The 72089-nt window shown below is 42.4% G+C and overlaps 1 protein-coding gene and 1 pseudogene across 2 annotated transcripts; both read right to left on the minus strand.

Annotated features, from left to right (window-relative positions):
- Positions 1-2505: 2505 nt before the first annotated feature.
- LOC148010753 (cellular apoptosis susceptibility protein, putative / importin-alpha re-exporter) lies at positions 2506-31226 on the minus strand. 2 transcript variants are annotated; one of them, XM_087671157.1, is made up of 5 exons: positions 31035-31226; positions 27653-30599; positions 3109-3176; positions 2942-2992; positions 2506-2853 (listed from the first exon to the last, which is right to left on the minus strand). In XM_087671157.1, exon 2 carries the CDS (start codon positions 30547-30549, stop codon positions 27655-27657), a length of 2895 nt encoding a protein of 964 aa, XP_087527283.1. In that variant the 5' UTR covers positions 30550-30599; positions 31035-31226; the 3' UTR covers positions 2506-2853; positions 2942-2992; positions 3109-3176; positions 27653-27654. The 2 variants fall into 2 exon arrangements, with proteins under 2 accessions (XP_087527283.1, XP_087527282.1); XM_087671156.1 differs by lacking the exon at positions 3109-3176 and having other exon boundaries at positions 31035-31225.
- A 5101-nt stretch (positions 31227-36327) lies between these two features.
- Positions 36328-36942, minus strand: LOC148010754 (uncharacterized; annotated as a pseudogene).
- Positions 36943-72089: the final 35147 nt, after the last annotated feature.

A 72089-nucleotide genomic window follows, 5' to 3' on the forward strand; every position in this document is an offset into this window, starting at 1 on the left:
TGCCAAAGGTGTGGAAGTTTTTCTCATAAGGGCCCAGCATCATGTAAAATAAAGTTGAGAAAGCCATAACCATTGGCCACCATGGATTGTAGCTCACTCCCACATGCCATCCCCGCACATCTCATGCTTACCTATTTCACCATGAAAGTCACTGAGCGAGTACCATTGTAAAGGGAGATGTGATAGGCAATCAATAAAGTAGGCTACCAAGATAGCCATTTTTACAACAGAGAGCAAACATCCTTGAGAAGAGCATCAAAGCTCATGGGTACAGTGCTAACTACCAACAAGTGCTTTTTTTCACAATGTATATATGCGTGTCATTTAGGCATAAAGTGAGTTTTAAGGGTATCACTTATCAAGGTAGTGAGGGGAGTTCACATGGAGATTTGCCAAGAACATCCATGATTTCCTTGTCTTGCAACAATAGTCAATATCTCTATAGGGCACAATCCATATTTAACCCGAGAAAAGTGCTTCAACAACCTAGCAACATGTTTGTGTGTGTGTGTGTGTTTGGGGGGGGGGGGGGGGGGGGGGGGGGGGGGGGGGGGCGCACCTAAAATCCTTGCTACGCATCCATCTACATCAACTAAGAAGCATTGGAGCAAGAAACAATTGATCAAAGGGATACAGGGATGCCCAAATCACGAAGGTGAAGTCCTAAAACTACCCTAAAGTATTTCCAATTCAAAATGTCACATAGCATCCTTGCACATCTAAACAAATGTTACTTTTGGTCGAAAAATTAATGTAGTAAAGACTTTCCCTCTTAATTGTACATGCTCAAATTAGAGTCCCAAAGGAATTAAAGCAATACACTCCTTGAAGAGCTCCAAGTACTACTTTAATCCCCACAAGCAAGGACTACTCTTTATGAGTTATGTTCACTCATGATTCACCATGCTATCATACTATTGTACAAGCATATACCCTACTAGGCAATGCTGAAAAACATTCAACTTTATGGTACTCTAGTCATCCATTTCAAGCTTGTGACAATTTCTACCTAGGTTACATTGTGTCTAAGATACCAAATTTAAAGTCACATTTTTAACTTTGACTTTTGAAATTATAAGTTACAAACAAGATATAAAAAAGGCAAAATGCAATGTTTCAACATGCAATACTTTACAAAAAATGCCAAAGTAATTGTGGACTCCTCAATATCACTATGTTTCTTGATTAAAGCATCAAACATGCATATGCCCTCTTTCCTATCAAGAAGGCAACTTTACATATCGATCTCCCAAGTTACATATTTCCAACATCACATATATATGACTCATTAATCAAATTATCACTTTCTTCTACAAACTAGGGGAACATCTTTATACCAAGTTATATGTAGCATCCTTGCGAGACCGTATTTTGCCTTCTAAATAGTGACAATTAAAAATAATGTAAACATGAACAAAATATCCCCCATCAACCATATATTAGCATGCCAATTTGAGTGGATTATCGCTCATTGTTATGCTAAACCATGAGAAGAAAACTGGCAAAGCACTCCATCTTTACAATCCATGCTATGATGTTGTACGTTTGTAGTAAGACCTTACTATAACATTATACATTGTCAGCATCATGGAGTGACTTGTAAGACCTTGCTATAACATCTAGTAAAGGACTCTCATGTCTTTTACGCCAAGCAATATGGCAGTTCCTATGATCAACAATGATCGATAAGTTAAGACCGCTTTCCTTCCCAAGATTGCATAGTCAACACTTCATTTTGATACAAATATATTTGCCATATAATCATACTTCACCATTGATTGTGTAGCTTAAAAAATCTCGAGACACCAAATTGGGGTGGGATGGACCCATTCACTTCAATTTTCAAGTATAAAGGAGGTTGACTAGCCCAAATTTAGAACATATTGAACATCTAAACCACCACATTTTCTTCTCTAACCAAGAGCAACGAAGGTTTCCTTCTCATTTAATGACAAATCAGTGAATATAATGTGGACACTCGCCAACAAAACACACACGTTTCCTTGACCACTCCACACTGCTGATCTCAGAAAGTCTTTGTTTGGAGAGTGGCTAAATAATTACTATCTCACATCTTTTTTCAAGCCAAGTTAATATTTGTCATCACATACATATGCCAAGTATCCAACACAAAATGATTGCCTACTTCAATCTTCATGGAGTTTAAAAACATCTTACAACACAGGATTAGAACAGAAGAGGGATGGCCCTTTCCCTCATATGACCCAAAAACTACTCGAAACTCGCTCTTGAGATAAAACATGAAAAACCAATTTTGGTGGTTGGCTTCCACAGGACTAAATGATTACTTGGACATATCTTTATCCTCACAAGCTTGTCCGCTTCACCACTCAAGCTAAACCACACTTCCACTAACAGTGGACTAGAACGGTTGATCCAAGTTTTCTCTCCAGTGAAATATGACAAACATTTTGGCCATAATGTTCATAACATTCACACAGACAACCGATGATAGTCAGCAACCAGAAGACCAAATGGATATCATGAGAAAATGTGGACTAGGCATGTTCAGATAAAGAAGTCCTGTGCAATGTGCTCTTTTGATTCAGTGTAGTATGTCTTCAGCAAACAGCGGGTATTTATAAAACCCATCTCTATAAAATTTGATTCCTCAATGACTTTCACCCTCAAGTTGTGAAGTACCACAACTACAAAACACTTCCAACTGTGTTTGCCAACATCAGACTTCAACAGCCTTTGAAACCCAAAACCAAATGCAAACCAGACTGACAGCAATGCTGCTTGAATCGCAACATGCATCAAGCTCTCCCAAGCAAACCAGTAAAAACGGCTGGAATTTTGACTTTCAAAAATCAATACATCAAGTAGGTCCTGCATACAGACATTTGCATGTTATTTATTCCCAACTTCCCATTGAACTTAACTATCATATATAAGGTATATGACTTGAAAAACATACCTTACGAACAGCTAGACTCCACACCTTCAAGCAACTGCATTAGTCCAAAATCTGCTTCAAAACATATGCAAGATAAATAAGCTCAATAGTTTTGCCAACAACCAAAAGCTAGAACATCTGTCATGAAAGACCCAAGAATAAGAGGAGAAAGATGACCGCAAACATAACTGAGGGTTTTCTCCAATATTCCCTATGTTGAATTTCGGGGTCCAAAAAGCACTATCGCTAGAGGAACCTATAAAACATATTAAACTGGTACAAGGTGAAAACCCACCCCCTTCCAACCAAGAATCAAGATTCAGAGTGACGCATCCATGCAATGTACTCTTGAATACTGCCCCAAAAGAGAGGAAAAGAAGACATCCAAAAAAACCATTGGACACGGTTGAAGCACATGCTGCTGTTCATGTTTACAGTGTTCAACCTTGCCTATTTTTATTTGCTGGTTAATTCATTCAAAGCTGAGCTGAATAAAACTTAATCTCCAGTCATCTGTTTACAAATGTACAAGAAATTGAAGGAGGCAGAACAAAGTCCCATTCTATAGAGCCCTTCATGCAGGGTGCAGCCATTCATCAGCAACCACAACTATTTTGAATGCAGTCTACCAGTAGAATCTGCACCAATTATATAGAGCTTCCACAATGGTCAAGTATGAACTACAGCTGGTAGACACATTGTGTATCTCAAAAATCATTCTGGATGCTGGAAAATCAAGCTCCCAATGGCTACAGCATGATTCAACTGTTGGAGCTCAGGTGTGGATGTGCAGAAGTTCGAGTGAGTGTGAGTGTGACAATTGGTGAGAGAGAGAGGAGTGAAAGTACAATTCGATATGAGTATACCAACAATGTGTTGGTACACAAAGAATAAAATGTATTTATACTTGGGACACGTAAGGGTGCATTCACATGTACAGCTAAATAATGTGTGTGCGTGCACTATACACAGAGGTTAAACGGGCTTTTATCCCAACAACCTCCCATTTAAAGGTCCGAAGTGAACCTCAACCAAATCCCACTAGTTGTATGCAATGCTCATGCTGAGCTTTGCTTAGACTTTTAGTGAGAACATCTGCAAGGTTGTCCTATGTTTTGATCTTGGTCAATGTGACTAGACCATCTTCCAGAATCTGTCTGATGAAGTAATATTGCACATCTATATGCTTTGTGCGTGAATACATGGCATTCTTAGCTAGATACACAGCACTCTAGCTATCACATCCCAAAACTGCAGTACCCATAGACATGCCAAGATCCTCTGCAAGTCTGCTCAACCATATAGCTTCCTTAGAAGCTTCAGTAGCTGATATGTATTCAGCTTCAATGGTACTCAATGCAACGATGTTCTGCAACCTAGAACACCAAGAAACAGCCCTACCAACAACTGTGAAGACATACCCGCTGGTGGACCTACGAGGGTCCAAGTCACCTACCATGTCTACATCATAGTAACCCTGCAAACTAAGTGCACCCTGCCCATAGCAAATACACTTTCTTTGTGTACCCTTTAGCTATCGAAGAATACACTTGACAGCCTCCCAATGTGTTTTGCCAAGATTTGACATAAATCTGCTAACGACTCCCACTGCATGAGCGATGTCTGGACAAGTAGCAACCATAGCATACATAAGAGAGCCACAAGCTAATGCATAAGGGACTCCCTTCATAGCATTTGCTTCCACATCATCTTTTGGGCCGTTGGCTTTACTAAGCTTAAGATAAGGAGGTAAGGGTACCCCAAAAGGCTTAGCTTTAGCCATGTTAAATCTATCCAGTACCTTTTCAATGTACTTTTCTTGAGATAAAAACAGCAATTTCTGCATTCTATCTCTACGAATCCTTGTACCCAAAATATGCTCTGCATTCCCAAGGGTCAAACCTATGTGGTTGCCTTCTTACGCGTGTAGACCTGTATACCCAATGATCAACATTTTCAAGATTTGGGTCTACATCTGGAGGTATATTATTTTCAGCATTTATTAGCTGCTATAAGCCATTTTCAGCATGCTGTTCATACTGTACAGCATCTTCATTTCATTACCAGCACCTGCATTTTCATAATCAGCAAGTCTATCTTGCTGTCCATGACCTCCTTGTGCTCCTATTTGCTGTCCATCATCATCTGGCTCAAAAATAACCGGCTGATCATCAATTTCAACCTGTGGTACAACACCATGAGGCTCATTTTCTGAAGTAATAGGTGGCTGCAAACTCTGAAATTTGACCTTTTTCATATCTTCATTAGAGGCTAAAGTACCTTTCAACAATTTTGCCTCATTAAACACAACATTACAGCTGCGAATAATTTTCTTGGACTGAGGTAACCACATTTTGTAGCCAAATTCACCCTCATCACCATAGCCCATGAAAATGCCTTTGGTGGATTTTGGGTCAAGTTTGTTCCTCAGCTCATCTCTAACATGCACAAAAGCATCACAGCCAAATATGCGTAAATGGTCATATGAGGCCGATTTGTCAAACCAAACCTCCTCAGGGATGCCATTATTTAAGGACCTGTTTGGAGAGCGGTTGCAAATGTGTGCCTCTCCCCAAAATTCATACGGAAGATTAGCAATGGACAACATGCACCACACTCTTTCACATAAAGTCCTATTATATCTTTCAGCCACCCCATTTGAAGAAGGGTTGTAAGGGGCTGTAAGCTCCCTCTTACTTCCATGCAAGTCACCAAAGGACTTGAATTAATTTAGTCATATTCCATGCAAGTCACAACTGGCCCAAAGCTAACTTTGAAGTAGACCATGATGCCCAAGATGGACTAGCGACCATTTGTTTTAAAGCTGGCCTCATGTTGTATAGCCGACGAAGCATAAGGAAATTATAGGCAAACCTGGTCTTTGAATATTTTAGTAGCTCCTTTTTGGCAAATTGCCTATACATGGCTAGAGAGAAATAATGGCAGGTGACAAAAGAAATGATTTCATTGCCTGTAACAATTGTACTCTTGATCCATACTAATGCTCCAATGTCTTTCAATAAATTATTAAGACAATGGGCCATACATGGACTCCATGTCATATGAGGATATTGTTGCTCTAGTAAGGCACCTGCAGCCCTATTTGTCGCCTCTCCATCAGAGACAAATTGAATTACATTCTTGGGTCCGACATACTCAACAACCTCAACCCACATCTCACATAAGACAAGAGCTGTCTTTTGCCGGGTACCACACTCCATGGATTTTACATATACAGGCTTGCCACGACATGCAGCAAGGACACCTTCCAAGGAATGGCTGTGTATGTCAGACCAACCATCACCTATGAGACTCACCCCATAGATATCCCACTGTTGTTTAATTGGTGTGATGGCAGCCTTTACGCTAGTCACTTCCTCTTGTAGAAGTTTCTCACATAGTGCATCATAAGAGGGAGGTTAGTAGGAAAGGCTAAACTGGGCTATTTCAGAAACCATCTCCCTAAAAAAAGGAGATCGTGCCACATTAAATGGAATTCCACATGAGTAAAAAAAACATGCAACAACTGCATCTACTTGAGTCTTCCTTTGTGGGTGCCATCCAGTGAACAAATTGCCTTGTTTTCCACGAGGGATGAATGATGTACCTTGTGTTACGCTGCTTGTTGCAATCGTAGGAAAAGTGGTAGACTGATTTGCTCCGCTCTCACGAGCTCGACATCCACTAGTGGCAGTTGTAGTTGAAGGCATTGATGCTCAGATGACATGAGTGTCCTTTGGGGACCTAGTTTCAGGATACATCTTGACATCCCTTGCCATGCAAGCACGATCTTCTGGTGGTATCTTGTCATAACCTTTGATACCATGGCCGGGGACATTAAGGAGATGCGCCATCACTCAATCAGCACCTCCACCTCTTTTGATGCCACAAAAGCGACACTCAAAGCATCTTGCTCCACCCACCTTGCTATTGTGGGACCCAACGATGCTAACTTGCCGCCACCAATAGTCACTTTGGGTCATCTCTTTCTCTCTCAAGGTTTCATTTAGTTGGGCTTCCATGGTTTGTGGCCTCATTATAAGGTAACAAGGGTGTTTTGGCGGGGGGGGGGGGGGGGGGGGGGGGGGGTTTTGCGGAGAAGAGAGAGAGAGAGAGAGAGAGAGATTATAGGATAAGAGATTGTGTTGAGATTTCACTTTTGGGAAAGAGAGAGGGAGATGTATGTGTGTATGAGGCTTAAGCTGAATTGAAGTGTGTTGAACTTGGAGGCTTGCTGAAGTGTGCTGAAGGTCGAGCTGAATGTGTGTGCAAGATGTGAATGTTTGAGACTTAGGCTGAATTGAAGTGACTTGCGATTTGGTCCTTGAGTGAGATGAGTTCACTTGATGCTTAGTGCACATATTTATAGATATAGGAATCAAGATAAGGTTCAAGGTATAGGTCCCTCAGAGGCTTGAGGTTAGAGAGAGACAGAGAGAGAAAGTTCTGTGACCTGTCATATACATAATGACTCAACATGCATGAGTAATTAGACCTGGCATAAGAATAAGGCTAGAGAGAGTGTGTGTTTGGTGGTTCATGTCAAAGAGAGAGATGTTATCTGTTATTAAAATCATTATAACAGAGAGTAAGTCTCCACTGTCAAGTATTACTGAGAGAGAGAAAGAGAGGATTCTCTGTTGCAACCTTTGCACTGTGTGGGCCACTGGGCTAGGGTCATTTACTGAATTTGGTTACAGCACAGTGCAGAGACATCATTCGATTCACTGCTGATGAGGTAGGTGAGAAGTCAGAGAGAGAAACAGAAAGACAGAGGGTCGTTTTTCCCTGTTTAGCATTAATGACTTGAAAGAGGGAGATTCGAATATGTTGCTCCAGAGTCCGTTACACCGATCGACTTCATGGCAAGCGTGGAGTATGCGTGGTGCAATCGTCTTCGTACGGGAAGAATAATACAAAACGAAAAAAAAGCTTTTTTTAAAAGTTGAAATATTAATATTAAAGGTTAGAATGAAACGTTTCGTTAGCGACATAGAACGCTATGTAATACGTTCTAGCCGTCAAATTTAACGAACGAAAAACGTATTGCCAAAATTTGACTGTCTTGTCCCGAAACGTCTCGCGAAACGTTCTGGTCCTTGCCTAAAACGCCACGTGGAAACGGGAAGGCTGAAACATTTCATCTGTCGAAACGTGTTTCACCAGGATCATCAAAAGTTTTGGAGTTTCAGACCTGATTAGGGGCCGATTCGAGCCGTTTCGCGTTACTATGCACCAGAGTAAAAGGAATTTTTTATTTGCTTTCCAAACTGACACTCATTACAAAAGTCAAGTTTAGAGCCTTTTCCATCAACCCTTTTCAGAGAGGTAAGGACATCAAGCCCTTTTTGGCTCATATGGCCTAATCTCTTGTGCCATAACTCCAAGTGGCTGCAAAATTCGGCAATTACAAGAAACTTGCCATTTAAGGCTTTACAGTGCAAACAATACAAAGTGTCCTTGGTTTCTTTTGTAATCAGCATGAAACCCTTTTTCACTTTCCACAAACCACCACCAAACAGTGTAGTATAACCATGCAAGTCAAGCTGACCAACAGATAGTAAACTCTTTTTAATGTCATGCACATATCTGACATCTTTCAACACAAGCTCTTGCCCATTGTCTAAAGACAAGTGTACAATGCCAATCCCATCAATGCTGCAAGCATGGTTATTTGCAAGATACAGCTTTTCATAACTGCATGCATTGAACATAGCAAAACACTCCAAGCAAGGAGTTACATGGCACCAAAGTCTACAATCCAAGTCTAAGTGACACCATCATCAACTGACAAAAGTGCATCAATCACATCAACCTTGGTAATCAGCTGCACATAATACGTCAACCTTTGTATCTGAAAGCTCCTCTATGACCACACTAGAGGCCACATTGGCCTTTTCTTTGCCTTTGGCTGCCTCAGATGCATCTGTCTTATCCTCCTTTTTATCTTTTGCATTCTTCTTTCTCTCTTGTTCCTTCTTGTAATACCTGCAATCAGGTTTCTTGTGGCCCTTCCGACCATAGTGATAGCAAGTAATGTCACTCTTTTCCTTTACTTTGCTGTTGCTCCTATTTCTTTGTCCTACATTTGCATTTTTCTTTTCAGCCCTACCTCTTACATTATAAGCTGAGTTGCTACCTTCTCCACTAGACGTACGTCTAGTTTCTTCATTCAAGATTGAGCCCCTCACCCCATCATATGAGAGATTGGGGTTATTGCTAAGAGAAACCACCAAAGTCTCCCAAGAGTCAGGCAGTGTCATGATCAAAAAGATTGCCCTCAACTTATCATCAAAATCCAAATTTGCATCCTTGAGCTGATTTAAGATGCATATAAATGCACTCAAGTGCTCAGCTGCAGGCTTTGACTCATCCAGTCGCATATTCGCCAACTTGCGCATTAAATGCACCTAATTAACAAGTGTGGTGATCTCATAGGTAGTTTTCAGCTTCTCCCATATTGCATAACCTGTATCTAAACCCTTGATGTCTGTCAAGATGTCATCAATGACACCCATCTTAATTAAGCCACAGCCTTTTTGTTTACTCTGGCCCAATCTCCATCAGACATGAGTGTGGATTTATCTTCCTGCAAAGCATCCTTACAATCCTTTAGGAACAATATGCCCTGCATACGATCTTTCCAAAAGGTCAAAACCATGGCCATAAAAACGTTAGATTTCCATCAAACTCTTGATGTCTTAACCGGAAGAAGTTGCAGCCATTTTATCGCAAATACAAGAGTAAATGCCCGTGAAATGCAAAAGCACAAGCTGAACCAGCAAAACACTGTTGTTCTTCCTCAAACAGAAATAAATCTCTACTGTTTATACATGAACCAGCCACCACACGGGTAAAAATGTAGAAATTTACCAAATTTTGCACAAATCTCCAAATTTCAAGTCCAATATTGCATAAATGTCAGCCAATTTGACCCAGCTGAGCAAAATCTTACCAATACATGAAAAGCCCCAAATTTTTGGAATCCAATGTCAAGAAATTTTACTCAAAGGAGCAAAATCCTAACAAATTTGGCAAAATCCCCAATTTAATTGAGGTCACCACATGCAATGTCTGCAATTTCTGACCTGAATGTCACTGCCAGATATGGACAAGATCAAATATGAGAAAAGCCCCAAATTTCCGAGCTCAAATTTGCACAAATCTAAGATCTGTGCCTCCAACGCGTGACCTCCGATTAGAGGAAGGATTTTCAAAAAGGATTTTGAAGAAAATAACAGTTTTTGAAAAAAAGAACCACGGAATGATGGGTTTGTTGACCCGTCAGGACTGACGGCGCCTGATCCGACAGCGTGGCTTCCGTCGATTGTCGCGTCCGTCATGCACGGTGCATGCCTGGTGGTGGTTACATTGGTCTAGTCACCTCTCCCCGTTGGTCACGTCTGCCAGTCATCTGATCCCCTGCCGTTCACCCGTCGATAGGTCCACAACTGGTCTGCCCCATCTTGCGCCTGGACTGTTCACTTGCCACTGCCCCGTCATTTAGCTAGTCGCTCGACCTGCACACTCGCCTATCACCTATTGCCCGACACACTGGTTGCCTGAAACTCCAATTGTCTATTGGTCGTCAGCTCCGTCAGCTGATCCCGTCAGATCTCAAGAAGCGCGCACTCCGTGCTCTGATACTAATTGTTGGAGCTCAGGTGTGGATGTGCAGAAGTTCGAGGAGTGAGCGTGAGTGTGACAACTGGTGAGGGAGAGGCGTGAAAGTACGATTCAATATGAGTGTACCAACACTGTGTTGGTACACAAAGAATAAAATGTATTTATACTTGGGACACATAAGGGCATTCACATGTACAGCTAAATAATGTGTGTGTGTGTGTGTGTGTGTGTGTGTGTGTGTGTGTGTGTGTGTGTACTATACACGGAGGTTAAACGGGTCTTCATCCCAACATCAACATGCCCCCAAACTAATTTCCTGCATATCGTTTTGCATGAGTAAATAATGAACAATTTCTGAAGTTTATTCCCCAAAAGTATAAAGCACCTTATGGAAAGTGGCTTTCTAAAGCTGCAAACCCTCAAGAGAGAATTTTGTCATACTAATAAAGAAGGTGCAATCCTCTACGGTTGGCTGTAAGGAACAATGGCAAAGTTATCTAAAATATGAGCTTGTTAGCAATCATGTCATTCTCTGTGTTCATTTCCTGGTTGTGAGCCTCAGCCAAAATTTGGCATATTTGGAACTCCAACATTGTTTATGTCCATCAGTCCTTTGCATGCATCAGCAGTGTCCATCATAAGTACACCCAAATGAAGATTCTAGATCTGCTGGCTCCTCAGATCTGCCCATGTCCTCTGACCTGCCCACTCACTGTTGAGCAGTACACATGGCACTGTCTCAGCAGGCAAGTTTTTATAGCAGGGCGAAGTGTCCTAAAGTCCAGTGGGCCGGTGGCACATTCTTTAGGCAGGTCCGGTCCTTGACAGCCAGGTTGGCCAGTTTTTGCTATTCTCCCTACATATACAGCTTCTCCCCTTGTTACCCATTATCAGGCTTCAGTCTTCTCCTCCACTTGTTCACAATCACCTTCTCCACCCCTGCTGTTGCAACTCTCCTTTCTAACTGTTGATGAGTGCGTGAGGATCGAGACAGAGTGCAACTCAAATATGCACAGTGAGAGAGGAAGTGAGGAGTAGAGAGTGTGGAAGAGAGTGAAGGCACGAGACTCAATGTGTGGGTTCGATGACGAAGTGTACCACTTTAGTATATAAAGTACATGTGTAAGGGTGCATGCACACTTGAACACCGTAAAAGGCACAGTGACCCTTTATCCCCAACAACCTCCCACCTAAAGGCAATGTGCATGAAGGTAGAGGAAAGAATTAGTTAAGCCTATGTATGTACAAAGCTGAAATACACATATACTATCCAACCCCCATAATTTGGCGGCAATGAGCAAACCGCTTTGCTAGAAGACCCTTCGTGAGAAGATCTGCAAGGTTATCATATGTATGTACCTTGACAAGCTCAATGCTCTTGCTGTCAAGTACATCCCTGATAAAATGATATTTCACCAGTATGTGCTTTGTCTTCGCATGAAAGACAAGATTCCATGCTAGCATGATAGCACTCTGACTATCACAGTGGAGGATAGGAACCTTTGTAATGCCAAGCTCTCTTACCAAACGTGAAAGCCATAAAGCCTCCTTGCATGCCTCAGTGGCAGCCACATACTTGTTAGAGATCAGATCATAGCATGATCAGGGGCAGCAGGCTGGTGCAGTCGGACTAGCAGTCGGACTGCACAGTCGGACTGCCACGTGGCAGTCCGACCTGCAGCAGGCCATTTCTGGCGCCCTATTTTCCCCGGTTTTCCAGCTATTTATACCTGGCACTTTCAGCAGTCTGGTACACTTCTCTGCTCGCAGATTACAGACCGGTGACACGCGCAGATTCAGTCTCTGTTTGCAGATTTCAGACAGCAGACAGTGCAGACTGCAGCGGACTTCGAGGTGAACAGCAGGTTGCATCGTCGAGGTGGAGACACGCAGTCCAGCGCACTGCGCCCGTGTATATATCTGCATATCTTTGTATTCAGCATTCTTTATACAGCAGATCTTCATCGTCCACTGTCTCTCTCTCTCTTCTCTCTCTGCGTTCTCTCTCTCTCAGTCCTACGCTTCCGCACCGCTGCACTCTGACATGGTATCAGAGCAGTGTTTGAGGGCTGACTGAGCGCAGAATCAACCTGAAGAGGAGTTTTCATCGCGACACAAATTTGCGTTTTTTGCGTTTAAGGCCAGACGGGAGGGCTGCGCCTTGGAACAAGGCTGAAACGAGTGTGGGCGCACAGGAAAGGAGTACAGGTGGTGGATTTGCTGCTGTTTACTGCTGTTTGACGCGGAGGAAGTTTGAGTTTTCAGCCTACAAGTGCAGGTTTTGCTTTTTCATCGCCTCCGGCGGGTGAAGAAGGTTCAGGACGCGGAAGAGCCTTAACAGGCTGAGTTTTCCCAGTCAGAGGGGGCTGCTTTTGCGTTTGTGAAGGCATTGCAGGTGAAGATGTCTACAGAGATTGACTTGGAGTTCCAGGCGATTATGGACCGGAAGGTGCCTGTCTTACCGGCTCTTCCTACAGATCAGAAGCTCGACGGCGACAACTACCGCATTTGGCGCGTCATGATGTTGGCCATTCTTGAGTCCTATGATTTGGCGGAGCTGGTACAGGAGGATATTGACCGGCCTTCGGTAAGAGATGAGTCCAAACTCTCTTCCGATGCTCGTGCTGAGCTGGCCAAGGCCCAGTCTCATTGGGACAAACTGAATGCCAGGATTCGATCCTTTCTCTTTCTATCATGCACTACAGCCGTGATCGCTCACATCGAGCACTTGACGGTGGCTCGGGAGATATGGCTGGAGCTTGATCAGATGTACAATCGGATGACCCTAATGAAGCGGGTTTCTTTGGAGGTACAGATGCGGACCTTGTCCGTAAATAAGTCTTCTTCGCTACGGGAGCACATTAACAAGCTAAGGCAGCTACAGATGCAGGTTCAGAATGCGGGGAAGCCGATTTCCTCCGAAGACATGGCAATCACACTATTGTCCCAGTTGCCACCACGATTCGGTACATTTTACTCTGCCCTTATTGCTTCGGGGCGAGAGTCTACTCTTCGGTGGGAAGAGTTGGTTCCTATGGTCTTGGACCAAGAGGAACAGTTAAAGGGACAGAATGCTTCCAAGTCGGAGGCGCTGACAGGTCAAGCCTCTCAGAAGAAGGGGAAGGACCAAAAGAAGAAGAAGGGGGCTAACAAGGACAAGGACAAGGACAAAGACTCCACATGCCATATTTGTGGAAAGACTGGCCATTGGAAGAAGGATTGCCCTGACAAATACACGAAGGACACCAAGGATTCTGGAGCGGTGGCTGCACCCTCATCAGCTGCATTTCTTCATCTAGTTGTCATTGAGGACGCTTCACCGAATGCTTCTGATGCTGCGATGACGGCTCCCCAGGCTCGAGAGTGGATTGTTGATAGTGGTGCCTCACGGCACATGACTCCTTCCTCAAATGGTGTTGCCCAGTTGCGACCCTCGCATGGGCAGATTCTCATTGGAGACAGCTCTTCAGTATCTATTGCAGGTCGAGGTAAGATGCAGCTTATTCCGGATGGACGAGGTGGTACCCATACCTCAGAGGTTTTGCATGTACCAGGATTAGGGTACCATCTCCTTTCAGTTCACAAGATTTGCTCCCTTGGTCTTTTGGTGGAGTTTGACAGTACTATGGTGCGAGTCCTTGATCGTGGATCGAGGAAGGTTCTCTCATCCGGATATGAGAAGAACGGCATTTATAAACTGAAGTCTTCCACCGCCCTCTCTACTCTTCTTCTTATCTCTCAGTCACAGTCAGAGTTATGGCATGCTCGGTTTGGTCACCTGAACTATGACTATCTTCGAAAGGCGTCACGTGGACAGCTTGTTCGAGGGTTGCCGGATATAGTGGTGAGCCAGCAGCCATGTGTCTCCTGCATACGGGGGAAACAGCATAGGGATGCCATTCCCCACACAGCTTCGCGGCGGTCTACTTCACCGATGGAGCTAGTATCTACGGATCTATGTGGCCCTATGAGGAATGAGTCCTTGCGTGGGAGCTCGTACTTCATGCTGATCATGGATGACTACAGCAGGATGACATGGGCCTACTTTTTGGCATTAAAGTCAGAAGCTTTCTCGCACTTCAAGGATTGGCTTCTCTTTGAGGAAAACCGATCGGGCCGGAAGTTGAAGACCTTGCGATCCGACAAGGGAGGTGAATTTGTTTCTAATGAGTTTGCTCGGTTTTATGCAGATAGAGGAATTCACCAGGAGTTTGCCAATACCAACACTCCTCAAGAAAATGGTATTCTTGAACGGAAGAACCGCAGTGTGATCGAGATGGCGCGCACCATGATGGAGCACCGACAGACCCCTCAGGTTCTGTGGGCCGAGGCTGTGGCTACTGCAGTCCACATCCTTAATCGATCCCCTACCTCGGCCGTGGAAGGGATGACTCCATTTGAGGCTTATTTTGGGACGAAGCCAGATGTTTCTTACTTTCGGGTCTTTGGGTGTGATGCCTATGTTCACATTCCCAAGGCTCACCGTGATAAATTTGAAGCGGCTTCCCGAAAACAGGTATTTGTTGGCTACAGCTCCCAGTCCCAAGGCTACCGACTGTATGATCCCGTCAAGCGGGATGTGTACACTAGCCGTGATGTGCGGTTTGTGGAGGTTCCGGCTACTTCTACGGGTGAGGAACATCCCGTTCTTGGAGATCCAGGGGAGAGTTGGGCTCCTTCTACAGTTCCACTCGAGCCCGTGCCTTTTGATTATGATTCTGTTTCTGACACAGAGTCTACTGTTCCACCGGACACCTCTGAGGAGTTACCACCGGTGGATATTCCAGAGTCTTCTGCTGATGGAGAACGACGAGGGGAGGTTCAGCCTCCTCCTCGCTGGGCCCGTGACACACTCCGTGATTCAGGGATCGAGGGGGTTCCTGAGGAGTGGGGACCGCAGGATGGTCCACGGCGGTCACGGAGGCACCAGGCACATTCTACGGAGCTTGTTTGCTCCAACTATTGTTTGATGACCCGTGTTATGCAGGATCGAGAGCCCACCTCCGTGAAGGAGGCTTTACAGTCCGCACCATGGAAGAAAGCTATGGAAGCTGAGTTGGAGGCTATTGAGAGGAATGGCACTTGGTCACTCGTGCCCCGTCCCCCGAAGAAGAAGGTGATTGGAGTCAAGTGGGTCTTCAAGACCAAATACCTTAGCGATGGTTCTTTGGATAAGCACAAGGCTCGCCTTGTTGCTAAAGGTTTTGCACAGCGCCCGGGTATTGACTGTCATGATACTTTTGCCCCCACAGCTCGTATGGCGACCATTAGAGCTGTTCTTGCTTTGGCTGGCCATAGGAGATGGCCTGTTTATCAGTTGGATGTGAAGTCAGCCTTCCTCAATGGTGATTTGAAGGAGGAGATCTATGTTGAGCAGCCTCCTAGCTTTGGATCTTCAGATGGGAAAGTCTACAGGTTGAAGAAGGCCTTGTATGGCCTCAAGCAGGCTCCGCGTGCATGGAACGAGAAGATTGATTCGTTCCTCCAATCTCAGTTGGGATATCGGCGGTCCAAGGCCGATCCGCAGCTGTATGTTCACACTTCCAAGGATGGTTGTGTGATGTTTGTCTTATATGTTGATGATTTGATTGTCACAGGTGATGATGCACAGCAGGTCCAAGAGACGAAGTCAGCTTTACATCGGACGTTCGAGATGACGGACTTGGGTCTACTCCATTTCTTTTTGGGCCATGAGATTTATCAGTCTTAGAGGGGGATCTTTATCTCTCAACAGAGATATATACAGGAGCTCTTGGTGTCTTTTGAGATGGAGGATTGTCGGGCTCTATCTACTCCTATGGATCCGAATTGGAAGGCCACTTCCCATTCAGCTTCTCCTTTGGCGGATGCGTCCCGCTATCGACAGTTGATTGGGTCCTTGATTTGGCTTCTCAACACTAGGGTTGATCTATGTTTTGCTGTTGGGCTCTTGGCAGGGTTCATGAGTGAACCTAAGACGGTGCATTGGCAGGCTGCTCAGAGGATACTTCAGTATTTGAGGGGGACGTCTGATTTCGGGATTCATTACCCCGCAGGGACAAATGGGTCAGATCTTGTACTTGCAGGTTGGAGTGACTCGGATTGGGCCGGTGATGTGGACCATAGGCGGTCTACTACAGGTTACTGTTTTACCTTGGGTGCCGGTGTTATTTCATGGAGTAGCAAGAAGCAGCCCACGGTAGCCCTTTCGTCTACTGAGGCGGAGTATCGGGCCGCGTCTTCCACCACATGCGAGGTTGTGTGGATTCGGTGATTATTGGAGGCGCTTGGGTGCCCCCAGACTCGTCCTACATTGCTGCGATGTGACACTGAGAGTTGCATTGCCTTGGCAAGGAACCCTGTTTTTCATGCCCGGACGAAGCACATTGAGATCCAGTACCACTTCATCCGAGAAAAGCTTCTGGATGAGACCATCACTGTGGAGTACTACAAGACGGAGGACAATCTTGCGGATTTATTTACGAAGGCGCTTCCTCAGGCTCTACTTCGGAGACATTCCAGATCCCTCAGGCTTCTGCCCTGCCCAGGCTCTGAGAGGGGGTGTTAGAGATCAGATCATAGCCTGATCAAGGGCAGCAGGCTGGTGCAGTCGGACTGGCAGTCGGACTGCACAGTCGGACTGCCACGTGGCAGTCCGACCTGCAGCAGGCAGTCGGCTGCATTTAATGCAGCCGCCTGGCCATTTCTGGCGCCCTATTTCCCCCGGTTTTTCAGCTATTTATACTTGGCACTTTCAGCAGTCTGGTACACTTCTCTGCTCGCAGATTACAGACGGGTGACACGCGCAGATTCAGTCTCTGTTCGCAGATTTCAGACAGCAGACAGTGCAGACTGCAGCGGACTTCGAGGTGAACAGCAGGTTGCATCGTCGAGGTGGAGACACGCAGTCCAGCGCACTGCGCCCGTGTATATATCTGCATATCTTTGTATTCAGCATTCTTTATACAGCAGATCTTCATCGTCCACTGTCTCTTTCTCTCTCTGCGTTCTCTCTCTCTCAGTCCTACGCTTCCGCACCGCTGCACTCTGACAATACTCTGCCTCTGTAGTAGACAATGCAACATACTTTTGCAGCCTGGATATGCAAGAGATTGCTTCCCCCTGTGAACGTGAACACATATCCTGAAGTAGACTTCCTACAATCAAGATGACCATCATAGTCTACATCCGTGAAGCCAACAACAGATGAATTCTGCTTCCTAAAGTAGATACACAAATCCTTTGTGCCCTTACGGTATCTCGTAACACCCTTCACTGCTTTCCAATGCTTTTTGCCAGGATATGCGGTGTATCTACTAACCACTCCCACCACAAATGCAATGTCAAGTCGTGTAGCAACCATAGCATACATCAAGCTACCAACAACTGAAGCATCAGGAATCTTGGCCATCTCAGCATTTCCATCATCAGATGTAGGGCTGCCATCTGCACTAAGTTTCACATATGGAGACAACAGTACACCAATAGCTTCCCCCCCCCCCCACCCTCCATATTGAAACACTGCAAAACCTTAATAGCATACTCATGTTGTGACAGATAGAGAAGACCCTTCGATCTGTCCCCGAGTATATGCATACCAAGAATATGATTAGCCTCACCAAGATCCTTCATATCAAAACTATTGTGTAGGCTTCAGCATGTCATCCACATACAAAACAAAGAATAAGATTGCCATCTGTTGCCTTCTTGGTGTATAAGTAGTGATCAACTTAAGATCTATGGAATCCCTAAGATTGCATAAATGTATCAAATTTATGATACCATTCTCGTGGTGTCTATTTCACCCCATACAAACTCTTGTTGAGTTTACATACCATGTGCTCTTTTCCCTTCATAACAAAACCCTCACGTTGCTGCATATAGATCTCTTCATACAGATCACCATATAATAAAGTTGTCTTTACATCCATCTGTATGAGTTCCATATCTTCATATGCAACCAAGCCCAAAATGGTTTGCAAAGTAGTCATTTTTACTACAGGAGAAATATTTTCATCCAAATCAATTCCAAGTTCTTATTTATATCCTTTAGCAACCCATCGTGCCTTGTACTTTGACAAAGAACCAGAAGTGACTTGCATTTTATAAACCCATTTGCATGGTAGCACTTTTTGCCCTTTAGGCAAATGCACCAAATCCCAAGTGCCATTTTTCATGAGAGATTCCATCTCTGACAACATAGCCTTATGCCATTTCTTTCTATCTTTTCTATCCATTGCTTCCTTGAAGCATGATGGCTCACCAGAATCTGCCAACATGACATAATCAATCACATAATTAACACTGGGAACAAACCTATCTGGCTGTCTTTGCATTCTGGTCAGCCTACGAATCCAATGATCAAGATTTGCTGGCTGTTCAACCTGCAAATCTGCATTAACAACTTATTGTTCTACAGGTTTAACATGTTGTACAACTAGTTCTAGTTGTTCCAAAGGCATCTGCTCTTGCCAAAATTGTGGTATATCATGGGCAATATTTTACTAATCATTTTCAACATTATTCTTTGCATTTTCAAGGACATTTACAACAGGTATTTGCTACTGTCTAGTTGGCATTCTTTGTTGTCTTATCGGTACATCTTCTCGGAATACATTCCTTCTATGACTTTCTCAATCTTTCAAGTTATTTGTGCATACGATCTTCCCGAAAGATAACATCATTGCTGCATACAATTTTCCCTTTTTTCAGGATCCCATATATGACCTATACCCCATTTCACCCTCATCACCATATCCTAAGAAAATACATTTACAAGACTTTGGCTCAAGTTTGTTGTGTTCTTCCTTGTGAATGTGCACAAATGCCTCGCAGCCAAACACTCTCAAGTGAGCATACAAAGATGGCTTGCCTGACCACGCTTCTTGAGAGACTCTCTCTCCCCCCCCCCCCAAAAAAGACCCCCCCAAAAGACTTGTTTAGTAACCAATTAATCAAGTGTATGGCTTTCATAATAGCCTCTGCCCAAAATCCATGAGGTAAAGCAACATGTGACAGCATGGTACGGACCCTGTCTTGAATGGTCGTGTTCATACACTCTGCAACACCATTTTGGGGTGGATTGTGAGGGGCGGTGAGCTCCTTTTAATCCCTTTGCTATCACAAAAGTCCTGAAGGGCTTTGGACACATATTTCCTACCATTGTCAAAGCGAAGACATTAATGTCTTACTAGTTTGATTTTCAGCAACGAGTGCCAAGAATTTTTTAAATTTATCCAAGGCCTTATCTTTACGACAGATTGGATAAACCCATACTTTGTGTGTGGCATCATTAACCAAGGTAATGAAATACTTCTTTTCCCCTAGAGATAACCTTAGCATCTGAATACATCTGAGTGTACCAACTCTAAGGGTAAAGACTTTAGAGAGATTTTTTATGTGGCATTTGAGTATGCTTACCATAAATACAATGATCACATTGTTCGAAATTAGCATACCTCCAAGACGACAAATAACCCAAACGAGAAAGCACTTTCATTCCAATTTGACTCATGTGTCCCAACCGACTATGCCACAAAGAAACACTTGACTACTCGGTTATGGCGACTACATGGTCATGCATGCTAGATACATGTAAAGGATACAAAGTATCATTTTTGGAGCCCTTAGCAACAATGCAAGAGCCCTTACAAATTTTCCATTTGCTATCTCTAAATGTGATGTCATAGCCTTCGTCATGTAGCTGCCCTGTGCTTATCAAGCTTTTCTTAAGTTGAGGTACATGCCTCACATTATACAAAACAAACATAGATCCATGCTGAAATTCCAATTTCACACTACCAATGCCTTCAATTTTACATGCATAGTTATCCCCCAAGTGGACAACATCACGTGCACCACCATTGTAGTCAAAAAACCACTCATGATACGGTGTAACATGAAAAGACACATCCAAATTAAGTATCCAAGTATGCATGTCATTCTCAGAATTTGCAATCAATGCACATGCACTCAAAGAAGAAGCAAAAACTACATCACTGTCACTGTCATTCTCATGAGTGACTACATTTACCTTCTCTATCTTCATATTGCTCTTCTTTGCAAGCTAGCTGTCCTTTTTCTTCTTAGTCTAATTATCTTCAGTGTTTTTGTTTTTGCCTTTTTCTTTCTTCAATTGAAAGTAATCCCGTTTTTGGTGCCCTTTCTTGTCACAATGATAACATTCCACATTTTTGCCACGAGACTTGCTACGTGCTCTATTTTCAAAACTGCCCTTTTGTTGAAATCTACCCCTAATGTGTAATGCATTAGAAGACCTGTTTGCTAAATTATTTTACATGTTGAGTTCTTCCATCCGCAAAGAACTCTCCACATCAAAATGACAACTAAGCATTTGAGTTACTCAAAGCCATCCTGAAGGTATCCCAACTTTCAAGTAAAGTGCATAGCAAAAAAGTAGCCTTGAACTCATCAATAATATGGAAATCTAAAGCAATCAGCTAACTGAAAATTGAGTTGAACTCGTTTAAATGTACAAACATGGCTGTATCTTCCTTCATGCGAAGGTCCATTAACTTTTTCAGCCAATAAACCTTGCTGGCTACACTTTTCTAAGTTTGGCAAGTCTTTGCCACATTGCATCTGCAAAATTCAACTTCTCAAGTTAAAGAGCAAGTTGTCTGACACTGAGAGTTCTATGGTAGAGCGTACAAGCTCATCCAAATCATACCACTCTTCTTGTTCCATACCTGCTAGTATTATTCCCTTCGCTTTGATGGGCTTCATCTATTTCTTCTGCACCAAGACATTGTAGCACTATTTTTGCCATATTGCAAAATTGTGTGCACCCTCAAGCTTCTTGATGTGCAAAAGGTTGCTGCTGTCACTATTTCCAGCCATAATTTGCAGCACTAAATTGACTCAAAAGTCAGCAAATGCAAGCCCAAATGCCACACAAATGACCACGGTACACTGCAAGTACCAATCCGCAGTAAAAATCAAGAAACTTCAGAAATTTCAGATCTATAAATTGATTTCCAGAATTAGAGAATGTCTGCTACTGCACTCCATAATCAATTACAGTCAGATTTATAGGTCAATGCACCAATTACATGTGAAATCCCCAAAATTCTGCTGCAATTTCTGCTCCAAAAGCATTCTCAAGCACAAATTTGATGATTTCAATCAAAAGCCCCAAATTTTCAAAAGGATATCCGCCCAAATTGCATCAATACATGTACCCAAGTGCATATACGAGGCAATTCTTGCACAAATTGATGAAATTCTGCAAAAGCCCCAATTTTCTCGTGTCTAGCGTGCACAAATTCCAGTGAAATTGAAAAGATTTCACTAAAATGTGAAAAGCCCCAAATTTCCCAAGCAAATGTGCACTGGTTTTGCAATTTTTGAGTCAGATTGTCCTGTTTTACATCAAAGTTTCCAAATCCAAGAAAAGCCCCAATTTTTCGGGTCGAAATTGCACACTGTGCTTGGGCATGCGAAGGCCCATTAATGGGAAGGAATAAATTGCAGGAAGTAAATGGAAAAAAATGACAAAAAAAATGTCCATCAAATCTAACACTTGACGTGTTGATCTATCCTATCACCTGTGTCACCTGCCTGCATGTGCCGCCAGCTTGCAACCCCATCAGACAGCATTGACCTATCGCAGTTGTCGCAGCCTGTCACGCTTGATTGCTGGCGTTGTTAAACCTGCCCCATCGCCTGCTCGCTGCACCCACATTGACTGGTGACTCTGACCTGCCACCAGTGTCGCCTGATGTGCCGACTGTTCAGCCTATGCCTGCTGAACGCTGACAAGTGCCTGACAACTGCTCCCAACACCTCATGCCTTGTCCAGCCTCAAGAAGCATGCACTCCTTGTGCTCTGATACCAGTTTGTTGATGAGTGCACGAGGATCAAGACAGAGTGCAGCTCAAATATGCAGTGAGAGGAAGTGAGGAGTAGAAAGTGTGGAAGAGAGTGAAGGCACAACACTCAATGTGTGGGTACCACTTTAGGTTTTTTGATAATGTATATATATAAGTACATGTGTAAGGTTGTGTGCACACCAAAACACTGTAAAAGGCACGGTGACCCTTTATTCCCAACACTAACCTCCACCTGTATTTTCTGTAGTCTTCTCTCCTCTCTATTAGTCAGATTTTGACACTCCCATTACACTTTCCAACTACCCACACCACAAGAGTCGCGCCCTGCTGTATCAGCCAGCGGCATTGTCTCTAGAGTTTGCAGGCATGCCTACAGGTCATCACCAGCTTCCCAAAGGACTGCTGCTAGTGGCTGTGTTTTGCTACTGCTAGCCCATCTTCTGCTCCTTCCCATCTTTTAAAGGTCTGCCCAGCCTACTAGCAACACTGCCAGTCTTCTAGGGCTGAGTGCCTAGCCATCTCACGTCATTGCCTACTGTGTAATTGAGAGGCAACTTGGGGCTTGATGTGGCTGGTCATTGGAGACCTACATGCAAGTGCTCAAGCCCAGATCACAACGGATCAAGGGGTAAATTGAGCTTGATGGTTGTTTCAACTTATCATCCCAAATGTTGTTGGAGAATTGGGTCAATCAATTCTTGGGTGTATAACAAGTGTTTTGTACTTCTTCAAGCAAGTTTATAGTTTTCACACTTTAGGCAAGTCACCACTTTTCCAACTAACGAATCAAGCATGTCGTCACTTTTCACACTATACTCAAGTCATCACTTTTCAAACTAACGAGTCAAACAAGTCATAACTTTTCAAACTGATGAATTAGGCAAGTCATCACTTTTCAAACTAACAAATCAAGCAGGTATGTAGGTGATGTTGTCCACCTATGTGCTCTCTCTAGTCATCCGCCTACTAGTCCTCAGGAGTCAATCCGCTAGCCCACATGCAATTACCACCATAGCAGGTTGACTCTCTCTCTCTCTCTCTCTCTCTCTCTCAAGTCCTGCCTTAGCCCCTATCCCGCCCTCCACCCAAACTTGCTCCCACCCTAACTATCCCACCCCCACCTCAAAATCGCCATCACCTTTACCCACCCACACTATCCCATCCCACCTCAGCCTCTACCCCACCCTCTATCCAAACCTGCCCTTGCCCTCATTGCACCGGCCCTAACCTATTTCGCCCTTGCCTCAACACGTGTCACCTTGCCCCTACCTTGTTTGCCCTTGCTAATCGGCCCACCACCATCTTTTTGTTAGCAAATTAATCAGTTCATGGTTGAGTCTATACATGTGGTACAGTAGGCTAGGCACAGAGATATTTTAGGCATTTTATTTGCCAACATTTATTGTGTTTTGGCATTATTTGCAGCCAATCGGCCAGCATTTAATGCTGGCCAACCACTCATATTTTTTGGCATTTATTTGGCCTATATATTCTCAAGCTCCCTCCTCCACATTTCATTCATCACCTGACAGTTCTTGGGGAGAGGGAACATGTGTCAGTGCCTCCACAGCCGGTGGCTCATGAGTCACATTGCTTCTTTACTGTCTCATGTCTTGGAATATGGATTCCATTTCCCGAGCATACATCTGAGTTCTCATCTATATTGTGTTCTTTCTTTCCCTTTCTCTTTTGTCTTGTGTTTCAGCAGTTTATTACAACTTATGTTTACGCTTCCATTGATGCACCACTTCTGACATGGTATCAGATTTTAGGATTTGTGTTCCTGCTGTGTTTTCTTGCTGATTTCAAGACTGTTTTCACCCTTGTTGATCAGGCGGCTGCTGCTCCAACCAGTCGCCCTATTTTACCTGCGTTTTTTGCTGACATCAGCATCCATACAGCCTGCGTGTCCGTTTCAACCTGCGTTCTGGTGTCTCTGAATCTCCTCCTGGCTGGGCGCTTGCATTATCAAGCTGTTCTTGCTGTTTTTGGCAGTTTTTGACTAATTTCTTAACTTTTTACAGCAGCTTATGTCTTATTTTGATCAGATTTTGGGTTATACTGTATGTAAACTCTTGCTTTTTGCAGTCTATGCTCGTGTTTTGGCTATGTTCCCTCTCCAAATACCTTCTTTTCTAAATCCTCTACAGATGGCTCCTCCATGCACATCCACTGATGACAAGCTCCATGGATCCAATTATCTTACATGAAGTGTTGTGATGAAGGCTTGGATTATACAAGAATGGTTACAGGGGAGGCTTTCATCAAGTGAGGCCCTTGCTGCTTCAGAGAGGGGTTTGAAGACAAAGAAGTCAAAGGTCCAGTGTTATCACTGTGGCAAGAAGGGTCATTTAAGGAAGGACTGCATCGAGTCAGCAGCTTCCAAGAAGAAAAAGGAGCAGAAGACGAAGCGGGATGTGGACTCCTCTCACGAGTCATCGTCTACCTCAAATTCCGACTCAAGTCCTCTAGCCAAGGTGAAGTCCAAGGCACATAAGGGATCCTCTTCTTCGAATCATGGAAAGGGCTTGGTGGCCCCTTCCTCAATTGCTTTCTAGTGGTGGTGATGAGATCCTCCCTCACGACTCTCCAATGCCAGAGAGGGAGTGTGAGAGGGTGGTGAGATGGGGCAACCGTGCCTCATCTATATTTCGATACAGATGCACAAGATCCACAGAGGAATGTCCCTAATGCATCGACAAAGTCTAGCATGTACAAAATCCTGGAGCTGGAATTGACATCCAGGTTCATGATGGGCTGGTTACATGACAAAGAGCAGGTGGCTTTCATCTGGAGCTCACGTGAGGGGACACATTGGCAGTTTGGCCAAAGAAGGGGAATCCATGGTCATTTATGCGCTGCGGCATTGGTGACAGGTTGGTCACGTGTGCTACATCAGAGGCATTGTTGACAGACAGTGAGAGCTGCTATAATATTCTCTATCTTTAGAAGCTGGTACGATCAACATGGACATCAAGTTCTCTCCGAGGCACCTTGATGGTGGCTTGCACACCCACTACTTGGGTATCCATGGTTCTACTATGATGGACATTGTTGTATGTACTATGATGCGACATTATCATTGTATATTGTATTGTATCAGATCACCCATGATCTGAGAGAGGGTGTTAGCAAATTAGTCAGTTCATGGTTGAGTCTGTACATATGGTATAGTAGGCTGGACACAGAGATATTTTAGGCATTTTATTTGCCAACATTTATTGTGTTTTGGCATTATTTGCAACCAATCGGCCAGCATTTAATGATGGCCAACCAGTCATATTTTTGGCATTTATTTGGCCTATATATTATCAAGCTCCCTCCTCCACATTTCATTCATCACCTAACAATTCTTGGGGAGAGGGAGCATGTGCCAGTGCCTCCACAGCCTCTGACTCACATTGCTTCTATATTGTCTTATGTCTTGATATATGGATTCCATTTCCTGAGCATACATTTGAGTTCTCATCTGTATTGTGTTCTTTCTTTCCCTTTCTCTTTTGTCTTGCGTTTCAACAGTTTATTACAGCTTATGTTTACGCTTCCATTGCTACACCACTTCTGACACTTTTCTCAATTTCTCAATTCTCCCAATGGGAGCAATACCTACTGGATATGGTCTAGCAACTAAGAAAACAAAACATTAAAGAAAGTTGAATAGCACAAGGAAGAAAGTTCACTCTTCTTTTAACTTCCAGTTGATTATGCCTTTTTGGCATCCAAAGTTAAATATATAAACAATGATTGATGTACCAAATTTTTCCCTTTAGGTCACTTTTGGCCTCCACAAGACACATCTCTCTCTCTCTCTCTCTCTCTCTCTCTCTCTCTCTCTCTCTCTCTCTCTCTCTCTCTCTCTCTCTCTCTCTCTCTCTATGCATGTGATCAAGTGGCCACCCTAGTGGTAAGCCACTTGTTTCATTAACCTCCCTGACCTTGGTTCAAATCTCACCTTTTAAAACCTATACTAAATAACTGTGCACAGTGTAGGAGTTGAACCCAAGATCTTCTAGTTACCATGTGTTCAACTTAACCAACTAAGCTACACCTACTTGATGTGTCTCTCTCTTTTTTTATTGTAAGGTGCCAAGTCCCCTCATTCAAGTGAGGTAGCACTACTCAACTGTCCCTAGGAATTGATCTCAAGTGGAATGCGCACACACATCGCTAGCGTAAACCAACTTGCCTCATAGGTTGTTGGCCTCTATGTGTGTGTGTGTGTGTGTGTGTGTGTGTGTGTGTGTGTGAGAGAGAGAGAGAGAGAGGCTACCCTAGTGATAAGCCACTTGTTTTATTACCCCCCTAGCCTAGGTTCAAATTTCACTTTTGAAAAACTATACTAAACGACCATGCAGAGTGTAGAAGCTGAACCCAAGATCTTCTAGTTACCACATATTCAACTTAACCAACTAAGCAATACCTACTTGGTATGTCTCTCTGTTTTTTGTTGTCAGGTGCCAAGCTCCCTCATACAAGTGAGCCAGCACGACTCAACTATCCCTAGGTATTGATCTTAGGTGGAACGCACACGCACATGGCTAGCGTAAACCAGCTCGCCTCATGAGTCGTTGGCCTCTCTCTCTCTCTCTCTCTCTCTCTCTCTCTCTCTCTCTCTCTCTCTCTCTCTCTCTCTCTCTCTCTCTCTCTTTCTCTTTCTCTCTCTCTCTCAATCCACTTTTAACCTCATTGTGTTTGACCTTACTGTGTTTAAGAAATCCCCCATCATTTTATGAGCTAAAATGCACATGCATGAATGTAAAAATCTCTTGAGATAGTGAAACTCTAGCGCTCCCAAATGATAAGAGCAACAATAAACCATCTATCTAAAAAGTTGGTGCCTGTCTTCATCCAAGTTTGAATAATCACAAGTATTTCCGTTATCACAATTAAGATTTAATAATAATAATTCTACGTTTCTTTTGATCACTCCCAACAGTTAATTAACCTTTCCATACAATTGATCAATGTCACTACTATTGCTTGCAATGTATACCAAAAACAACCGAACCTCTACATAGATTTAATGCAATGTTATTTTTGCACATGCAACCCCTAGAATTGATACTTTGAGAGTATAATAACAAACTTTAGAAGAGTACATCTACAGCCACAAACGAAATGATGCCGCTATGTACAACAGGAGTTTGAAAGCTGAAGCAACAGTTGGAAGTCAAACATGCTGCTTGCATATATGATATATAAAGTATGGAAGCATTTGTACCACATTGAAATTTCTCAAACCTTACATCATCAGCAGTCAGAAAATTAGCTTACCCTCATGCTATAACTGATCTATAATTGCTGCAAAACTGTGCTAATCCAGCTTGATTGGCAGGCTCTACATTTTGCTGAATTCGAAGAGGAAACTTCCCTGGTAGACTTGATGATGCCCTTGCCAGAGAATTTACCAAATATTCCTTAGAATCTCGGATCTCCTTGACAGGATCGTCCTCTTTCTTTTCTGCATTATGCAGAGGTGCATAAGCTGCAGAGTACCCAACACTTTCATCAAAGTCAGGTGCATCCTTTTCATCATCAACTCTCTCTTGCTCTGGTCGAACCAGAAGTGTTATTAGGCTGTTAAGTAGCCTACCCCATACTGATGAAGCAGTGTCAGCCTGCAAATTGGGATACTCACAGAGCAACTTTGTGGCAGCTACAGAACAAAGCTTAACCTCTAGATCCCCTGTTATGGTAGAAAGGTAAGGGATCCAGAATGCCTCAACGAGGTTCATCATGAGATCTTGCTGAACTACATTCACTGACTCAACCAGAGTGCTGAGCCCATATCTCACACAGAAAAGAGACATGAAAATGATTAAAGACTTTATGAACTTTACGGTCCGTTGGTTGTGCAATCTCATGAAAAGGATCTTCCAAATAGCCTCAATATAGCTAGAAATTGTCTGGTAGTCTAAATATTCCACAAGGGTGTTCAGGATGAAAAATCCATGATGATCAGTACTTTTGGAGTTTATAAGCTTTTCAAACACGCCTAAAACCTGATTCAACTGCCCTGCCTGTAAAATCTCCTGTGCAGCCTTCTGTAAGTATGCTTGCAGTAGCCGCACAAGTGCAGGAATATTAGCTTGCCTTTGCCAGAGTGTGGGGCTCAGAAGTGGTGGGAAGACTGCAATATAAGTTGCAGGAAGTGGTGGATTGTGAGCTTCAATGAGCTGAGCCAGAATTTGAAATACATAAGGTGCAAATTCAGTAACATCGAGCGCCAGTATATCTTGGAAAGCTGGAAAAAGCTTGGTCTCAAGAGTTGCCAGCAACTCAGCACTTGCTTCGCAACTTCTCCTAACAAGGGCAGCTATAGCTTCAAATAAGTAATGGTTGAAGCTGGGGTTGGTGGGATTTTTATATACATTGGAAAGAATGACCACCAACTGATCAAGACAAGTGGGAGCATACTGCAGAATATCTCCAACAGACAGGACCCGCATGATGCATTTCATCACATACACATTCTCTTGTGATTCTGGCAACTTCAGGGCACTAAAGAGGTTAGTAAGAAGAGTTGATGAAAAGGGGGCCAAATCAGGTGCCGTGAATCGCAGCTGCTTGCCATCTCTAATGATTAGCACCTTCTCAATGCAGGTGGCTGCATATGAGTGAACCACATTTGATTCAGCCACTAGAAACCTGACCAGATGAGGCATTAATGTAAGTGCTACCTGTTTTGGAAGCTGGCTCCGGAAAGTTGTCACAAACTTCACAGCATCCGCTTTAAGTACAGGCTGCGAGTTCACATCTTGTGTCTGCAGTTCAGGAAGAATAGCTGAAGCAAAGAACTGTTCAACGTCAACCAGATTTGAGCCCACTGAGACACCTGACGCTTGCTTGGGAGCCAATGCAATAACCAAGTAGATGGCACAATCCTTTTCCTTCCAGTTTTCTGAAGGATTAGCAGCATACTTTTCCATCATTCCTCTCACATAAAAAGAGAACATGCTATTAACCTGCTGACTATAGTGAGTAGATAGCCCTTTTACCAGCTCACATGCTGCACGTCTGCGAGTATCTAGATCACTTCCTTCCATGTCTCTCCTAATATATTCCATTTGATTCATTTCAAAGAGTTCTATATCATCTCCCCTGAGTTGGACATTTGGAATCACAATGCTCTCACAGATCTGCTTCAGGGCATCAGGTTGGTTGAACAGCTCATGATGGACACTTTTGCTTATAGTGGTTAAGAATTTGATTGCAGTAGTTGCCAACCTGTCATGACTCGGAGAGAGAGATACTTTCATTAGAAGACCCCATACATCAGATGCAAAACCTGGCAGGTAATCCTTGAATTCTTCCTCGTTCTTTTCCATGTACAGATTGATGTTTTCAATAATGGCTGCTTTCAACTGGTCAACCACACTCTCTTTATCTTGGTTGTTTTCTTTCAACAAAGGATTCTCATAGATCAGATATTCATGAAACATAGTCATCCATTGTTTCATATTGTTTTCAAAAAACTCTGGCAATTCCTGAGAATTAAGAGAGAAAAAAATCCTACAGCAAAGCCGTTGACACTCAAAAAGTGGCTTGAGTGTGCCAGGAGCTTGAGCATTTGACTGAATTAGCAGGCTAGTCTTGAGAAAGATATCCAAGAGGGGGGCTGCAAAGTTATCCAGGCAAAACTTCAAGTTAATGTACAGCTCGTTGCTTTTGTAAGAATATCTAAACTGCTTAAAAATGGTGTTTGCTGTTTGAAGGATCCCATTAATGACTGTGTAGTCAGTTGCAGATTGTAGGCTGGCTACAAGCTCGGGCAGAAGACCCTGCCATTTTGCGGGAAACTCATGTTCACTAATAATCGCTAAGGCTTCGCTGAGTTGGCTTTGGATCTTTGAAGGTGACCGCAGCATCAAACCAACAATAATCGATTTTATTTGCTCCTTCTCTGCATCATTGATTGGCACAAGTGAGGAATCATCAGAGACGTTCCAACGGTATTTGACATGATTCTTGAAATTCACAGCTGCCGATTGGCGCACTTGTTCATTCACAGCTGCATCAGAGAGCAACCTGAGCACAGCCAAGCCATATCCAGGCTGATCGGCTGTCTCCTTCAAAAAAGCCTCAGCTGCTTTCCTTGGCTCTGGACTTGGGGTCAGAGACTGCAAGAAGCAGTTGGAAAGAGTCTGCAGCATTTCATCTGAGGGCTGCATTGTGACAACCAGGATTGAAATATCTCTCTGTGGAGCTGGCCTCTAAGACGCTGCACCATCCAAAACATACATCTGATCAAATGTAGCATGTGAAGAACACCATTAAAAAATACACCTTTCAAGTTTCAAGCTTAGTGATAGAAAGGCACACAATCTCATGACGATCAACGAGCTTTAAGATCATCAACAAGAAACCAGGTAACCGCGCTATTTTAGAGCAATCCCTGCTATATTGACATGACTATAAGTGTGCATCCTTAATGAAAGCACTCCTATGCACGGAGTAAAAACGACCATAACGAATGGATCATCGCAAGAAGCCTTTTTCTTGCTACTATTCTATGCGCCCTGCTTTATCAGCACGGCATTTCAGCCATCAGAGATCCCGCGGCTAATTCCATAGCCTTTACCGACTTCAGTGTGCAGCTAGGGTTTACAAAAGGAGGATCGCATGAAAAGAGGAAGGGAGAATACGCGAAGCTTACCTGGATTTTGGCTTCTGCAACTTCCTTCGTTCCTGCCTTCCTTCACTTCGACAGCCTTGCTCGCTTTGGATATCCGCAGCAGACTTGAAACGAGGAGGGAAACGTTTGCATTAAGGCCTTTTACACGCAGCCACGCTCGCACCTACTAACACTTTCGGCGATGTCAATCGGCATTTCTCCAAAGCCCTTCGGAAAATGAAATTTTGACATGTTGGCATGGTGCATCTAAAACATCCATTTAGTTCATTAGATCAAGTTAAGCCACTAGCCTAGTGTTAGAGCCCCACCATGCTATTGACCTGCACTTTGGCACACAACATATGTGGGACTTCACAGTGTCGTGCAACTCGCTGATTAACAATGGACCCCATTACCAATGAGTGAGAAGGTATTGAGAGGACAGAGAAACACACTAGGAGGAGAATGTGCATGTCAAAGGTGGTAAGAGAACGAAGGAGCCGGCCTATAAAATACAACCACATGCATTTGCTATGACTAGTTCACAGAGTGCCTCCATTTTCAGAGGTGCTACATCGACTTGATGGAGTCACAATTTTGACAAGGTTAAAGTTACACTTGATTTTGCAAACTTACTCAAGTTGATTTATTTGCACTTTGTCCAAACCCTTAGACGTAGGACAATAACATGGTTAAGAGCAAAACACATTTATTTGGTTCATTAGATCCATGCTATCAGGTCAAATGGTGTGTGGCCAAGTCTGATTGACTTTTGCTCTAGAATAAAGGCAACTTCATGATGTAAAGGTCATACCCACAAAAACAAGCATACTAGGTTGACTCCAACAAGTTCGTCGAACATGGCATTTGCGTAGCCAAAAACTTGTCTCTCTTCTCGTGAATATGCTTTTCTTGATTGTATGTGCCCCACAAATGGTTGAGGTGGACTACAAGGTACACACAAATCTTGGATACATGGTCCTCAAGTCGAAATCCCTCCACAATAAGTGAATGGACTTAAGTGTGGCATGGCTCTTAGTATCAACAATAATGTTTACAATCCTACAATTTTCATCAAGTTAAAAGAGGCTTTTATTCTTGCATGGTGGGCTCAGTAATACAAGAAGTTTGTTCACAATGAGATCAATGCACTAATACATGCATGAAGGGGTTAGTTTTATGTTCACCATTCCTTCACTATTAGATGAGCAACCATTTGTACTCCAAGATTCACTTCCTATGTCACATCTCATTAAACCATTATTTGGTTGCTTGTACAATGCTTAACATATATATCATAAGAATTGTCACACCAAAGAGCACATGTGAAATCCTTATGCAAAAAAATGCAACCCATCAAAAGACACCACATGTTCCCTTGCATGCTAGAAGTATATGGAACCAATCAACAACAAATTGCTACATATGCATGTGAAGTCATATTGCCCATCCTTTCTAGTTGTGTCTGTGCAAATAAAAGCTATCAATTCATTTTGTATCTATAAGTAGCACTGTGTAGCGCTAAGAAGGCCATGCTTCTAAATGATATTTTGTGTAATGCCTTTGCAAGAATACGTTGCAATCTTACTAGTATTGACATATGCCTCTACATGATGACATCTAATGTACCAAAATAAATCATACACAATTATCACCGGACATTGTATAAAAAATAACTAGGCATCAAGAGCCATGCATGTTACTTTTAGATCAACACAATACTTATGGACCAAAGACTTGGTGTCACTTTTGGGCCCCCAAAAGTTCAATACGAAGCACTTATGTGCCTATTCTAGGATTTGGAACCTATCTTTGTCAATTTAGCCCTCCAAAAAAACAAGTAAATGCATAAAAAGCTCATGTAATGAATAGCCAATCCTGGTACATACCTTGTAGGCTTGTGGAGATCTAGTGGTCCCTTGTAACTAAGCAAACGAGTAATCCAATGACATAAACAATCTATTAGATATCACCACTTACATCAAGCACATAAGAAAATTGCTCATGATGTATTACATTAACCACAATTAGAGCCCATGGCCCCAATGACTAAAGCAAAGCAAATCAAACATTATCCTAAACTATATTCCCTACTATATCATCTCACTGATCGTACATAAGCTTAACTTGAGTTTGGCGTGATGTCAAAGCTAAACCACATTGCTCCTTGAGGTAAAACATGTACATCTACTATTGGTCCATTAGCCTATAGCCCAAAATATACTTCTTATTGTGTGACATCATCGAATTTGATAGCCATAGTAAGGCCAACATTGTAGTATGGATTATAAGTTATCCAAATAAAATTTTGCCAACTTGACGAACTCAATCTTCCTAAATCTATAGCCATGTCATCATTGTCTTGAGGGCTCTACCTATCCTCCATAACAAATCCAATATTAGAAGAACATATGCATCCAAAGTCTTTTTGCAATCGATTGTTGCAAGGCATGCTTCTCTAATGCATGCAAACTCCCATTAAAACCAATACAAGGAGTAATACCAATGGGAACAAGAATCGTCTTTCTATATATTTTATGGGTGCACTAGTTGAAAGTTTTCAACTCCATTCAATTGATTTTGGCAAAATGTGATGCCAAGTAAGTCCTATCATAACTTTTCGTGAAAGTTTAATTTGATATTGTGAGAAAAACTTGCATCATGCACCAATGTAGTCCTCAATTGACTCACCATCCATGTATGAAAATAAGGTGGGAAAAAATGAGTCCTCCATTCTATTAAATGATGATCTTGAAAGCACTTTGAGCATCTATGTTTGTGGACTACCCACGCTCATATCAACAAAAATGACTACATCACACTGATCATTGTACTAGATAGCTCTCACTAAATTAGGGCCCATGTCCTTAATGTACATCACACTGATCATTATACTAGATAGATCTCACTAAATCGGGGCCGCTATCCTTAATGTACTTTAGAGAGTGCCATGTAGTGGGATGATGTAACTAAAGAAGATATTATCAACAATCCATGGAAGTGTCTAGGTAGAAAATATGTTATTAATAAGCCATGGAATTTGCTAAAACTTGGACTAGCAAACAAATACTAAATTCCCATTTGGGAATGGAGATCATGGCCATAAAAGAATTAAATGACAATCTTTATTAACGATATGATTACTTCCATCAAGAAGCTTTCTTAAGAAGAATAAAATCAAGCTCACAACCAATTATTTGATGGATAAAGCTTTGCTTTGATGGAATATCCTATGCCATAGCACTAACCGAGGACATGGGCCAACTTTCAAGAAAAAATTAAAAAAATGTTTTCATCCACCTCAGTTTTATCCTCAAGGGACGTGTAATTGGTCTTATTCATATTAGCAAGAATGTGACAATGTTTATATCTACACCAAAATATTTTGGTGAAAGTGTAGTGAAGAGAATCTAATAGGACCTAAGAGAGAGAAGAAAGAGTGCAGAAGAGAGAGAAAGAGAGTGACAAGAAGAGAGAAATTCTAAAAGAAGAGAGAGAAAAACAGAGAGAGAGAGAGAAGAGGAAGGAAGCCATGGAAGCTATGAAGGTGAAGAGGGAGTTTCATGATCAATGCATGATGATTTACCTAACCCTCTTACACCTTAAATACCATTGGTGTGACTGGTATTTTTCCCATAATTCTCATATATCTCGCTTGTTACAAGCCATCCCGACTCAGAAGGTTTTTGTCCCCAAAAACAAAAGGAGAGTGAGGGGAAGAGGTAGCTGAGTACTACTCTATGCAGAAGACAAGGGAAATGAGTAGAGGATGTCAAGAAACATGGATCTAGAGCTAATTGGCTATGGTGGATGTAAATCATAGAACCGATACATGATAGAGAGAAGAGATTGTAACTCAAGTGAATTAGGTTTCAAGATAGATTAGTGGACTCATAAACACAATCTTGACTCAAATTGAAAGTACCATACCTTTAAATAAGAGCCAAGTACATGCTTATATAGCTTTTGGGTTATTCCGCTCTCCTCACTATGCTTATGGGATATAGAACACCTCTTCCTAGAGCAACCATCATTTGACTATCTTCCAACACCCCCCCTCAAATGATGAGTTCCTACACTTGCTGGCTTTTGCCTCCCCTACATGATGACATGGCCCGAGATACTAGCTCATAGGTAGCTTAGTCAAGTTAAAGCTTGAAACTGTACATTCTTGGTAAGGGTTTTTACATCCACTATGGGATTTATTTTTTTTTCCAGGCAATGGAAACAATTTCTTTGTCTTCTTTTTTATGGTTGTCTTTGGCCTTTGCTCTAGTCTTTATTCTTTGCTGGTCTTCATGATATTCTTTCTCTTCTCGTCGTATTAGATCTTCTTGGACTTCTTTGTCTTCATGCTCTTTATCTTTGTCTTGTTCTTCATTCTTGAATCTCTTTGCTTCTTTGATAATATACTTGGGATACATAGATTTTGGAATCCCATTTGGTTTTGTGAGATCATTACATAGCTTCGGGCATACAAGATGGATACATTTTTCTTTTGGATATCTTTTTGGCTTGCTAAAATATGTGACTTGATAGCACATCAGAACATTAGCCTTGGGTACATAGAATTTTGGGATTTCATGTGAATTTGGCTCATGGCTTGTCATTACATTGGCATTGGATTTTCTTCCGAAATCAAACAACATCTTCTCTTTGAAACACAGGAAGGTCTTACTGATTGGCAGTCTTGCTCAGTGGCCATGTCTATTCTTCCTCTTCTCGTCGTATTAGATCTTCTTGGACTTCTTTGCCTTCATGCTCTTTATCTTTGTCTTGTTCTTCATTCTTGAAAGCTCTTTGCTTCTTTGATAATATACTTGGGATACATAGATTTGGGAATCCCATTTGGTTTTGTGAGATCATTACATAGCTTTGGGCATACAAGATGGATACATTTTTCTTTTGGATATCTTTTTGCTTGCTAAAATACGTGACTTGATAGCACATCTCAACATTAGCCTTGGGTACATAGAATTTTGGGATTTCATGTGAATTTGGCTCATGGCTTGACATTACATTGGCATTGGATTTTCTTTCGAAATCAAACAACATCTTCTCTTTGAAACACGGGAAGGTCTTACTGATTGGCAGTCTTGCTCAGTGGCCATGTCTAATCCCAGTTACAACAAGATTTGTGGGAGTTACAAGGAGTTTGATCAAGGGAATGCTTATGAGGATCTTCACAATGAACTCAGCTTTGGAAATTAAATTGGTTTGAGTAAAATAGGTGTGAAAGGGTTTATAAGATAGAGAAGCAATGTGAAAGGGGATAGTTTAGTAGAGGCTTATTAAAACCTTAGTAATAAGGATTATTAATTATTAATTAATTTATTTATTTAAAAAAAGGAAAACTCATTCTCTTAGCTAAATCTTGCAGGAGATAATAGTAGTCACTCAAGGACAATTTCGAGGACTTTCTCTGCTTTTTGGACATTTTCTTAAGCTTGTTAGGGTTTGTAATTTTCTGATAAATGGTACCGGTTCTTAGGATGTTCTCCTGCTTGTGCTTATCTCTCTCTTCCTTGAAGCTTGCGCTTGGTGACCTTGTTCAGCCATATTTGCTCTTTGAGCTCGGCCTTGCACTCAAGGTAAGGCATCTTGATCTCCTGCTGGCGGGTCCACTGCTCGAGGGAGGGCCTCTTATGGCTGACTTTGATGGAGGACACGTAAGCAATCTTGGCTTGCTTCCACTTGTGGTTAGAGACCTTTGCGTTGAGGGTGTCGTCGTAGATAGGAGGTCTTGTTCTCACCTTCTGAAACTATGGCAGCGTGTTTTGGGAGCAAGACGGAGACCTTCTTTTGCTTCCTCAATGTCCATGGCGATGGCGTGCCCTGCGTCTTCTTCTCCATCTGCCTCCTCATCTAGGGAGGCTATGTGCTTCCTCTTGTTCTTCTTCTGGCCTCCTAAGCCTTTGTCTAGATTTCTGAAATCAAGGCATGACACCATAGCTCAATACCTAAACGCACAACCTGAAGACACCTTACATGCTTCCCATAGGCAACATATAAGGTGGCAAAGGAATTGTCAAAGAGACGATCCATGGTGTCCATCATGCTGAGGAGATAGTGAGATGAGAAGTAGAGAAAATGGACCTAAGATATGGATATGGCAGAGGGCCTTAAGGAAGGTTCAACTCCTACTATCCGTTTACATTAGAATACAGTTAAGTAATGATGCTAGAACTAGCTTGCCATGGCTCTGATACCGTGTCAAGGAACACGGATCTAGAGCTAGTTGGCTATGCTGGACGCAAAGCATAGAATCGATACATGATAAAGAGAAGAGATTGTAACTCAAGTGAATTCGATTCCAAGATAGATTAGCTTGGACTCATAAACACAGTCTTGAGTGACTAAACTGAAAGTACCATACCTTTAAATAAGAGCCAAGTACATGCTTATATAGCTTTTGGGTTATTCCACTCTCCTCATTGTGCTTATGGGATATAGAACACCTCTTCCTAGAGCAACCATCATTTGTCTATCTTCCAATAGAGGAGGGGAATGAATACCATGTGAAATGGGGCCTAGAGAGGCATAGGGAGTATGGGGCATCATACAAGAGGGCCCACACACAAAATGATCCACCATTTCATGAAAAGAAAGGCCCTAGATGAAGTGGACAACATGTTGTCCAAAACAGGACTACTGTAGAAAAACGATCATAACTTTGGGTAGGGAGCTCCGAATTGAAAGGGAGCAATGGATCGAAGGTTGGACTCGAAAGCTATGGCGGGAGAGCAAGAGCAAGAAAGGGAGAGACTAGAAATGGGAACTCCAACAGTCACAATGTGTGACCGGGCCTTCCTTTATTCAAATTGTCACTAAAAGAATAAAGAATAAAGTGACGGTGATGGGCGCCCACCACCTGTAGTGTGCAGTGGCGGTGACTGTCAGTGTAGTAATGAATGGGTGGCTAGGCAGAGGTACCTTTACCCCCAACAACCTCCCACTTAAAGGCGAATCTGCCCCAGTGAGGAGTGAAAAGAAAAAGAAAAAAGACAGTACAACAGGATGAGGAAAGACGTCATCTCATCTCACGCCCATCAACCTCCTGAGGAAGGCAAAGCGCTCTGTAGAGAGGCTTTTCGTGAGCAGATCTGTAGGATTCTGGTCAGTCAAGATCTTCACAAGATCAACAGACTTGTCCTCAACGACCCCACATATGAAGTGATACCTCACCTCAATGTGTTTCGTCTTCGCATGGAAGACTGGATTCTTGGCTAATTGAATAGCACTCATAGAATCCGAATGCAGTGTAGGGATAGCATCAATACCAAGGTCAACAACTAAACGACCCAACCAAATGGCCTCCTTGCAAGCCTCAGTGGCTGCAACATACTCGGCCTTTGTAATAGAAAGGGCCGTGCATTTCTACACCTTGGACATCCAAGAAACAACACCTCTAGCATAGGTGAATACATAGCCGGAAGTGGACTTCCTACTATCTGCATGTCCTACATAATCAGAGTCAGTGTACCCCACGACTCTTGTATCCTGGCTGCCATAGCATATGCACATATCTGCAGTGCCCTTCAGGTACCTCATGATACCCTTCACGGCATCCCAATGCTTCTTGCCAGGTGTAGCTATATAGCGTGCCACAACAACAACTGCAAAGGCAATATCTGAACGAGTGCCTATCATGGCATACATAAGACTGCCCACTGCGGATGCATAGGGAATCTTGGCCATCTCGGCCCTCTGCTCATCTGTCTGCAGACAATTAGCCTGTGATTCCTTCACATAAGAAGGCAATGGACAGCCAATAGGCTTTACGTCTTGCATGCGGAAGCACTCAAGGACTTTATGAATGTACTCCCTCTGTGACAAGTAGAGGAGTCTCTAATGCCTATCGCGTCTAATGCACATACCAAGTATTTGAGCGGCCTATCCCAGATCTTTCATCTCAAAGCTCTTCTTGAGCTGAGCCTTAAGAGCATCTAGCTCATCATGAGCTTTCCGTGCTATCAGTATATCATCCACATAGAGTACCAAAATCAATAAAGAACCATCACGGGCTTTCTTCTATAAAGACACGGATCCATAGCACTCTGGCTGTAGCCCTTGTGACTGCATAAAGGCATCAAACTTATGATACCACTCCCTAGGTGCATGTTTCAAGCCATAAAGACTTTTCTTCAATTTGCACACTAGGTGCTACCTGCCAGGTTTTGCAAAGCCCTTAGGCTGCTCCATATAAATCTCATCATGCAAGTCCCCATGTAAGAAAGCTGTCTTGACATCCATCTGGTATAAATCCAAGTCAAGCTGAGCAACCAAAGCCAAGACTAAGCGCAGGGTGGTCATCTTAACCACAGGAGAAAAGACCTCATCAAAGTCCACACCATGCTCCTGCTTAAAACCCTTGGCTACCAATCTAGCCTTGTATGTCGGCTTGGGGTGTCCAGGGTTACTTTTTAGCTTGTACACCTACTTGCATAGCAAAGCCTTCTTGCCCGTAGGCAAGGAAACCAAATCCCAAGTGTCATTCTTATGCAGGGAGTCTATCTCAAACTGCATAGCCCTCTCCCAGGAGTGACTGTCACCCCTGCGCATAGCCTCATCATAGGTGAAATGCTCTCCTGGATCTGTAACCAAGACATAATGCATCGAGGGCTGAAATCTATCAGGTGGACGTCTGTCTCTAGTAGACCGTCTCACGGCAGGCTCTGCTGCCTGCCCAGCTGTCTGTCCAATACCTTGACCATGAGCATCTGCTGCAGTTGTAGGCTGTCCAACTGGCTGTGTGGGAGCTCTCGTCTCCTCCTGAAATATGACCCTGCGGATCTCAACAACTCTCTCAGACTGCCTATGCATTTTGTCTTCATGGAAGACAACATCATGACTGCGGATGACTTTCCGCGCCTGCGGATCCCAGAGACGGTAACCCATCTCGCCTGCATCCCCATAACCAAGGAAAATGCATTTGACACTCTTGGGATCTAGCTTACTTCTCTTGTCCCTGGGCACATGGCAAAATGCCTCACATCCAAAGACACAGAGATGCGCATAAGAGGGGGGTTTTCCAGTCCATACCTCCTCTGCAACCTGGAAATCCAAACCACTAGAAGGTGATCTGTTTATGACATGCACAACTATACTAACTGCCTCAGCCCAAAAGCTCTATGGTAGGCCTGCATGACTAAGCATATTGCGTACACGCTCCTGGATGGTTCTATTCATCCTCTCAGCCAAACCATTCTGGGGGGGGTGTAGGGGGTAGTCAACTGACGCTTAATACCCCTCTCATCACATAACTGCTCAAAAGCACGTGAGATAAACTCACCCCCATTATCTGTCCTTAGGCATTTTTGCCTATACCCAGACTGGTTCTCAACCAATGCAAGCCATCTCTGAAACATAGCCAAGACATCGGATTTCAGCTTAATGGGATAAGCCTAAACTTTCCGTGAAAAATCATCTATGAACGTAACAAAATACTTTGCACCACCCATAGACTGACAAGGCATGGGCCCACAGGCATTCGAATGTACCAATGCCAAGGGCTCACTCATGCATGGCCTACCAGACTTCTTATGCGTAGACCTGGTCTGCCTGCACTAAAGACAATGCTCACATGAATAAAAACATGCATAATCAAGGGGCGATAAGTACTGCAAGACAGAAAGCATTTTCATTCCCTTCAAAGACATATGGCCCAAACAGGCATGCCAAAGAGATACATGTGGAATAGAACCCACAGACAAAACATGATCAAGGGAAGAAGCTGATACAATCAAGGGGTAGAGACTGCCACCCTTGGCACCTCTCGCAATCACAAGTTTGCCACGAGTGATCTTCCATACAGAGTCTCCAAAACATACATGATATCCTGCGTCATCAAGCTGTCCAACTGACATGAGACTGCGTGTCAAAGCAGGTACATGACGTACATCCTACATAAGAAAACTGCTGCCAGAAGGAAACTACAGCCTAATATCACCAATACCCACAATATCAAGAGAGTTGTCATCACTCAAGTGCACAGAATCCAAAACAGTACGTTATGAATGAAACCACTCTCGGCAAGGTGTCACATGAAAGGACGCACCTGAGTCCAAGAGCCAACACTATGCATACATAGAGTGTATCTCTGTCATCTGCGAAGCACTAGAAGAAGCTGCTAGGATATCATCATCATCATCAACATTCTCAGGCTGCATAACATTGATCTCTTCAATTTTAACACTGGACTTTACAGGTACTATGATGCGATCAAAAGACTTATCCTGCACTTTGTCTTTCCCCTTATCTTTGCGCCTTTCATTGCGCAATTCATGGCATTGTGGCCTAATATGGCCCTTTTTTCCACAATGGTGACAAGTAATATTTGCATTCCTGCCACGGGATTTGCTACGTGACTTTCCATGAGACTTGGATCGAGATTTTTGAGAATCCCGTCCACGGCCACTACCACTGCCATGCTTTCCATATCCATCATTCCTGCCTCTAACTATCATAGCATGAGACACATGAGAGGCATCCAAATTCTTATGGTTAACCTCTTCTTGCATAAGAGCACTCTCAACATCAGATAATTTTAAGGTAGCAGTAGAGGCACATAATGCAGTGCGGAATACATCCCATGACTCATTAAGAGTACCAAGCAAGAAAAGAGTAGTGACATCCTCTGCAAAAGTGATGTCCTGCGAAGTCAAGTGAGTAGACATAGTCATATTCTCCTTCATGCGCAGATCCATAAGCTGCTTCAGCCAATACATCTGACTCGCTGGACTTTTCTTGTCATAGAGATTCTTGATTTTATCCCACAACTGCCATGCATTCTGTTTTTCCTCAAATACATTGTAGTGAACCTGTTCTGTGAGAGACAATACAATGGTGGACTTACATAACTCATCAAGCTCAAGCCATTCCTCATCTGGCATAGTTGTAGGCGGATGCTCGCTTAACCTCAAAGGTTTGATCTGCGATTTTTGCACCAACACCTGCCAAATCTGGCTCTTCCAATAAGAGTAATTCATACCATCAAGCTTAATGATGTTGAAAATAGCATGATAAGTGGATGAACTCGCCATAATGTAGGCTGGAAGACTAAAGACAGTTCAAAACTACTTGCTGTTTACTGCAGAAAATGACCAAAAAAATCACTAAAATCGAGGGAAAATGGTGAGAAAAGTGGAACCAAAGCTACTGCCCACCAAGTACTAGTGAAAGTACATCATTTCAGAGTGTTTTAGCATGAAAAATCCATGTTAATCCATACATATATGCTTGTTGTAATAAATTTCAGATTTCAGTAAAAGAGAGCTAACAGTGCCAAAATCGGATCCCAAGGCAATCAGATACTGCCAAGACCAAAGCCGGCATCATGCAGGCATAGCATAAGCATATGACGGTCGATAAGCATGAATCCAACACCCAAGTATGTCATACAAACATCTGTCAGTGAGTAGGCACATCCCCCAATCAACGGGGCAAAGTGTTCCTGCCATTACCAAAACTTGACACAAGTAGGTGTCAGTTCATAAAGATACGGATCCAAAACTAAGACTTAGCTCATAAGCATACAGTGAACCAAGACATATGATGTAACATCCCAAAAGGTAAGGAGTCCCAAAGTCTCAATTGTTTGTAACTGCTTAATAGCATGTAACGGCTCAATGCATAAAAGTACCGCCTGCTCAATGTCTGATAAGCATTCAAGAATGCTCCCACTGGCACAAAAGTCGTATGTACAAGCTCAAGAGCTCAAGCCAAGGCAAGACACAGTGCCAATGACATAAGTCCAAGATAATACATCAATAGTACATCCCGAACATGTAGGAGGTAGAGCATCCGTAAGCATGTAAGACATCAAATACATCCCAATCCAAACTCTGACAAGCCAAGTAACATCTAAGACTACTCCAAATAATCTAGAATGCATCCAAGGTGGAGCTTCAATGAGCACTCAAGCTCAACATATGCATAGGGTAATCAACCGTGACATGAGCATTAAGCCGTAGGCAACGGGTATGCATAAACCCAAGAAGCATCACTGTCAAAGCATATACCAATGTCAATAAGTGCGGGCTGAAATAAGCTCAAGCTTCCAAAAGCATCCGGATTCAATGACAAGCTCAAAGTCATCCCTCGATGATCAATACATCATAACATAACCTAAGACATATATCCGGAACCAATAGACATATGTCAAAGCATGAAAGATAGCTTCAGCCCAAGAGTATCAAGCATGCATTTTACTATTATAAATTGTGTATTTCCAGCCTCAAAATCAGGCCCAAATCATAGCATTACATGTAGCTTCAATCCCCCGATCAATTGGGATGCAATAGGCATCAAACCGATTATGTAGTCATGCCCAAACAAGCATAGGCATACAAATACATGCTGTCTCAGACCTGAAATCTGTTGTAGAAGATTCTGTCATCAGAATTTGGCAAATTCGACATCACCATCGCGTCCTGAGCATGCCAAAACCTCAACTTAGACTCCTAGCTTGCCTGAATTGGGTTCCGAATGCCCGAGATATGACAAAAAGAGTGATTTTTGGGCCAGATTTTGAAACAGGCACAAAAAAAATGCAAGCTGGCTGGGGGGGGGTCTACTGTCCCATGTGTCAACAATGGGGCCTATAGGGGGCACAAATGAGGGCCAAAGAAGGCCTACACCAAGCCTCAGCAAGCCTTGATAGGCTAGAAGCAAGATCTAGGTGAAGGAAGCTCCAAGAGGTGTGAGCTATGGCTGCCTACAACTTGTTTACAACCTGTGAGACATGAAAACTGAAGTAAAAGCTTTGAAATAATGAAGCAATACCTCAACGTCAATGCCCTGATGGTGCCTCAATAGGTCGGGAAGAAGTTCGGGAAGCCAGGGAGTGACAGGAGCTCAAGAGAATGAGCTATGGCTGCCGGGAAGGAGACCCAATGCGAGTGGGGACTCGATGGGAAGCTGAGAATGCCACAAACCAAGCTCAAGAGTCGGGAAGCTGAGCTCTGATACCAGTTGAAAGGGAGCGACGGATCGAAGGTTTGGAGTCGAGAGCTATGGCGGGAGAGCAAGAGCAAGAAAGGGAGAGACTAGAAATGGGAACTCCAACAGTCATAATGTGTGACCGGGCCTTCCTTTATTCAAACTGTCACTAAAAGAATAAAGAATAAAGTGACAATGACGGGCGCCTGCCACCTGCAGTGTGCAGTGGCGGTGACTGTCAGCGTAGTAATACACGGGCGGCTAGGCAGAGGCACCTTTATCCCCAACATGAATAGGATGGTTGAGTGCCAATGTGGAGATTGTGAAACATAATTTTAGCCCATGTAGGTGGGGTTGGGTTGAAAAATTTTTAGGATCAAAACTAGTGCAAAACAATTTTTTGTCTCCATAAGCAGTCTGTAGTCCAAATAGGGCCAATTGTGATCAAGTTTCAACCAAAACAGCATCCCTGAGGTGGAAAATTTCCTCCAAATGGATGCTAGTCTCCAAGAGGCTTTCTCTAGAGGTAGGCCTTGCCTTTTGATCAAGCACTCTCTGATCGATTGGGTGCGAAGCTGCTTTTCTCTCTGCCCAACAACTACTTCAGGAATGTATTGAATAAGACCCTCTTCATTCATGGGGGGCAACTCCTCCACATAATCTTTTGGGATCCCAATGAATGGTTTCAACTGGCTCATGTGAAAGACATCATCGATCTTGGTGGAGGGAGGGAGTTGGAGGAGCGATGTGCCAACGTATTGCATGAGCCATCCTTGAGTGTGGCATATCAGGACTTGGGAACCTTGAGAAGTACCAACTCACCTTCTTGAAACTCAAGAGAGTGCCTCCTTTCATCAGCATAGAGCTTCATGAGGTCTTGGGCCTTTTTAAGGTTCACTTTGCACTATTGAAGCAAGTCCTGCATGCAACCTAATTCCTCTTTCCCATGTGGGTTGAGCTTTTCACTAATGATGACTATAGTGAGGGGCACCCAATAGCCATATAAGGCCTCAAAGGGGGGCACTCCAATGCTAGAATGAGTGGAGTTGTTGTAAGAAAACTCAGCCAAGTGTAGACATGAATCCCATACATATTGTTGGACATCATGACAAAAATGTCTCAAGTAGGTTTCAAGCCACTTGTCAACCTACTCTGCTTGACCATCAATCTGGGTTTGATATGCTGTAGATGGAGCCAATTTCATCCCCATGGAGCTGAAAATAGTCTGTCAAAAATGGCTCATGAATTTCGTGTCCTTGTCATGCATTATGACATGTGCTAACCCATGCAACTTGAATAGGTGCTCCATAAATTAATCGGCCACTTGAGATGACGTAGATTGTGACTTGGTGGGGATAAAATGGGTTACTTTTGTGAGCCTGTCAACTACCATATAAATGTTGTTCCAACCCTTCTTGGTCATGGGCTAGACTAGTGATAAAATCCATTGTAATGTGGGTCTACTTGCCTTCAACCATGGGCAATGGTTGCAATGATCCACCCGGCTTAAGGTTGCTATCCTTATTCTATTGACAAGGCACACATCGAGACACAAAGTCCTTAACATCTTTCCATAGGCCTCTCTAATAAAAGCTCTTTGAGATGCGATCATAGGTTTTAAACACCCCTAAGTGACCAGCAATTGGCAACAAAGAATGCATCTCTTCTAGGATCCATTGTGTGAAAGAGGAGGTATGGGGATTTACAATCTAGCCATGGCAAATGAGTCCATTTTTTAGTTGATATGGGGAGTGCTTGTCCACAGTGCCTTGTTGTAATTTTTGAAAGACAGGGCTAAATTCAGCATCGAGTAAGTAGGCTTCTTGAAGTTCCTTAATCCAATCATTGTGAATTTTTTGATCGATGAGACTTTGCATGTCCACATAGGAGAGTAAATCAGCCACCACATTGTCTGTAGAGGCGAGCTCAAGCTCAATCACCAAGGCCCACGAACCGCTTATTGTTCAAGCGTTCCAAACGAGCACTAATGGCTACCTCTCATATAGTCGACGCACTATCACTCTCTACGAGTGTAGTGAGCTTACCTTGATGCCCGATTGAGTTGGTTCCTCTCTGAAGCACTCCGATAGCTCCACGATTTGTGATGCAAGCTCAAGCATCCTCAAGCCTCTTTCTCCAAGCTCTATCCTCCATAGCCACGCACGAGATGAGAGAAGAGAAGAGAAGAAGAGGAGAGAGGAGATGGTGAAGGGCTTCACCTCCAAGATCCCTCTCCCTTACACACTCACTCCCTCACTCACTCACACTCCCTCCCTCAAGCACTCACAAGTAAGCAAGCAAGAGAAGAGAAGAAGAGAAGAGAAGAGTCCACTTTGCCACACACCAAAGAATGATCTCTCATTCACTTTTTGAACTTTATATACATGCCCTAAAATCCCATGGGCATCCATGGCCTAGGCCCTTTTTCCCATTGTCCTCCTATCTTCCTTCCTACCGCCCATCTACCTTTACAATTTGCATGGTGCTCTTAAAATAAATCATGGTGCACCTTGCACTCTTTTATAAAAGTATTGACTTGTGCTTTTTCTTGGCGTGCCTTTGTCTTTAGTTTCACTTTTGCCTTGGCCTTGTCTTCTGCTTTAGATTTTCCACCTTGTTCGTCTGAGGGTTAACATTACCCCCTCCTAGACAAGTGTCAGTCCCATTGCACTAATGCGGAGTGGTTGAAAGGGGTGATGGGTGTAGCTAGATGGCTTTTTTTGAGTTCGTATACAAGCCTTGGTTGAGGGTGTGTTGGAGGGATTTATGCCTTTGAAATTGAATATCGTGTTGGACGAATCCCTGCATGGAGAGAGATGGATATGCGGATCCATCTTTGAAATTGAAAATAAAGTTGGACAGATCCCTGCATGGAGAGAGGCGAATGTGCAGATCCATCTTTGAAATCGAAGATAAAGTTGGATGGATCTATCATTTGGCCCTCCATGGTGGCTGCCTTCTCCTGTGTTGTTCCAAATGAACTTCTTCATTCACTTTTTGACTGGGGCTGCCTCGATTTGCCTCTGCCTCGGTTTGCCTTCATGGGAATGTTGTCACATAAAATGGCCCCTCTAGTAGGTGGTTGCTAGTCTTGAGATATTACGGTTTTGAGGTGATGAGGGTTCGATGAGAAAGGGAGGGTGTGTGAGTTGATGGTGATGGGGCTATAGAGGAAGTGAGATTAAGAAGAAACAAATCACCTGGTTAAGGTGGTGGGGGACCGGGGGCGTATTGCATAGATGATGGGCTGCCGAAGTTAGTGGTTGAGGCCTTTGTTTGTACCTGGAAAGAGAAGAAGATGCACTACCTGGGGGTGTCTTTGCCTTACTGTGTACCCTTACCTTTGCCTTGCCTTACCCTTACCCCCTTCCCTTTGGAATTGAGAAGAATCCTTCCTAGGATTGAAGGCTAGAGTGTAAAGGATGTGCTGTGCATGGGTATAGTGCTTTACTTCTACATGAGCCAAGCATGGAAGTTTGGATTATATTCCATGTGGGCATACCAGTCCATGTCGAAAGGTCAGATGCCAAGCTAGGTGATGTAAGTAAGGACATCGAGTAAGAAGTCATTGGAGTCCATGCGACTAGCAATGTGCAACTCCTCCTCGGTAAGGATGTGATCTAAGTAAGGGTGTCCCTAAATATGTTCTTCCATGGGTTGGTCACGAATGGTCGTTAATACTCTATAAGAGGTTGGAGGAACATAAGTTGGGTTATATTCCAATGTTTTGATTGTGTGTCATTGCTCGGCATTTGACATGACATGACATCTCTTGAGCTCCCATTGGAGGTGAAGAGTGTACCATTTTTTCAAGAAAGGGGAGTTGTTGGTTGCAAGGTATTTCAAGTCTTTTATTTCTTGTTCGTTGGCACAAGCTGCGCGCTTGTCATATGAAGTGATGAGGTGTTGTTGCTACACTTGTTTGCAGGAAACCTCAATGGCAATCAACTCCACAGATGCTTTGGAAGCTTTGACAAACACAAATTGCGATTCTTTCCAAGAACAAGGGAGCGTCCGTACTTCCGTCGCCATAGATTTGTCCAAGAGTCCCAAGTCTAAGCGGTGATAGCTTTTAGCAAGCGACATGAAAGTCATGTCCAAGCATCTAAGGCAAGCAACCAAGTCATCCCCCGTATTTTCAATTAAGTTAGCGGCCAGAGTTAGAATTGATCGTTGCTCATAAGAGGGTCTAAGGTTGGTAGGTGGTTGAGGTTTGACAGAACTAGAGAGTTCAATAGCTAATGGTTGTAGCTTGGTTTGTTCCTTAGATTGTAGCTTGGCTTCATGTTCAATGAGTTTAGTTGTAGTTGTCGTTGTCATACTACTAGTTGCTGTTGAGGTTTGAGAGGTACCATCAGCTTTGGATTTGGGTGTTTTGTTAGTAGCAGGCTACGATTTTGGACAATAGATTGGTTTAGGTGCTGCTAATCTAGGTTTTGGCGGTTCTATGGACTTGGCAGCCCGATTCTCTTGTGGCCCGAGTGTCTTCAACTCAGTATTTGGTGTGGCCAAGCTCAAGGGTGGCGTTTGAGTAGGACTTTTGGTTGTTTTGTCTTTGGATAGTCAAATCCAGGGGTTACCCTCATAATAGCCTTGCGCTTGCAATAAGGTTTTGGGGATCATGCGTCGATGTTTACGATTTCATCTTGGCCTCCTAGGTTTCGAGTATGGGCCCTAAGATCCACAAGGATGTGGGTGTCTGCTTCGAGGTGTCAGTCCTTGATGTGTATGTACCCATTTGAACTAGGGTATCTTGGCTTCAATGTTGGGTTTAGCAGGTTATCGGCATTGGGTTTTGGCAAGTTGTGATGGATTATGACTCCCCTCCTTAGATTTGACGGTGGGGTTCTCTACAGGTGGCTTTGCGGACTTGGAAGGAGTCATGCCTCTCTTGCTGAAAGATGTAACTATTCGGATGTTGCCTATGGCTAGGTGGATATGTTGCGACTCGTAGTCAACAATACAACGAGCTTGCTTCTTAAAGGTTCATCCTAACAGCAATTTTGTGCCTACATCTTTAGTGTTGGGCAACACATAGAAGATCATCAGCATGCTTTCAGACTCGATAGAAATTGTAACCTAGCACTTTTCCAAAAGTGTGTAGGGTCGGTCTCCATAAGGGCTAAGCTTAGCATTAGTGGTTGCAAGTGCAGTTTGCCAAATTGAGTCCAATGGTCATGGATTAAGACATTAAAATTAGCTCCCTCATTGATCAATGCATTGATGGTGCATGAGTGTTTGGTAGTGACCATTATGCTTAGGTAAGTTGGTTCTACAACTTCCTCATCCTCATCGTCCATCTCAGTGATAGTGGCTACTCGTACTTGGATAGGGGGTGCTAGCATTGGAGGCTCATGCAATGGGTGCATGGGAGGGAAGTACTTCTTTATGCGGCTACTATTGAAGAAGCCTATGCCCTCACCTTCTAGGGTTTCGAGTTCTACGTTGCCAGTTCGATTGATGGTTCGAACCCTAAAGGGGCATAGCCCTCAAAACTTCAATTTCTGCTTATGTCCTTTGACTCAGTATAGCAGCACTAAGTCACCTTGTTCAAAGTTGCGCTACTTGACATGCTTGTCAAACCAGTGTTTGCATCTTGCCTTCTCACATATTAGAGCATGGGTGGCTAGAAGCTGGGTTTCTGATAAGCGTTCGAGCTCAATTAAGCGTTACGTCCATGCCTCTATCTCTCTTGAAGGGCTATCCTGAGGCTAGGTACGAAGAACTCCAAGGGTAGAATTGCCTCAGTACCATAAGTCAACCTAAAGGGGGTCTGTCCTATAGCCGTCTTGTAAGCTGTGCGGTAGGCCCACAAGACTGCCATCAACTTGTTATCCCAATCACTACGTGAAGCATAGATGACCTTGGTCAGGACATTTACTAGAATTTTATTTGTGGATTCAGCTTGACCGTTTAAGGCGAAGATTTTTTATGGATGATTATGAAGGAGGACATGAGGTGAGCTATCACTTCGTTGATGAAGTGTGTACCTTGATCGCTGACCAGTTCGGTGGGGCAGTCGAACCGCAAGATCGCCTGCTCCCATAGGAACTTGGCAGTGGTCCTAGCGTCATTTTTTCTCGTAGCTTGTGCTTCTATCCATTTTGTTAGATAGTTGATGGCCACAATGATGTATTTGGCTTGTGAATATTGTGCCGTAGGAGTAATGGGTCCGATGAAGTAAATCCCCCATTTCTCAAAGGGTTAGCGTGTAATAATTGGGGTTAGCTCTATGTGATCTTTATGAATAGGGACTTTAGTTTGTTGGCACTCATCACAATGCTTCACAAATCATGCTGCATCTCGGAAGAGAGTAGGCCACCACAATTAGAACTGCAACGCTTTGCGGGATGTCATGTCTCCACTAAAATGTCCTCTTGCGATTCCGCCATGTGCCTCTGTTAGTACGTCATGCATCTCATGCTCACACATGCATCTGTGCAATAACCCATCTTGCCCCAACCTGTAGAGTTGGCATGCTAAATCAACTGATAGGGTTGGATTTTCAGGATGAGCCGCCTAAGTTGGGCCTTTTCTATCGATCATTCCGGTAGTTCGTGCCCAAGCACTTGAACTATGTCATCTACCCAATACGGCATTATCTTGGCTCTAAACAAATCCTTTTTGTTGGATAAACGGAATAGATACACGTTTGGCAGTTCATCCACAATGCCTTGTCCAGCAGCTTCTCCCGTGGGGACGCAAGACAGATGGTTAGCCATGTAATGCTGCTTTCCTTTACGCACCGCCATGGAGAAGTCAAACTCCAAAAGCAAAAGGAGACATCTAGCAGTGCATCTTGTAGCGCACAGTTTGTTAACAAGATACAACAAGGCTTGATGGTCAACAAAGAAGGTAAAAGGCATAACCAAAAGATAATGTCGAAATTTCTTTATAGCAAATACCAGGGCCAAGCCCTCTCTCTCAGTTGTTGAGTAATTAATTTTGGTCTCAGTGAGTTGTTTGCTAGCAAAGCTCAATGGGTAATCTAGGTTGTGTTCACCACGTTGGCACAACCTAGCTCCCACAACGGATTTCAAAGCATCAATGTGCACATGAAATGCGAGTGTCCAATCTGGGGCTCGTAGAATTGGTGACGTGGTTAGATCATTTTTTAGTTCCTCATATGTGTGTTGGCATTCCTTGGTCCATTAGAATATGATCAACAGCTTGTATAGAGGTCTAGCAGTCAATGCATAGTTCAACACGAACCGTCGATAATACCCTATATGGCCTAAGAAGCATTGAACACCCTTGTAATGTTGGGGGTGGAAGATTGACAATGACCCTGATCTTCAAGAAATCTATGGCAATAGAAATGGAGAGAGAAAGACAGGAAGAGAGAGAAGACAGCCATGAAAGTTAGAGAGAGGGAGAAGATGAAGGAGACTTGTATTATTATCTGATGGTGAAAAATCAAGTCTCTAACACCTTATATACTAGCAAGTGTAGCTAGTATTTCTCCATTATTAAATCCCCCTCTCTTACATTTCAATGTGCTTATACCTGTTTGAGAGTATGAATTTCCATGAAGTAGAGCATTATACTTGCTTGCTATCAAATATCATGAGAAAGTCTCTTAATTGCTTCTTATTTTTTCTCACCTTGTAAAAATTTCTCTCCAAATAGAGTGAACACACAAGTCGTCCACGAAGACTTCTAACTCCTTCCTCAACATGCCTTTGAATATTGTACACATCAATCGTTGGAAGGTGGTTGGAGCGTTAGTCAACCCAAAAGGCATGACTATGTAGGCAAAGACCCCCCATTTAGTGGCAAATGCGGTCTTATGCCTATCATTAGGATGCACTTGCACCTGATTGTATCCAGAGAAGCTGTCTAGAAAACTATAGGCCTCTTTGCCAACCACTCTCTCGAGCATGTGCTTGGTGTACGACAATGGGTAATTATCTCTCTTCGTAGCTGCATTTACCTTCTTGTAATTGATACACACTCTAATCTTTCAATTCTTCTTTAATATGATGACTATGGGGGAAACCCAGTCCGTGTGTTCAATTTCATAGATGAATACTATTATCATTAGCTTGTAAATTTCTTCCTTGACGGTATGGGTGTGCTTTGGATTCATGGGATACGATTGCTGCTTAACCGGTGTTGCGTCAGGTGTCATGGGTATGTTGTGAGTCACCACACTCGGGTCTACACCTTGGAGCTCTTCTGGGGACTAAGTAAAGATGTCTACATACTCTCACAAGAGAGTAACGAGACTTGCTTCATTTTGCTTAGCTGAGTCATCGGCTATAAAGGCAAGTCGTGGGGTCTCCCCTTTCCTGGCTAAATTAACCTCTTTGACCTTGGCGGGTTCCTCGATTGGTTCGCTTGCTTGCCCCTGTTGTTTGGCTCCTAGAAAAATCACCACCCTATCTCCCTTTTTGAACTTCGTGAATTGCTTTGGCAGGTCTTGTGGTTTTGGTTGCTCTTCTGTCTGCATCTCTTTAGGTAGCTTTCATCGTTCTTCCCTTAACCGTCGGCGTCTTAGTTGAACGGGTAGGTCCCCCTTGGTGCATCTAGTCTTGGGGGGTTGAGGTATTTTAGGATCACTATCTGAGTTGACTTCCGACTCAGAATTGAACTCTCCATCTTCGCTAGAAGAGGGGCTCTCACTTGGTGGTTGTAGCTCAGAAGGTGAGTCCATTCGCAATAGTGGTGCGTCACTCAGTTGGGTTAGGGCTGCCTGCTTGTAGTCGATTGCACTTTTGTGCTCCAACCAAGTTTGATCGCATTCCTTGTGCCTGACTCCCTTCTCTATTCTAAGGCCACTCTGCTTGCGTGGTCTGGAGTTTACCCTTATTTGTTCGATTATACATCCCCCAGTGTCATATTCTACAATATCGATTTCCTTTTCACTCTCATCATTGAAGGAACATTAGTCTTTATATTCATCATCAGAGCCGTCTCCGTCCAATTGCTCCTCATTTCCCAAGTCTTAATACATCTCTTCTGGTAGGTCGGGGATTGCATTTAGACTTTATCTAGGCGACCGTGCTTGTGGTGCCATCACCTCCCTTGATTTTTGTTGGGGAGAGAGACTAGTGTGCTTATGTTTGAGAGATCATTGATCTCGTCTTCTAATATGGGCTCAACATCTTTTAGGTGCTCTTGGGCCTCCTTCACCCACTCTTTCACCTTCTTGATGGCTTTGAGTTGGCACTTTAGGTTTGGGTACTCCCCGATCTTAGCACTTCCCTTTTCAGCCGTCCGTGGAGTCGACATTTCTTCCTCTACATCAATGACTTTCCTTCCAACAAGTAGTGTTGTGGCACTTTCGGTTTTGAGGGTGAGCTTAGGATCTAGTGTTTTCTTCCTCCTTCTCCAACTCTTCTTTCCAACTAAGGTTGCATCAAGGTTGCTAGGCCCTGACAATGATATGTTGGCCTCCTTCGTCTGGCGCAGGTTATGACATGCAATGGAATGGACGTGGCCTCCCCATCGAGTATCTCGACATCGAACAATCCCAATGGAACAGATGGCTTGTTTGCCAAACTAGAGGATGGCCTCTGTCTAAGGAAATCAACAAAGAGATGAGTGATTCCACACTCAGCGCTTCTCAGGTCAGCCTTATCTCTATTTGCTTGCTTCCATTCAGGGCAGTGTGAAGAAGTATGTCCTGGGTGACCACAAGTCCTTGGCTCTTGGGTCTGCTCTCCTAAGTCTCTGCCTCTGCCTTTACCCAATGCCATCACCGATATTGGTCAGTAGTCCATAAGGACTGCGCTGCCTTCTTCATCGTACAATACGTATGGGTTTACATAATGCTCATCGCCGCTAGGCTCGTCCACATAGTGGACTGGAGTATCACTCTGTGGATGGGTCACGTAGGGTCTAGGTGGTCTAGGGATACCTGTAGGACATATTTCCATACTAGGGATGGATGATTTAGCATCATCAACTGTTGGGAGAGCCAATGGGGCTCCCCTTCCAAGGAAGTTCAATGGCCTGTTTGCAAGGTAGGGTTGACCGTAAGGCTGCGGGTATGGGAGTCTCCGAGATAGTTGAACAACGCATGGCATCATGGCCGAACCTACCATAATTAGCGCAAGGTCGTGACCTAGGGTCCTCTAACACTCGGCTGGCAAGTGGTTTCCGCCACAATGTACGCATTAGATGTGTGGGCGCGTTGGCCATCTTATCATCTCCTACAGTTTGGTTATGTACATCCTAATCTCTGCTAGCTCTTGTTCAGAATCAGTGCCCTTCTCTTTGTCTTGCATGCATGGGCCCGCTCTCTCACTCGGTATTGAGGTCCTCTCAGAGCTCTTGGCACTGGACTCTTCTCGATTCGAGCCTCTGGAGCTTCTGTCCTTGAGCTGATCATCCATTCTAATAGCTTCTTCAAAGATCATTGCCAATGCATCTCACTATACCTCACATGGGTCACATAATCTCGAATATCCTCTTTCTCTCTCTGCTTGACGCTAATAAGTCGCACCAGCAGGTTATCAGAGTACCCAGGTTCAAAAAATCTATTAATGAAGAGAATTTTCAAGCCATTGAAATTGGCACACTCTACAGTATCCAAACTTGTGTACCAGGTTAGCCCTTTTCACCTAAGCACAGTCCGAAAGATTGGGAGCATTGAGTAGGATCGGTGAGGCTATTGGCCTTGCAGACCTGCTTGAACTATTCCACAAAGCTATACGGGTCCGTCGCTTGCTTGGTATTTGTCCAGCTGCTTCACCACCATATGAATTTTTGATTAGCTCTTAGAGCCTTAGTTGACTCCTAACCTCGGTAGTAGTGATGTTGATAATGCTGTAGTGCTTTGCTCTGCTACTGTGTTATCTAGCAGCCGCTTCGTCAGAAGCTCGCTTAGTGGGAGGTCCCCTTTTAGTTCTCTCTCACTCTCCGATCAATTTCTACCTGTTAGGGCTAGCACTCTCTGGATCTCTCGCATTTCCATGCTATGGCGCAAGCTTCTAGTTTGCTGGTCCTAGTTGTACATGGCTAGGCCTTGCAGAGCCCGGCGTGCCAACTTTCTCTCCTCCTCGAGATATGCTATGATGTCCTCTACAGGTCTACTGCAGTGTTCTAGCCAGGTTTAAGCATCATATTTGTTCATTAATTTATGTACAACCTTAGGAAAGTCTCCTAGGTCAAGTTCCTCGTTGCTTTTATGGCCTGAGCTGCTCTCTTCCATGTCCAGGACTTCCTATTGCACCAAGTTTTCGATCAGGTTGATGAGGTCACGTAGATCCACTTCCTCGATAGTGTTGGTCCTTACTGTGTCTGGCTCTTCAATCGCGTTTCTCGCTTGATCCTACTTTTGGGGATTTGATCACCCCTCTATGTCTTGGGATCTTCTCTTACTGGTGGGTTCCTTCAAGGTTTTATGTCTGAGGGAGTTCCTTGTTAATTGCAACCAGTCCTCAACTTACCCTCACTTTGTGCGTGTGTGTGCGGGTGTATTCTTTTTAGTGCACCGTTTGCAGCAAGGCTCTTTGCTCTCTTTAAGTGTGTTTCGGGTGCTGAAAATCAAAGTGAGCGAGAAAACAAAGTGTGTGTAGCTCTAGTGCTCTTGTCTATGGGTTGGGTTGATAGGGTTGTGTGTTCGTTTTCTAGCTGTCCTTGCCAGCTTATAGAGTTTTTTGCCGTGCTATTCTGTTCAGCTCGTTCAGGGTCAAGTTGGGGTCTTACAACTAGCCCACAACACTAGACACGTGAAGCTTGTGGAAACATGCTATTGTATGATTTCAAACTATTCAACCATGATTTCTAGGTTTGTAACTACATGTGAGGAATTCAGTGGGTTCTTTTAGTGCGGGTCACACTTCTCGTTGGCCAGGGTTTGTCAAATTTTTAGATTTTCTTTCTCAAGCTGTGTCTGCAGGTTGTGTTTGATTTACCAGAGTATGATTTTGAGAATCAGATGTCCGATTTACCAGTGCTCGATTCTAGGAATAGGACAGGGTCAGTTTCGATTGTCACAATCGGACAAGGTGTGTCCAATCGGACAACTTGAGTTGGTTTGATTACCGATTCTCGAAATCGGACAGGGGTGCTTGGTCCGATTTGAATGTATGTCCGATCGAGCAGGTCACTAGGTTTGATTCTGTGGTCCAATTGTTGCGATTAGACGAGCGATGGAAGTGGTGTGTCTGATTTCTTCTCATTCAATTCTCGGAATTGGATGAAAGTGGTGTGTCTGATTCTACGCATCCAATTCTTGGAATTAGACAAGGTCTTTGGTTCGAGCTGCGAAATTGGACGTCCGATTCTAGGAATTGGACACTGGGAAGAGCGTCTGATTTCGCTGGCAAAAAATGCATGTCGATCACGATTTGCTAGAAATCTCCATCCTAATGCTTGCCACTACCTCCAAGAACCTCCAGAAATCAAGCAAGGGTGTAGGCCAAGGGCATCCTATACCTGAATCTCACAGAAATCTCTGATACGCTTCGATCCATCTGATATAGACTCATGACCTGCAAGCTCTCTCTCTTTCTCTCTCTTTCTCACAAAGCTAAGACTTTCCATGGTCACTTAGGACCTTAAACCCTTGTTGGGCACCACCGTAGCCTTGAAGATCACTCCGCTTACGACTCTGACACATCTGAGCGCTCTTTTTTTTTTCCCATTTTTCCCTATTTGTGCCCTGTTCAGGCCTATTTTACAGTAGCGAACCCTAAGCTTACCACTCTGATTTCTCCCTCCTATCCTACTCTAAATGCAACAAAAATCAACTAATAATCAAAAACCAAAAATACTTACTTGTAGCATGGATTAGAAACCCAAAACCTCCTATCTATCTCAAGCTCTGGTTTGGGGATGAAACCCTTACTTTGATGCTCGATTTGAAGCATGCAAGCACTCAAGCTTGAATCCGTTGGTCCTGGCATCAAAACCAAAATCTAGAGGCGAGCTCAAGCTTAACTGCTAAGACCCACGGGCTGCTTATTGTTAAAGCATTCCAAACAAGCACTAATGGCTACCTCTCACATAGTCGACGCGCTATCCCTCTCTACGAGTGTAGTGAGCTTACCTCGATGCTCGATTGAGTTGCTTCCTCTCTCAAGCACTCCGATAGCTCCACGATTCATGATGCAACCTCAAGCATCCTCAAGCCTCTTTCTCCAAGCTCCATCCTCCATAGCCACGCGTGAGACGAGAGAAGAGAAGAGAAGAAGAGAAGAGAGGAGATGGTGGAGGGCTTCACCTCTAAGATCCCTCACCCTTACACACTCACTTCCTCACTCACTCACACTCCCTCCCTTAAGCACTCACAAGCAAGCAAGCAAGAGAAGAGAAGAGTTCACTTTGCCACACACCAAAGAATGAGCTCTCATTCACTTTTTGAACTTTATATACATGCCCTAAAATCCCATGGGCATCCATCCCCTTTTTACATGGCCGGCTGTGGCTTAGGCCCTTTTTCCCATTGTCCTCCTATCTTCCTAGCTGCCTTTCTATCGCCCATCTACCTTTACAATTTGTACGACGGCGCTCTTAAAATAAATCATGGTGCACCTTGCACTCTTTTACAAAAGTATTGACTTGCACTTTTTCTTGTACATCTTTCTCCTTGATTTAGGACTTTTCTACACTTATTGTGTTTTCATATTTTTGCGCCTTCATCTTTCATTTCACTTTTGCCTTGGCTTTGTCTTCTGCTTTAGATTTTCCAAAATTTCCACCTTGTTCGTCTGAGGGTTAACATTGTCCTTCTCACATGTATGAGTGAGCTCAAAATTATAGTTTTGGAAAGTTGCCACCCACCACCTTTGCTTAGGAGTCAAATTAGGATGCATCAAGAAGTGTTTGAGCACCCGATTGTCACTTTTTACCTTAAATCTATTGCCATATAGATAGTGGTATCACTTTTTAATAGCATGAATGACTACCAACATCTCCTGATCATCATAAACATGTAGTTGCCTCTCTTTTTCATCCAATTTGCTTCTATCAAAGGCTATAACACCATGTTCTTGCAACAAAATAGCCCCAATACTTCCACTAACATCACAGTGTATAGTGAATTCTTTTGTAAAGTCAGGATGACACACGAGAATGGGGGTTGAAGTAAGCAATTATTTTAGCTGTTGGAAGCTACGATCAGCCAAAGCATAAAAAAAAACCTATTTTTTCAGCCTATTCATTAATGGTGCTGCAATGGTAGCATAATGGTGAGCAAACCTTCAACAAAAGAAGAGACCAAGAAAGCCACATAAAGAGGAGGTAGTACTATAGGGTGTGGCCAATCCCGAAACATGATGCACCTTCTTGGGGTCAGCTTGGATCCCCTTTTCACTCACAATATGGCACAAATACTCAACCTTAATTTGCATGAAAATACATTTGCTTTCCTTGGCAAACAATCTATGCTCTTGTAATACATAAAATACCTACCTTACATGCTATAGGTGCTCTCTCAATGTCCTGCTATAGATGAGTATATCATTGAAAAAGACAAGCACAAATTGAAAAAGGAAGGGATGCAAGATCTTGTTCATAAGACTCTAACAAGTGGCATGGGCATTTGTTAGCCCATATGGCATGCCAAGAGAGTGATACAACCCCCCCTAGTCAAGTCCTGAATGCTATTTTGATTTCATCACATGTCCTCATGTGTATCTAATGATAGCCAGACCTTAGGTCTATCTTAGTGAAGTAGTATGTGCCCATGAGCTCATCCAGCAAGTCCTCAATTCTAGGTCATGGTAATCGATACGCATCCTAAAGGATCCATCCTTCTTCTTGACCAACAAGATAGGAGATGCATAGGGGGGAGAACTAGGCTCAACAAAACCCATCTCAATGAGCTCTTCAACTTGCTTGGCAACTTCCTCACACTCACACTTAGAAAGCCTATAAGACAGCTTATTGACTGGTTTCGAGTGGGGTTTCAAGTCAATAGGATGATCCACTTTTCTTTTTGGTGGGAGAGTTGTAGGTGGCTGAAAGAGATATATTCATCCAAAAGATCTCTCAAGGCTACATCCTTGGTCAAGAACTAAAAAATCCTTGTTTAAATGCAAGACAAAGATTTGTGAGTGTCTCTTAAACTCATGTTTCAGTTGCTTTGCTGCAATCACCTAAAAATCTGCATTATCCCTGATCCTCTCTAAGTGTATAAGCTATCCAAGCATCACAAATTTCATGTACAGTTGAGAGAAATCTATGGCAATTTTGCTCAATTGTTTCAGCCAATCACAACCCAAGACAACATCAATGGGTCCCATATCAAGCATGATCAAGTCCACAATTACCTCATAATTTGTAGCCAAGCTGAGTGGTACCTTAGAGCATATATGAGTGTTAATTTCCTCATTGCCATTAGCCACTTGCACCTTGAGGGGTTGCTGTAATTATATGGAAAAGCATCTCAAATAGTTAAGGATTGATTTATTTACAATGTTATGCGTGCTGCCACTATCAACAATAATAAATACATGCTTCCCATTTATGTTTCCTTGTATGATTTGTGTACTTGGGCTTCTAGAGCCCTCGTCCATGCATCCATAGATATGGAGCAAATGGAAGTAATAGTATGTGGGGGTGTCATATGATTACTCCCATCTATCTCATGAGGAAGACAACCACCGGGGTCAAAGGGAAATCCTTCCGAGGAGTCAAAGAACAGTTCATGGTCAAGATCCTCCTCATAATCAATATTTTTAGCATGGGGCATAGGAGACATAGCATTCGAGTCCTCATCATCATGTTCATAATCTTCTAAGACATACAAGCTGTGAAACTTGACAGTGGCTGTCCTATAAGGGCATTGAGAAGCATGATTGGCTGTATATTTGTCCCCACACCTGAAACATAAACCCTTAGCTTTTCTTTCCTTAACCACATTTGGTGGGATAAATTTGTGACCACTTGGGGTTGATGCATTGCATGGTCTATTTTCAACATACTTAGTGTCTCCCTTTGGGGTGGATGCTGTCCCAAAATTACATTGTTTTCTATTAGCATTAAAAGTGGGAAAAGTAGGTATTTTTGGGTTGCCACTAGGCATGTTAGTGTTGCAAGATAAATCCCACCATATTGGCCTTGCCATATGGGGGCTCTTTGCTATCCAAAACCAAGCTATAAATTGTCACTCTTTGCGTTACTTTTTGGCCATATCTTTCAGCAACTCTATGGCCTCAAACAAGTTGGATGGCTTTTGAGCCATTACATCAGACTAAAAGCTTGGTTCCAACCATAAATATACTTATGCAACTTGGCATCATGACTAACAACCTCTACATACATTGTCAAGTTCATGAATTGATTTGTATACTCTTGTATGGTGAGATTACGCTGATCAAGTTGGTACCATCTTCTTTCTAACTATTCCTTTTCCACCAGGGACACAAATACCTGCACCATATGCATCTTAAAGTCATCCCAATCATGAAATTGCTGATTTTTCCTTTGCACGTAATGCCACCACATATGGGCAAAGCCTTCTAAATGAAGAGAGGTGAAAAGGATCTTTGCCTCATCGGTGCATGGGTAGATGTGAAAATAAGCCTCTAGCTTACAGGTCCGCTCTTCCAAGTCATCCAAGGATGGAGATTGTCCATTAAACTTGGTAAAAATGATTTTGTCACGCAGTTCATTAGTGCCTTGCTGCCCATACATTCCATGTGGTCCATGTTGCCCATGGATATGCTGTCCACGAGGACCATGCTGCCTAAATTGTCCATAAGGGCCTTGCTACCCTTGATTACCATGTGGGGCATGCTGCCAATACATCCCATGCTACCCCAATTGAACATTAGGACCTTGCTACCCAAAAGTACCATATGCATGCTATCCATGAGTGCCATGCATGCCATGCTATTCAAATGATCTCCAAGGGAGGGGGCAGGTTGGCCTTGAGATTGGACTGATGCTTCTTTGCTTGCATTGAGGGGGCTGCCAATGTTGAGATGAGAGTGGTCATTTGCTCCATCAGCCTAGTCATCATGGCCATCATCTCTCTATGTCACTCATCATGATGATTCTCATGTTGGCACAATGTGTGATCAATCATAGAGTAACAATTCAATTCAAGGGGCATTTCTTCATGCATCTCCTCATAGTCCTCTTGGGTGGAGCTAGGGTCATTCATTGAGGCTTGAGAATCCCTGATTTCATGTTGAAACTCCTATTGGGCCTTTGCCTTGCCTCTTTGTCCTGCCATGCTGAGTGTTGTCCAAACAAACCCTCTAATACAAAATTTGAGATACATTTAGCTACGGAGCTTTGATCTAGAAACTTTTTGATTCAAAATAGAGGGAAGAGTGCCCTCTATGAGTCTATGCAAAAATTAATTGGCTATGAATAACTTTCTGTGGTTGTACAGAAGGGGACCACAGCCTCTCCCACATGACCACTACACACAAAAGTGGCTGTAACTCTCCAATGGGAGCTCCAATCGGGGAGTTTTCTAGCTCTAGTAGAAGGAAACAAAGCTCTCTTCGAAATGAGCTATGTTATTTTATCTCAATCCTCCAATTCCTTTTTGTTGTAATAGGTTTTTTGGAGCAGACATAGAATGCTTGGACCTTGTCTCACAGTTTATCTTGGTCCAAATCAACAAACTTATTAGATATCCAATTCATTTTGCAATGTAGCTTGATAGATATACCTTTCTTCACAAGAGTGCTTGACCTTTTTATGATGCAAAAGCCTTGGAAAACTAATTGTAGCGTACACATAACCTCCGAAGCATACCATAGCATCTATACATGGCTTGTGACTGCCTACAATGATTTGGCAACTCAACAAGAGTCCCAAGTAGCATACATTCAATTTGTTGCTGCCAATACATGTGTGACATACATCCCATATACATTTCCAATGTTCTTCCAATGGTCTTTGGGGTAGGGATGGATTGTACCTACACCTAGCAAACAAGTTCTTGGGCTCCGAGGCTCGAGGGATGTGCAAAGTTCCATCTCAAGTCATCTAAAGTCGAGGGGGGGTTCACCCCACTATTGGCTTGCCATCTCGCCTAGCATCGGCCTTGATTACAACAGCTAGAAGAGACATGGCAAGAGCATTCTAAGCTAATCAACTAGCATGAAATGTATATCTTGAAAATGGACTTTCATCTTTGATGAGATGTAGGGTATAATAGAGAAATTGGATGGGGAAGGGTGTTACCTCAGCAATTCAGTGACTCACTGATTGCTTAACTTACCCCTTTTACAAAATTTTTGGGTTTACTTTCAAAATAATAGCCAACAAGATGGTTATGGTTAGGAGTATGTTGCGCTCAACTGAAGAGAGGGATTAATTGAACCGCACACATGAGTGCATTCCATAAATGATTGAGTAGATGAAGAAGTAGGCTAATACATCCCCTTGATTCAATCAATGCCAAGAGAGGGCTGATTCTCTAATCAGTGAAGTCTTCAATCCTATGAAATATTAAAGGGGAAGAGTCTTGAGTTGCTCCAAATGGCTCCCAAGGCAATAAATTTGAAGATTCTTCAAGAGAGCTTGAGCTGCAGGGAAGATGCAATGGTTGCCATTGATGTTGTCCACTCTAGGGTTTCATAAGAGTACCAAGATTAGAGATCTCAACCAAGAGGGCTAAATCTTGCTCAGATGAGTGCCAAGAACTGGGGAATGGAGTTGAAGGTCAGTGCCAAGTGTTGGATCAGGAGGAGAAGGGCCAAATAACTCAGCACAAAATGCACCAAAAATTGCAGGGCTTTCTCAGGAGGCTCCAGCTAGGTAAAATGAAGCTCATGGGTGCTCTACAAGCTGCCCAAAGTGTTAGGAAAGCATTGGGAGATGGCACTCAAGCCCAAGGAGAGAGAGCAAGAAGATTTGTGGAGTTCTTGGTTTGGAGGTTCCATGAATGCCTCAAGAAACTATGAGGAAGAAATGGAAAACTCTCTTTTGGGAAAAAGGAGTCACAGTTAAGCCATCCTCTAAGTCTTGAGTGTCCTCCTTAGCTAAAACTAAGTTGTAGAGTAAAAAAGAGTTGCCATCTTTGTCTACTTGCCTCCAAATTCGGTCAAAGCTCCATTTAAAACTCCAAGAAAGGCTACCATGGTCTTCAAGGAAGCTGCCAACTTGCCTAGGGTACTCCCACTATACCTGTATACTTGAGTAACTAGGGTTCTTGGGACTAAAATAAACTAAATCTAAAGGAAGGAAAGAGAAAAGAAGGGTCAAAGACCGGTGCTTTAATAACAATTGTAATGAAGAGATCCTAACATGATCTAAGAGAGAGAAGAAAGAGTGTAAAAGAGAGAAAGAAGAGGAAGGAAGTCATGGAAGCTGTAAAGGTGAAGAGGGAGTTTCTTGATGAATAAGCGATGACTAACCTAACCCTCTTACACCTTAGATACCATTAGTGTGACTAGTATTTTCCTCGTAATTCCCGTATATCCCACTCATTATACAAAAAACTTTTTCTTTTGCGCATGCTTGAGAAAGTTCCCGAGAATGCATTGCAATGCAAATACGAAGATATGGAGAGATTTTCCTTCCCCTTAGAGGGTTGGATTTGCCAACTTTGAGAGAGAGAGAGAGAGAGAGAGAGAGAGAGAGAGAGAGAGAGAGAGAGAGAGAGAGAGAGAGAGAGAGAGAGAGAGAGAGAGAGAGAGAGAGAGAGAGAGAGAGAGAGAGAGAGAGAGAGAGAGAGAGAGAGAGAGGGGGGAGGGAGAGAGAGAGAGAGAGAGAGAGAGAGAGAGAGAGAGAGAGAGAGAGAGAGAGAGAGAGAGAGAACAAAAAATTAAAAAAAGAAAGGTTTTTTGGGGGTGATGAGCACTCGCCATCAATGCCATGCCTAGCACCCGCCACATGGCATCCCCCCAACACCTTTTGTTAATATATATTATAGAAGATTATAGTCTAAAATCATGTCATGCGCCAAATTTCATGGTTGAAATTTGGGATTGGTAACATGAGTATGTCTAGGGACCTCTAATACTTTGTGTATATTTTACATTGTACACTTTGAATAATTCTAGTTTCTTATTAGTGTTTTAATGTGTTGTGGATGGTTAATTAAGGTATTCACATGCTAATAAATGTGGATTCTATAGTGGAAATATCAACATCTATATACCATGGATTTGGTAAGAGATTCATAGATATGAGCTACTATAACTTTTGGAACAAGTTTGCTAATGCCCTTGTTAGTGGTTATGGCCTTAGCATAGTCACATAAATGCAACTTGTTCCAAATGCCCAAGTGTTAGTAGTTATAATACTAGCTTAGTCACATGAATGTAGAAGGCATTTAGATCACCCATGTTGGAAGAATACTCTTTATTGGTTCCTAGTTTATAGCAAAGGGACCATTGCCTTGATTTACTATTTAGAATATGCTTCAACTAAAATAACCAATAGAGCTAGAAAATGTGATCATAAAGTTTAGTGCTAGTTGGTTGGTACGAGGCGCTTAGCTATATCGTATCTCAAACATGATCATGTTTATTTGGATTATTTCAACCCAATGTAATGTTTAATATGGTCATTTCAATGAAGATGGAGCAAGTATTTTTTTATCCTTTGGAATGCTTCATTGCATTGAACTATCAACATGTGCTTCTAATCACTTGGTGTTAGCAAATATAGTTCAAACATTATGCTTCTCATTTTCTCATACAATGTGTTAGGCCCCCCGCCCCCACACCCACACACAACCAACCACTAGTTCCTTACTTTGACCTTGAATCCTCCATCTCTGATGATTGGATTCCTAGTAAGCATATTGCTTCCACTTGTTTGCACATACTTAAAGATGTTATAATAGTCTCCCCTCTCACTCCCCCTCCATAAACAAAAAGGGAATAAAAAATCATTCCAATCTCATGTAACATACTTTTAGTTGTATTTGGCTGTCCAAGCTTCCCAAGTCGAAAAATAAACACCCCCCTCATTTTTTGCAATAATATGCAAGGGAAATAGTCTCTCAAGTCACTAAAAAACAACTCTATATTTGGAATGACGTATGCAAGAGTAGTAGCCTTGCAAGGTCTTATCATCCTAGTCAAATACATAGAATCTTCAATAGCACCTTTGAGACTAAAATGGGTTTTTTATTTCTCAAGCCATTTGTATCAACATTCTTCTTGTGGTATAAAGTTTTATACACTAACTTACTATTTGAGTCATTCACCCATCTTCATCTCAAGTGGTTTATTACTACAATGGCACTCCATGAGTGATCTAGTAAGGCAATAAATTTGTGTTTGAGGTGGGCAAGGCATTGAACCTTTCTAGGGAACCTTTCTAATAGATTATACACTTGTTTTTTGTTTAGATATTGCAATACTTAAAGTGTAAAATTTATAAAGTATAGTTGCTTGTAACCCTGAGTTAAATAGGATATATATTGAATGATAGATTTGGTGACACTAGAATTTAGATCGTAAACAAGGTTCTAGGTCTCACTGTGAAAGTCACTATTAAGAGACAAAGAGATAATGCAAAGTGAACAAAGGCCATCAAACTATTTTTTTATAAACATACTCTAGTAGCCCTCAAAAAGTGCTTATTCTTAGAGTGAATTAGAGTTTTTGTATCTAGATGGTGAAATGTGTACATAAAAGGTATTGACTAATGCCAATCTATTTTCATTCTTGTATAGTGTGGTGCTGAAGTTAATTAGAGAAGGCCCTTATTTATACACAAGCTATGCACACAAATCCCTTGCTCCCTCCGCATAATTGTGTGTGTGTGTGTGTGTGTGTGTGTGCGCGCGCCCCTTCTACTCACCATAATTACATGAATTATGCAATCATCAAACTCTAACCATGCTCACTAATGTGTATGTGTGTGTGTGTGTGTGTGTGTGCATGCGTGCGTGCGTGCGTGTGTGTGTGTGTGATCGCTAATTATACGTGAAAGATGAAATGCAAGTATAGGAGACCCCTCATGACTACACATAGCAAATCATAAACAATAGAAAATACCAATAGAATGAAAGTTAATACTAATGGTTTTTCATGCAGCTTGCACACCTATACTATGGATAGGTCCATTCTAATGCTAGAAGTACTTAACCACATATGCTACCTTTGGAAATCCTTCATCTCCTACTTTTATGACTCAAACCAAGCCAAGTCCCCCATCACCAAGTGAAGAATCTCATTGATGAGTAATTCGATCTACACATAAAATTTTGATGGTTGAGTAAGGAAAATTTCATTGCTTATGCAATCAAATGTCTTTGGCACTTGTTGCTCCATCGTGAAAGCTTGTTGGACTCTCTATGCTAACACTTGCTTTGCATGAAAAAATGTGCTCATGCTGTGGATACTTCTTTCATGAAGGAATTCTCCAACCAAGGGGACATGACTTCTTTGATGCAAAGGAAGAAATTGTTCTACAACTAGAGGGATAGGGATAGGCCTCTCTCCTTGTATTCTCTCCAAAGATCTACTATCAATTGTAATTTCTCTTCCACAATTGAAATAGAACATTCAATATATCTTGTAAGACATTTTCTATAGTGTTGTTTTCTAACATTCGTCAAACCTCATTTATTAATGTTTTGGAGGTTGGCTCATGGGTCATTTAAGCTGTTGCATATTTCCTAGCAGCCTTGACTAAACATTGTACAAAAGTATCATAAGCATCATTGGTATGAAAGTGGCTAGAAAAGTTCTCTTTTTGCATATTGGCCATCATCTTGATCTCTTGGTTGATGAAAGCTTTTTGCTCTTATCTTGTGAGTGATTGTTCCATTCACTTCATTAATATGTGCTGCCATAGAGACATAGAGTGTAGACAAAAAATTGTGTTATTTGGAAATAAAATATTTTTCTATTTATTAAGATAATTATTAATATCAAATGATTAATTATTAGTTGATAATCAATTTTTACTAAGTTTCAATGGTTAAATTCGCTATTGTTTAGTAATGTTCAATATATGTGGGTGTCCACTTTGATGATATGTGATGAACACTAAATTTGATACCCTATATATGTTAGTGTCATAACCTTTAGTGCCAATCATAGAATACTTCTATCCTATGCAAGTTGGTGTACACCATAAGGTGCTACACCGCAGATACTATGACATAAGCATATTGGCATGTCATACAAGCATGCTATACCATGGCTACGATGACCTATTGGGATCCACACAAGCATGTTACATCATGCTTACACCAACTCGATGTTTATTGAGGTTTAAATACATATTTTTGCCTCATTCTAAACATGGGGCAAGATACAAGCAAAGTGCATCAATGTGTTCTACCCTATTGCATATTTTTTTTCTAATTCTAAACACGTTAATACATGATGCAAGCAAGCTAGCACCATGGTGTTATTGTTTTGACATGTATTCATTTCTAATAATAAATAGGTTGATATAGCAAACTAGTACCACAATGTTACATATCAAATGTGCATTTTTACTTATATTATCACTAACGTGTCACTAATAACTAATATTACATGTTATTTTTAAATGATTTTTATGTTTAAATGATTATTTATTTATAATATTTAAAAATAAAATTATTATTTTATGTGTAGGAGTAGGTGCTGTGGTGCTATTGTGGTTGCTTACAAAGCTTTAGTAGGTATTAGTAGTAGGTGGTTAGGTTAAGTTCTTTAGGAGAAGTGTATCTTTTGAATGAAATATTGTTTTATATGGAGTACCTTTCACTTTGAGAATTCTTTCTTATGACAAATTACGTAACTAATGTATTATACTTTCATACGATTATATAGAATGTATAAACCACAATTTTATATAATCTAGCCGTATAAATGCAACTTAGAATATGACTCTTAATATGGGTCTTACTTAACTCATCATTGATATTGAATTGACTTGTAGATAATGAGTATGAAGCCTCACACTCAAACTTTAAATACACCACTCTATAAAATTAGAACCTCGTTTTCCATTGGCCACCATGTCATATGTTGTAAACAAGGCTCTAAATTCATGATGGCCTACTAGTTCTACACTATGACTTGGGATAATGTTTCATATAAAGACTAAGATGACCATGTACTTTCTCAATGTAAAAGAGTAGTGTCACGTTTTTCTCTCTCATCTACAAGGCACCTAATTATTTGAGAGTTGTGATTTATGCTACAATAAGTTAGAAGTCTCTAAGCATTGTCAAAGAAAAAAAAAGGATTGTTGTCGAGGTGAAAAAAAACACACAAAATATGCACCATTATGAGTTGAAAATCTCCTACTCTAATAGAAGGTAATATCAAAGGTGTTTCTTCCTCTTCATCTTGGCATTACAAATCATGCATGTATTGTTTTCTAAATAATGCATGAATATATCAATGGGAATATTTACTGTAAAAAATCACATAAGTGGGATGTGGTGTAGCTATATTTTTGCTAACTTTGTTAAGATCTTTGAAGGCTACTCTATACATATGGCTATACTTAAATGGTACTTAAAAATGATCAAAACTTGTTGTTTACATTAGTATTTATCCAATAATAATAATCATTTCACTCTACCAGAATATTTAGTGTTCTTATGTTTACAAATACATGTGATTGCCATTGATTGCATGATGTTCCAAAGTTGGATGGACTCATCATTTACCTAACCTCCTCCAAATAAAATAGTCTTTGATATGATTTTACTATGAAATAGAATCACCTCTATAAAGTTCCTCAACTCATCCCAAAGTCCACAAAACACTTGAGGCTTCCCAAACAAGATGTTTCATGGTCTCCATCTCTCTCTCTCTCTCTCTCTCTCTCTCTCTCTCTCTCTCTCTCTCTAAAAATCTATTCAAGATGGTCTTGCAAAGGACAAGGTTCAACCTTCATGAGGGGGTGCACGATCAAATCCTTCTTAGCTAGTTCTTCCATCTTATCAAATTGGTTTGGCGATAACAAGTCTTCCAATAGTTGTAGATCCTAAAAATGTGGCATCCATCTTCCTTCAAAAAATCCTTGTGCTAATAGTAGTCAATTAGGAGCTTCCCCTTCTCAAATTTGAGGCAACATAGGAGGTGCAAGGCTTTAGGGGTATAGCAAGGAGGCCATGCATCCTTTCTCTTTCATAAGACTTTAGCCACTAGATCCCATTGATGCTTAACAAGATGCTTGATCTCTTCCTTTGTGAACCAACAAAAGTGGAATTTTTCCGCCAATTCGGCCATCTCCTTATCTCTTTGACATATAGAGCCTTATATAGCTTGGATTTCTCCAAGATTGGGACAAAGTAATCAAAATGTGCAACATGGAAAGTCCATGCATGTACCTATTCTTAAAGCCATAAATTACAATGTCATGGAAAAATTTTAGTGTATCCTATCAGGCTCATAAATGCAACACTCTTTTAAGTGCCCTTGTTTTACTAGCCCCTATAACCTTTCTTCCATTTTTTATATTTTGGGATACTCTTTTGTTCCTTCATAATCTTGATGTTAGATGCTAACATTGCCTATGTCTCTCATTATAATAAAGTTTAGCTCTTAAATCCATAAATAGAATCACTCTTAGTAACTTTTATTTCATGTCCATGAAAGTTATAAAGCTTGAAGTTGCCATATGAGCAAAAATACACGAAGTTTTGGACCCTAAATCCAGTTTCATATCTAGCCTTGTGCTTTAAATGATAAAAAGCACATGTGACTTTTGCATATCCATTGATGTTAATGCATATTGTTAAGAAGCTAGGAAAAGCCCAGTAGGGCAACAAACTTCTTAGTCACTATTGTTCTACTATCTTTATCTTGCCACATAATTTCGATGTATTAACTTATTGTGGATGTTGGTTCACATCTACTGATATGTATTTCTTTCATATTCCTCACACTATCATCGAAAGGCTATTCCTTGGATAATTTGAAATAATTATAATGCAATTTAGATTTTCTATACTCATCTTCAAAATGGAATGTAGCAATCTAGTTAAATATGTTTGGTGATGAGCTTTCTGATAACACACACGTGGTTATAGAGTCAAAGTATAGCTATGATCTTTATTTTGTCTCACTATTAATTATATCGATTGATGCTCTTTAAAACACTTGGCACACTGAATTGCTTGCCCTTGGCTATGGAGACTTGCTTCTACTACCTCCCATATTTGTTCAAGGGTTATTTACATGTATCAATGATGGACAATTTCATCATACACTCATTAGTCTTGACTCCTCGATTCTTGTAGAGGCCCCAAATTCAAAGGCTCTCCTACCTTTGCAATTGGAGATTGGTGGATAGCTCAAACTATACCAAACACATTTGACAGGACCAAATGCAACTATCACTAAGCTAAACATTTTTGCTAGAGATCTCCCCAAATGCATTGAGAGGAGGATGAATAAATGCAGTTAAACTAGCTTGATTCTACAAGAAAAATATTGAACTGTTTATTTACTATCAATAAAGTCCCTTTCACCGCCGTTGAAAATACAAAACCAAGAATGTCATTTGAAATTCTATCACTTACTTGAACATTCCTCTTTCATTCCTCCATCATATTTGGAAGAAGAGGCCAACTCAATAGCCACTACTTGGCATACCCCTTCATGGGTAAACAACAAGGAAGAACCATTCTATGTGGATGCCTTCATTCCTCCTTAGCACCTAGAACTTCTACTTCATAGACAAGAATAACAAAAGTTGGAAATTTTGGGGCCTACACTCAAATAGGCCCTATCCTAATAGAAATCTGGCTTATTTATCAGGTGAAAAAGACTTATCTTCAATAGCTAAGGAATATGCAAGAGTTGCTCCTCGAGATGGCACCTCTTCATTGTCACGCACCAGACGCCTAATGAGACCTTTTTATATGCAAACTTATATATATATATATATATATGTTAGAGCCAAATATAGCATGCACACACACTTTTTCCCTTTCCCTTTCCCTCTCCCTCTCCCTCCCTTCCCCAATACATGCTACCTCCCTGATGAAGTGATAGCACACCTCAATGTGCTTGGTCTCTGGATGGAACACAGATTCTTGGGAAACTAAATGGCACTCATAGAATTTGAATGTAATGTAGAGACCGCATCAATAACACCAAGGTAGATGACCAAAGAGCCTCCTTGCAAGCCTTATTGGCTACAATATACTTTGCCTCCATAGTGGATAGGCTCATGCATTTCTACACCTTGAACATCTAAGAAACAGTGCCTCCAGCAAAGGTGATGACATAGCCAAAGGTGGGACTTCCTAATGTCTGCATGTCTTGCATAATCAAAGTTAGTGTATCCCATGACTCATGTATCCTAGCCACCATAATGTATGCACATATCTGCAATGCCCTTAAGGTACCTCATGATATCCTTCACGACATCCCAATGCCACTTGTGTAGCCATATAGCATCCCATAACTCCCACTACAAATGCTATGTCAAGATGAGTGGTTATCATGGCATACATCAAATTGCCATTGCAGATACATAAGGGATATTGGCCATCTCGACATTCTACTCATCAAATTGGGACAATTGGCATGACTAACCTTCACATGAGAAGGTAAAGGATAGCTAGTAGGCTTAATATCCTAGATATGAAATTGTTCAAGAATCTTTTGGATGTATTGCTTCTACAATAAGTAAAGGAGACCCTTCGAGCGATTGCACGTGATACACATCCCAAGAACATGTGAGACCTATTCCATGTCCTTCATCTCAAAGCTCTTATTGAGCAGATTTTTCAAGGCATTTAGCTCATCATGAGCACTCCTAGTAATCAACATCTCATTAACATAGAATACCCAAATTGTAAGGCTACCATCATGAGCATTTTTGTGTATAAAAACAGATCCATATCACTACACTGGTATATCCTTAGGAATGTATGAAAGCATTAAACTTGTGTTACCATGCCCTAGGTGCCAACTTAAGGCCATACAAACTTTTTCTCAACTTACACAATAGGTGTTCCTTGCCTTTTTCCTCAAAGTACTTAGGTTGATGCATATAAATCTCATATGCAAGTCTCCATGTAAGAAAGCCTTTTGACATCCATCTAATAGAGGTCCAAATCGAGTCGCACAACCAAAGCCAAAGCCAAGGGTAGGGTAATCATCTTGATGACGACAAGAGAGAAGGCTTCATCAAAGTCACATGGAAGTCCCCTCCTTCATATGAAGATCCATGAGTTGCTTCAGTCAATACATCTAAGAGACAAGTCTCTGCTTATCATAGATATTATGAATCTTATCCCATAATTGCCATGCGGTCTGCCTATCAAAGACAACACTGTAGTAGACTTGCTTAGAGAGTGACAAAACGATGGTAGAT

The sequence above is a fragment of the Lygodium microphyllum genome, chromosome 29 (genome assembly GCF_053477565.2).
Source record: "Lygodium microphyllum isolate KBCC chromosome 29, Lygodium_microphyllum_v1.1.10, whole genome shotgun sequence".
In the NCBI taxonomy this organism is placed as follows: Eukaryota; Viridiplantae; Streptophyta; class Polypodiopsida; order Schizaeales; family Lygodiaceae; genus Lygodium; species Lygodium microphyllum.

What these genes read in the sequence shown, in the direction of transcription:
- LOC148010753 (XM_087671157.1), bottom strand. Translation starts at nt 30,549, where the DNA reads ATGCAGCCCTCAGATGAAATGCTGCAGACTCTTTCCAACTGCTTCTTG.